Raw genomic sequence first — 72,089 nt, forward strand, 5'->3', positions numbered from 1 at the left:
AGAGAATTTAAATAAAAGACCAAAATCGACAGTCTATTTTTGTTGCAAGTATTTTTGATGTTTACAGATTTAGAACATGGTTCAGAATAAAACATGTAAAGGCATATTAAAACAAAAACATAAGTAATTGTTTTATAAACCTACAGTATTTAGGTAATTGTGTGACAAGCACACTAGTGTGTTTATAAAAGTCTACATGAGTCCACAAAAGCTGAGTGTTCATTTTCACCAAGGATCAGTTTACAGCTATATCAGTTCAGCTGAAAGAGATTTATTCTTTACATCTTGAAAAATAACTTTTACTTGGTCTGAGTTGAGGTTCAGATGACAGCAATCGAGTGCTATAATGTCAATACAATAATAAGCAACCCACTCAGAATTCCATGATGAACAATAAAACTGTTCAGCTTTTCATATTTAATTACCTTGGTTTTCCACAAATTTCAAATTTCCTCTATTTGCTCCAGTTGTTCTAATCTTAATTTGTTAATGGTAACAAGCTGATATCTGTAACTTGCTATTTGTAATAAATGGTAAGCAATATTGGATTAAATCTGATTTTATCTTCTTTAGTTGCAACATAAACACCCCAATGTTGAATGACAGTAAATGAGGTGCTTCTGTGGAGTTCCACCCCTTTATGTTACTTTGTGTATTGGTACAGCACTAGCATACGACTAGTAGAAGGGAAAAGAAAAAAATAAGAAATCCTCAATCTATTTTTGCTAGAAACTACTAGTTCACAGATCAGTTAAAAAAATACAGGGAACATCCCAAATAACTGGAATCAAAACCAGATTGTTGTGCATCTTTTTGTGCTCTTTTACGCTCATGCTGTAACTGACAACAAATTAACCATTCCAACTACAACCTCCCCCAAATAAATGTACTGTTATTGAAAGTTAGCCAAGGACTGACAAGAATACTAAGCTTAAGACAGTTTGGGGACCTCTTCAGGTGGCCAACAGCATAATCAGGTCTTTTAAATTGGGTAACAATCACGCTAAACTGCTCTCAGATATTGAAATTACCTGGATAATTATTTTACTTCTTTTCTAGTTAATAGAGATTCTGTTCAGAGTATGATTTAGAACAGAAACCTATTTTGGGTGTCTGAAAGTGATATGACTACTTTTCAACAGGTTTTCTTTCTGTTTAAAAAATGGACCTGCTTAGACTTGGTTATAAAGTAAGCCTTCTAACTTTGCATTTAACTAGTAAATACTGTATTTCTCGTATGGATTTTCTGATTTGAAATAAGTGAGTTTTAATCGCAGAACGGTTTGGGCTGGAAGGGACCTGAAAGAACTCATCATTTCAACTCCCCTGCCATGGGCAGAGGCACTTTCCATTAGACCGGGTTGTTCAAAAGGCCATCCAACCTTGCCTTTAGGAAAAGAATGAATACAAGTAATATTAGCCATAAGTAATACTTCAAAAAGGTATTCTTGTTACTTTACTGTTTTGTAAACAGACTGTAATATAGTCTAAATTACTGACTTCTATTGCTTAAAAGTTTTTGTATATACCAGATATGGTATACTATAATACCACCATTGAACTAGATGTCAGATCACATTATTCAAGGCCTTCAGCATCTAGCTGGAAAAGAAAATACATTCTTACAGGTTTACCTTTTTTTTATTTCTCTCCTAGAAATTTTCAAAAGCTGTCTGGGGAAAACCAAGGCAACCTCGCTGCTGGTGTTTCAGACTAGGAAAATCCATTTGCAGAACTGTTAAAAAAAATACAATTCTGGTAATCACTGTGGAGGCACACTTGGGAATACATTCAGAAGAATCAACTAAGTAAAGAACAGAATGAAGTCAGCAGGGTGTTTGGTTTGTTGTTTCAAACAAGGAAGGATGCTGCTCCAGGTGACAACATATTTCACCAAAGGCTATGCTAGTAAGGATCTGACTTAACCGAAATGACAAGAAGCTGGCAAAGGCAGTAGCAAAAAGCCGAGCAAAGAGCTAGAGAAGTAATACAGGGACAGAGCAAGCTTAAAAGGAATCAAATTAAGAAAGTAATTTGATAACGACAGAAATATGTACAGAATCCACCTAGATTGCAACTGGGACTCCATTTTCTGATGCTGAATGGCATACAATCACAGATTGGTTTCAACTGAAATAAGTATTTGGAGTTGCTTTTAAAGCAAGAGCAAACCAACCCATTCTGATCCAGGTGGGTTTCCATCATTCAGTGTCACAAGGTAACAGCAGAGGACAAAATACACCAGTAAAAACTCCCTGACACCTTTCATTGGCAGAAGTTTGAGGGAGGAAGGTAGTTAAAAGGATTTTAAAAGGTTTCGCCCCCTTATAGGTAGACCAGGGTGCAAACAGTTATTAATAAATGAATCTTGCATGGATGCATTACCAGGCTGAATTCAAAATAAAAAGGCAAACTTGGAATACCAATTTTAAAATTATGATACATCAATTTCAGATGATTCATAAGAAACATCCCTGTAAAGAACACACTAATAACTGCCATTAGCTAGTGTTGATTGCAGCAAAAAGGCAGGTTTGAGCACCAAAGAAAGCAAGACAGCACGCACAGTCCTTTTCTGTGCTGTACCTGTTCTTCAAGACACACAAGAAACCTTCCACCTCCCCAGCTGTTAATCTGACACCCTTCAGATGCACTGAATTATTAAGAAAGTAAAGTAAGAAAGCTTGTATCTAATTCAGTGAACTAGAACAGCTCATTCAGAGCACTGGATAAAAAGGTTCTTAAAATATTTTACCTAAAATTCAGTGAAAAAGGAAATCAATTTCCCAAATACAATTCCTTATAGCAGGATTTAGAATGTATTGTAAACAAGCATGGCAGTCAATTGTGAAATTTCAATGTGAAACTAAGACTATACAAAAATGTAAATGTGTATTTTTTCAACAAGATATGCACATACACAGGGACTTAGGGAAAAGACACCCAAACCAAAAACCCCTAAAATCAAATGAAAACAACAAAAAAACCCAAACACAACAAAGAATATTCACACACACACAAAAGAAAACAAAACAACAAACAACACATTCCCCCTTTCACACACACACACACACACACACACACACGAGAAAGCATCAAAACAGGATCCAGGTTTCAAAACCTCCTAAAATAACGGAAAAGCACAGAACAAAAATTCTACACCCAGGGGAATTCTCTCCAGGACCCTGCTTCTACTTTCCTCCATTCCTATTTTGAAATAATACAAAAATAAAAATATAAGTAAAAAAAAAAAAAGTAAAATAAAGTAATTAAGTACTATCCCCTGCATGTATTGGATAAATTAGATAGTGGGTTTATGCTTTTCTCATTAATGACCTAATGGGCAAAAGAACCTCTCTCCCACCCCCAAAACCCAGAACAAAAATAAACCCCATCACTTTAATACTTAATAAATGGATTGTCATTTGAAAACAGACCGGCAAAATGCTGCTGAATGGGAATAAAATTGTCTTTCTGGTAAGAGAGAGCCTTTACTGCCAAAGACTGGGCAGTTCCCTTTTTTAAGGGAAGAATGTTCAGACCTCACAGAACATCCTATTAGAAAGGCCCAGTGAAGTACTTCTGTGGAGTATACAAACATTTCTTGCATGTACGTTTTTAAATGGTGAATATATGCTATAGTTTGAATTCAGTGTCTGCTGGGTGTTACTTCCAATATAGAAATAAATGTAATCAGAGCAATGCAGGAATAACAAAGGTGCATTAATCTGTGTAGTCACTTTTTTTTTGAATACCTACCAAATAGTCCACTTTTCCTAATGAATTTTTCTGAACTACATTTCAGTGCAGCATACATTCCTGTGGGCTCAAATCTTCTTCTACAGTTACACAGTGCAGGGATACAGAATAAATTCCTTATTGCTGGAATATTATTCTATTTAGTGTTTGACTTAAATCAAACGGTTTAAAATTCAGAAGACATCCAAAAGCTTTTATGCAGAGTACACCTATGTGTTAATGTAAATGAAACACCGTTACATTGAGTTGGTTTTTTTTATATTCAATATTATTTTAAGGTAAGTGATAGTGATTAGAGCTCCTTTTGTGAATATGGGGGTGGGGGTTGCCATTTGGAATGGTCTTTTTTCTTTTTTTCTTTTTTTTTTTTTCTTTTTTTCTTTTTTTTTTTTTTCCACTTTGAAGGACCATTGCCTCAGCTTTTTTGGTTATTGCTTTTTTTTCTTTTTTTTCTTTTTTTTTTTGAAGACCATTCCATTTCTTTATTTTTTAACATCTTAAAGTCATAAGGACTTATATGCAAAGCAGTCATACACTTTATCATTAAAACCCATAGGTAAAATACGTACACAAATCCAACAAAAGGCTAGTACATAGTAAAGCCTAAGCATACTACTATGCAATATTATGAATACGTAACTTTAGAGACTTCAGTTTAGTACTGTTATCTATTCATTTCTGAAAACATTCACAAAGATTTTAAATGCAAATTTTCATTCCGTATCTGGAATAGAACAAAAATTATCTATGTTATAACAACTTCTGGTCATTTGTGTTTGACCAATTCGGTAAATTACAAAGAACCCAAAGAATTCTGTAACTTTCTGTAGAACTATGTAACAAAAACATTGCATATGTTCCTAGTATGATGTCTTTAGCAATCATTTACTGAAATGTAACTCAAACATCAATCTTTCAAAACATATAACTGACCAGCTGCATTTTAGTCTATATCTGAATCCAACTTCATCACAAAACCCCTTTTAATACAAAGATGCAGAAGTACATTAGGTAATACTAATGCAACACAGGTGCGGTTCTAGCATTGTCATTGATTAGTTGAATCATCTTCTCCATGAACGAGATTCACTTTCCTCCTCCTCTTCATCGTCATCTTGAAGCAGCGAGTCATCCACCAAAGACTCTTCCTGAAACTTCAAGAGAAAACAATACTGTTATTTCAGAAAATGTTAAAGATCAAAAAGCAAAATACAACTCTGTGACTCTCACAATTTAAAACGGAAAAAACTATATTTTTAACAGTAAAGCTTTAAAAAAATACGCTGTATATGTATTATATAAATGTATTAATAAATGGCAAATTAAATATTTTTTTCTTTATAATGGTCATCAAAATGACGTATGCGCCTCGTACTTAAACGACTCTTTTTTGGCATGTCATTCATGCCCAAGTTGCAATGTTCCCATAGAACTTAAGATGCTGTACTGAAAAGTAATGTTAGTTTTTGCACGTCCACAGTAACTAATGCCTCTTTTAATCCAAGATCTCAATCTACCTGTGCCACAGAAAAATAAAAGGCTGAGTCTGAGACAGTTTGATTCTGGCAGCTTACTCAAGCTTAACACCAATATAAAGATTTCAAATATGGGGGCAGGGAGACAGGTATTTACAGAATTTAGTTAAATTATATTAGTGTATTTTCAATTCCTTTCAGTTACAACATAATAAATTCATCAACTTCACAACACTCTAAACATTTCAGGTCAAGAGTTACAGGTTTGAGAGAGGTGAAGTTGACAGAAACAGTGAGTTGCTTTGTTTTTTATTTACACGGGGGTGTATAAATAAACTATCCCACCTCAGAGCTTTTTTGACAACTGCACCAACCACAGCAATTTCTGCATTAGCTAAAGAAAGGACTAAAACACAAGGATGTGTTTCATTAGAAAACCATCCCAGCTGTTTGGTAATTCATAGCTTTCCTTGTTTATTCTTCTTGTCCCACTGACTGTAGTTTTTTAGCTATGGATTTTTCAAAGTCAACAAGAGGCATGAAGGTTGATTTGTGAATCTAGGGAGCCTTCTGGAAATGTGAACCTGTAGGCTAAAGAAAGCCTAGCCTTAAGCCTTCTCTCACTCCAGCACGCTCTTTTATGAGAGGCAGAAGCCATCATTTTTATTACTTTTGCCTATGGAAAACATATTTTAAAACACAACTCTTTTGACACCAGGCCTGTGAGTGTATGCTTCAGTACTCTACACCAGACTAAACCTCAGCTTCCTGAGTACTTAGCCTCTTCCCATGGTGTCTAGATATCCAGCAGGCCAAAACATGAGAGTGCTATCAAAAAGGAAGAGTCCTGGGCAGCACACAGTGCACAAGGCTGAGTGTCAGTAAGGATGATCAAAATACTTAGAACAACTTCCATATCAGGAAACAACTATAGGGACTTGGATTTCCTGGCCTGGAGAGAAAGTAATAAAGGGAAAGTACAACAGGAGTCTCTACATAAGTATCTCAGAAACAGTGAAGAGGGAATGACTGTCTTGTTGATGCAAGAACAGAAAAACATCAAATTAAACATGCACATGATAAGTCCAATATAAAGACAGTTGTTCTGGACAGACATGGTGGAATCGAAGTGTCCCTGTTGCAGGACACTATAGATGCTATTCTGATTTCAAAGAAACCGGACAAAATAATAAAATAAACACCTATCAAAGGCTTTTAACTACAGAGACACCACACCTCTGCCTCAAAAAGTCCCTGCACTGCAAACCACTGATAACTAAAAGCTTCTCTCTACTTAAATGTTTTATACTGTTCCTAGACATTGTTTTTTGACTCAGTAGAGTCAACTCTTTTGTTAGGCAATCAGGTATAGAACATGGCGCATCTAGGAAGATTAGGTTCTTTCGTAAGTAAGTGGCTACTCAGCAGGGAATTTCTAGAGCATACAAGTCCAAAAGACCTACTTCATATTTTCGTAAACAGACCAGAAGCCCTATTATTAATAATGTCACTCCACTGAATTATCTAGTTCCCTTTTCCCCCACCAAACATCAAGGTACTTAGTTTCACTCAAGTTTTAGGCCTCCTACCCCACTTTTACACAGTATTCCTCAGCTGAACTAAAATAATGGTTTAGACATGGAAAAATAAAGGAAAACTTTTTCAACAGTTTACAATACCTACTATAAAATGAATAAGTAGCATCACGAATTGTAGGCATGCAGAAACTCAAGACATTTTATATGTATGAAGAATGTATGATGGAAATTCAGGCCACTGACTGTAAGAACCTACCCCGCCCCCCAGTCTAGTCCTGCATAAGTACCAAGTTTTAAAAAATAAAACTATGTAAAATTTCTTTCATGTAATTGGTTGAGCCTCAGTACATGACCATAAAACTTCCTAAACTTATCCATCTGGGACCTGGGGATCATAGCATTATACTTCAAATACTAACTTAAACAAATGCTGGAAGCAATACAAGGCTCACAGAAGGAAAGAATGGCATTTAAATGCAAAATTTCACAAGGATTATTGAATAGAAATCCCTCATGTAAAGAAACATGGTGAAGGTTAGGAGGACTAATTCAGTTGTAAAAAATTGATATAAAAATCCAATCTCATTACAGGAAGAAAACAGGAGAGCTACATGTACTTGGCTTGTTTTGAGAATAGGAAAGGTTCAGGGTTAAATACATCAATCACATTAAATAAAAATAAAAATCTTTGAATGTTGGGCCAAGTAAGAATCAGACAACATCACACACCACTAACAAATATATTGGTAAACCAACATTTTTCTATTGCACATTTGATATTGAAAAGATTTCAGCAAGCAAAAAAATACAAAAACAATGATCAGCTTGGTTTGTATTCCAAGATTGAATCCTATACATTTTTGACAAGCACAATTAGCCGAGGAATAACTGTAGAAAACAGTCCAGAGACAAATGAAAACAGCTATAGAACAGAATCAGATCTCACGAAAAGTGTTAGAAAAATAAAAGGTCAGGAAAAAATCCCCATAAACCAACTAAACAATAAAAATAAATATTCCAATAATTAAATTATTTCCTAAATAACAGTACTACCCCTTTTTATTTCAATTTTGAAAATGTGGAAACTTTTAGATAAGTCCATCAATTTATGAATTATAGAAAACAGTTCCATGCAAGTTGCTCCCCTGAGATTTTTTTCCATACCTGATGACTCCTGCTAAGGAGAATAACCATCACCTAAAATAGAAGTATCCTACTATCACGAACACTTCTCAGCTGGCAAGGCCTAAGGTCTTTTCAAGAGTTTGTAAATCCATATTAACTCTGCCAGAGCAGCTAGTGCATGTTTGTTACTTCACTCCCTTTCCTCTACTACCACAATACCCCAGACGTTTCCTCCTACACTCAATTTCTTCAGGTGGGGTTAAAAGATGAGTGTCTCTGCAGTTCATCTGCCAGGGAATCTGTACCTTCTTTCCTTTACACAGCTGAAGTGTTTGCATATCCCTATGTGCCCTGCCTTCATTATGCAAAATGGAGAACTCAGTGGTTAGTTAATGAGACCTCTCAATAAGGCAGACTCCTTGCAGCAACAAACATTACAGCAACAAGCTACATCATTTCATCTTAAACAAAAAAAAGCAAGCTTACTTCTTCTTCATCAGGTTCAGCTTCTTCTGTTTCAAGAGCTGACAAGCTAGCAACAGGCTTGTTCCATGCCAACTTTAGCTCTTGTCCTTTAAAACGAGATCCATGAATTGCAGCCTAAAACGAGTTTAAACATTTTAGTTTTATATTCTACACACATATATATGTAGTCTTTGTTAAGGGAAAAAAAGTAACTTCAGTAATACTTAAATGCCACAAATAAAGCAATAGGCAGCTTTTTCAGAAGAAAATTCAAGTTGGATTATGTTCAAACTGAATTACTGTTAATAGGTTAAAACTAAATTTCATTCACTGCACACGGAACTCACACATCATTTCAGAAAAAAGATCAAAATATATTTAGAAGAAAATTAGCCTGGAAAACCATAAATCATTTGGTGATGTGGGCAAAATATTGAACTAACACCTTCTAGTTTTTAGTGTTAACTTGATAAGTTCTTCACCTTTCAAAGACGGACACAAAAAAAGTTAATGCGTAACTTATTGGAAGATGTAAGACATTCCACAAACAAATGACTGAATATATTAAAAAAAAAAAACATGAAACAAAACCAAAACAACTTAAGAAGCCCCTCTGTGATTACAATTTAATCTACCGGAAAAAGTTCCACTTCCTGTAAAGCCACTGTAATTGAAATGTAAAAATTTTTAACTTATGGTATATTCATGCCTTTCTAAGTACCAGCTGCATTAAGTGGCTGCTTTGGAAATAGTATGTTCAAATTAAAGTAACATGAATGAGCATAAAGCAGCGTTAGCAACATTCCGAAATAACCGTCATGGTCACAAAAGATTTATAGTACAATCTGAAAGCACAGCATAATGTGAAATGTAGAAACAATTACATGTTCAATGACATCTGAACATGAATTGTGTGATATTAAAGTCCCCAGGTATAAATTTTAAATCTGTACATATAAATTTATGATAAATTTAAAAGATTCTACGCTTATTAAAATGCAGCTCAGGAGCTTTTTGTCCATGGTCTCATCACAATGTCACACAACTAGAATTTTTAAAAGTACTTATATTTGACACTTGGGTCCAGAAACAACTTGTAATCTTTAAGAGAAATTACTACTACATAAAAATGCAACATTTTACAATTGGGAATCCTCCTCTTCCTTTCAGGCTAGAACATATATATTCATAAACTGTAGATCTATTTTCATTTAAGAAGGTAAAATATTAACTACATTTACCTCACAACTGGCCTCAACAGACGTTTTTAATGTTTACCTTCTACAACTTCTCCGACTGACAGTCTTAAAAGTCTGCTTTAGTAGTAAACACAGAAATTCCAGTAAAAATATGTATTTTAAACTATCTTAAGGAAAACACAGATTTTACTTTATTTGATCAAACATAGTTTTCACACAATTTTAATTTAAAATTTGACAAAAGTTTTAATGCTAACTAGAATGTGGCCACCTCAAACATTGATCATTCAAGAAAAGAAGAAAAAAGAAAATCCCATCACATCAAATCACATTTACAAGTTTTTCACAGTATAGTTTGGGTTGAAAAGGACCTCATGATCATCTAGTTCCAACCCCCATGCCAGGGGCAGGGATGCCTCACGCCAGACCCTGTCACCCAAGGCTCTGTCCAACCTGGCCTTGAACACTGCCATGGATGGAGGATTTTCAGGTAAAAGTAAATCCAACTGATCAAAAAAATGAAACAAAATATATAGGCTCACTCTAGTGAAATTTCAGGCTACTAGTGAAATTTCAGGAAGACTGTGAAAGTATCAAGTCTCCAGGTGGGAAAAACTGGTAATTAAACCAAGACATCCTGCTATCAATTCTCAAGTGTTTCTCTTCATCCCTCTTACATCCTGTCCTTGAGTATGCTACAAACATCCTCATTTCCTAAGCATTTCAGTAATATGCTGTTCTGACAATTTGTTTAATCTAGAATTAAACTTCTGTGTCAAACTTCTTTTAAAATGTTTAAAAATAAGTAGCAATATTACATTTAATCAAATACAGAAGTATAATGTAACTAGAAAGTAGGTGAATGTTGCAGAGTATTTTCAACAATGACTTTACTCACAGCTTCAGCTTCTGCTCTTGTTTTAAAGGTAATCACTGCATGAAGAGAAGAGTCATCTATCTGGCAATCTTCAATGTCACCATATTGCTTTTAATAAAGAAATGTAAAAAAAAAAGCTTAGTGAAATAGTTCTCCACCTCTAAAAATGCTGTCCTAAACCAAATGCCTTAAAAAAAAAATCACATAAATTTAGAAAAGTGCTTTTCATAGCTTTAATGCCAATTAGAGTACTTGTGTTTGCAAAGAATACTGTTACTTTTACTTGCATTTGTAAAACATTAAAGTGCTGTGGTCTCTGGACTTCCATATTGTAAATATACAGGTATGAAGTAAAATTATGACAGAAAAAGAGGTTGCTCTGCTTCCATACTTCTCTCTTGGTCAGAAAAAAGGTATCTTGATTTCCATTAATCTGTTCTGAAACTCTTCCACAAAGAACATCTATTAGACACAGGGACTGTAGAAAAAGTTTCAAAACTTAAACTGATTTCAGTATCTTAAGAACCTGACCCATCTATTCCTGTAATGACCTCTCTAGTATTGCTACCTTTAACACGCCATCTCTGTAAGCTGCAACACCAAATATACCTGTAGAGGTTGAATGCACTGCTGATGTGCAGAGCTGTAGTATCATAATAGAAACAGAAAATACAGCTCCTTATTTCTATGGAATTTGGAGTAACTTTAAACCAGCAAATGCACAACCTGTGAAATGAAATAATTTATTTTTTTTCAGTGTTATACTACTATCACTGTGAATAGAATTTTGTTTTTGTTTGTTGAAAACAGTAAGTTTAATACTGCAATAAAGTATAAGAAAACACTAAGTTCTGAGCAAATTTATGACCATAAACTGACACCACTCAGTAACCTTTTAAACAGTGGCAGATTTTGTCATCATCTTTATAGTCTTTGCAGAGGAGTACATAATGAATTAAAAAATATGAAGTGACCAGCAAAATTTACTTTAGTAATAATCATAAGGCATATTAAATCACAACATAATGTTGTAGATTAAAAATAAGGGTTTTTTTTATACTCATGGAATTTGGACTCAGAAACATCCTATGGCTGATCATGTTATTGTACTGCTTCATTCTAAAGTTATATGTTCTTAGCTTTATACGAAAAAGTCATTGCTCGGCTTCATACATCTCTACAGAAAGTACTTTAGCTCCCCTTCAGTGCTCATAACCAAAATCCAATGGGAGGGCATGGCAGAGCGGCATATGAAGATTCACACAACTTATGTCACTAGATATTCTTCGTATTCCACAAAATAAACAAGTTTCCTTTTATTATAACCTTTTTTAATGGAGAGGGTTTAGAAATGTATATTGATTTCTCACTTTATTATTTTTGCAAATAAAAATTTACCAAAAATTTTCAGTGAAAATTTCATTAAACACTTGTTAGAGTACTTCAATGAAGATAAACAGGCTTCACAAATTTAAAGTTTGGCACAGAATCAGTCTTTTTTGTCACTATTACTCCTGGTATTTCATATGCCTAAAAAATTACAACGATTTTATATATATTCTGAACAAATAAATATTTTAAGTCATCACTTTGTATTCCACATTTCCTTTCAAGAAAAATAACAAGCCTCGTAAATGCTATGCAGTTGCAGTTACAGCTAGCTGAATCAATGGTGTAATTTCTCTGTTTCACCTTTTTCAGATACATCTTTTTTTCCATGAACAGGTATATCATGCTACAGATTCATACCTAAATAATATTCCCAGATTAACTGAATCAAGAGAAAACAAATCCTTCAATAGAAGAATGTCATCCAAAGAACAGAAAAAGTGAAGTTGCCACATACCGCAAAATGAGGAAGAAGATCTTCTCTATCACTTTCTGTAAATGCGGAGATTTCTAATGCCCTAGGTCGATGATCCACAACTGCATGCACAGGAACTCCTCTGCCTCTACCCCGGCCTCGTATTCCTCTACCTCTGCTACGTGATGCACCCCGACCTCTTGCATGAATCCCTCTACCACGAACTGAAGAAAGAATCCCTCGTTTGGCAGCCTAAGATGTTTATACATAACATATTGATGTATTAAAATTCATAATCTAAATATTTAGACAAAATTACAAACACATAATCTTATGTTTCCTACAAACATCTCCAAACAAGACTTAAAAAGAGCAGCTTACAGGTTTTAAAATAACAAAAGGTGAATGTGTTAATAACATTGAAAAGCCAAGACTGTTAATAATTAAATAGATCAAAAATAGAATGGAAAAAGGAAAAAAGAACCAGGTATTATAAACAGGTAACAAAAGAGCCCTTATCTGTGAGGCTAACTCCTCACAGAAAAAAGGAACTGCTGGACAATACTTGCAATTTCATTAGCAAATTTCTTCGATGTAGTGACTAACTCTTCAATTTGTCTCTTAACTTTGACCTTAATTGTCTTTGAACATCCAGCCAGGACTTTTATTCTGACCAGAGTTTAATGCAGTGTAATAGCTTTTGGCCACACAACTGTGAGGTAGGAAACAGGTTCTAACAACTGCCTCCAAGGACAAAAAAACCTTGGCTCTACATACTTACTAATTTCCACTCCCACCTGTGTATCCCTTCTAAAGAACTGGCACACGCTACCCAAGAAAAGTCAAAAGGCCGATGACAGTATCTGACAGCCATTTGAAAAATAATTTGCAAAAGTTATTGTAAGTTTCAAGAAAGCACTTTCAAGGATTTAATTTCATCATTTATAATAAGAAAAAATATTTTCAGCAAAAACAGATCTGCTACAGGAATAAAATCTTAAATGAAATCACTGTAAAAATGTTTTTAACATATCCTACTGTGTTTACAACTCAAGTACTGATAACAGTACTTTAATGCATGCCAGTATTACTCACAATAAGTTCAAATTGTTATGGCTTTATTCCTGAAATTATTCAGATAATTTTACAGTAGTATGTAGTTCTGTAATTCACTTTGTGTATGTGTAGTAAAACGCGCAGGTTCTGGCGTTTTTTAACATTTTTAAATGGTTAAATGAATAATCCAGACAGTCAAACATTATGCTAACTCAACAATCAAGCTGTATACTGTTTGGGTTTTCTCACAGCAAAAGCAGGGTCACCTGGAACAGAACAGCAGGCTACAAGGCACAGAAGCAACATGATTATTGTGGCAGTTAAAGTCACAAAGAGAATGTGTGAATAAGGCTTTTCTAAAGAATTTGTAGGAGTTCTGAATAATCAAACAAATATCAAGGGGAAAAAAACCATATTCCTCCTGTAAATAATAGAAAGGATACACCTTGTGCTGCTCCCTAACCCTGGTTTTATCTACTTTGATCAGTATTTGCTAAAGGTTTCAGAATACACCTTTTACTAGCATTTTCTGAAAGGTACAATTTATAAAGCTTTCAAGACACTTTTGAAATATTATTCACCATCAGAATATATATTATTAACATAAGCATTTTTGTCATCTCGACTGAACTGGTTCAGCTTATTTACAACCCTATTTTCAATTACCAAAGTTGCATTACAACTTCATTTTAAAGTAAGATTTTAATGCAACTTAGCCACAGGTATGTGCACTATGTTCATATGTAGCTATACATAAGACATGATCAAACTTCATTCAGACAAGAGTGATTTAACCGACACAGCAGCCTGCTTAACAATAAAAAGAGATAAGATTATCATGCAATAAAGTAGATATTACACAGATAAGCAAGACAGTGCAACGAGAGGAACACCCACAGCATTCAGAATTTCACAAAATAAGACACACATGAAGTATTTTGCACAGCCTTTGCAATTTTTTAAAAAGAATATTTCTAAATATTGAACAGTTCTTGAAACATTGTTTTTGCTTTTGGTATAGCCTCCTTCTCCTGAAACCAATGCTGCAATATTATTACTTTTGGCACTTCAATTTTTCAGTTAATCTTAAGTGGATGCTAACATTTAAGAATAAAAAATCAAGCAGTGTTTTTTCACTCCTCTATATCAAACACAACACCACCTATGGAAAACAATTCAAAAACACTCCAAGCTCGCAAGGTAGTATTACTACCACAAATCTGTGGAATATCACGTCATGTAATAGTTACAGAACTTAACTAGATTAGTCATCAAGCTTGAAGATAATACTATTTGTCTACCCTCAGTGGAATTAGAAGCTAATTTTTTTAAACATAACTGCTAATTGCCTCCATCTATATACAATATTGCACAAAACCCACTTTATGATACAATAGGTGAGGTAACAAACATATATGAAATTAAATGTCAATTGTTACAAAAGAAGAGACAAACATACTTCCAGCTGCAGCTCTGTATATTTTCGTCTTAATTCAGTAACTTCCTCCCCAGCTTGCATCTTCTTGTATAAATCGAGTTCAGTATCTAGTAACTCTTTCTGCATCTAAGAAATTGTTACGGTAAATTATTAGTTTCACAGTTCACATTCTCTACTGAGGAAATAACATTCTGTTAAGACCCAAGAATCTACTGCTATGCCCCTATGAGCAGGCTATTTCAGAAATACACAGTGATTTAAAAGTTGGCCAGTGCTGGCCTCCAAGCAAGGTCCCAGTTTGCCAAAGCACCTCTACCTGGAAAAGAGATTCCTAGACACTGTAAGAAAAGGGAATTTGAAAACTAGATGTTGTAGCTTCTGTAAGGTTTTAAATAAGTTATGACTTATCAGTTCACATCACAGCTCTACCTTTGCAGGTATACTGCTTACTGTGTTAGGTTTCTACCTTCAAAAACAAAGCAAGCACAAATTTAGGAGCCTTCTTGGCAATGTGTAGAAGTATGTTTCTGAGCCTGTGGATGTCAGACCTTTTAGACTACCACACAAATACAAAGCCAATGGATTTTTTTCTAAACTAGAGATAAACAAAATAGAAAAAATGTAAAATTACATGGTAGTGATGACGAGATAGACATTTTACAAAAAATCAAAAATCAATACAATTATGAATATGAAATCTATAATCAGACTGGAGAATAAGCATGTATCATAGTTCCGTAATGCAAAAGCACAAATGGTAGTTCTGTTCAGACCACAGTCGAAAAAAAAAAAAAAACAAAAAAACAAAAAAAAGCAAACCCAGGAAGAAGACCTCCATTAATAAAAGGCTGGTCTCTGATGCACTCAGTTACCTTCCATCACAAAGTACCTTAAAAAAAAATTATTACAAAGTTCAAAAATATACCAAAAAGCCTTAGAAACTGAAAGGTGTCTCTGAACCCAAATTTAGACATGTTCATTGCAACCACTGAGGTGTAGGTTATGGTACAGGTGCAACAAAGGGCTTTATGTAACCATGAATATTTTATTTGAAGTTCTGTTCCAAATAGAAAACTTTCTACAGCAGCAACCAAATGTTCCAGTGACATCACAAATGAAGGATAAAATTATAGATTATTGTGAAAGTTTTACATTTATACTCATTGATTCAAAATCACAGCTTGTAATGCATTCAAAGGCTGGTTTTCAAGAGATGATCACATTGTGATAGTTGGAAACCAAGTATCATCACTGAATGATAAAGAGGGGTTTTGTTTCTTTGTTGTGTGGGTTTCTTGACCCTTCCCACCACACACACCCCAAATGCTTTAAAAGAAAAAAAAGCTGGATTGTTCAACTGACAAATTATTCAACCTGACCCACTTTTAGCCCCATTCTAGGATTATCTGCAGCAACCACATAAAAAAAAAATCCATTACCTCCTATATAATAGTTTTCAAAGTTCTCACAATTGGAAACAGTGTTTCTCTCAAATCTCACTGTGCTGCAACACACCAACCATAGGGCAAAACAAGGACTTCTGAAATTTAGTAAGGACCAGCAAGCAGCTAAAACTCACAGAGGGATCAGGCCAAGTCAGCATGGGTTCATGAAGGGCAGATTCTGCCTGAACAACCTGATTTCCTTCTATGATAAGGTGACCCACCTGGGGCAGGAGGAACCTCCTGCATGTCAGCAAAGGAAAATGACATGTTCTGCACCTGAGAAGAAAAAAACCCAGCCACCAGTATAGGATGGGGGCTGCCCAGACCTGAGGTGTCTTGGTAGCAGGAAAAAAGTTCAACATTAGCCAGCAATACTTTCATGTGGCAAAGGTGGTCAACAGCCTCCTGGAGAAGAGCACCACCAGCAGGTCAAGGGAGGTGATTCTTCTCCTCTACTCTGCAGGAGTGAGGCCTGGTATGAGTGCTGTGTCCAGCTGCAGGCTCACCAGCACAAGAGAGAAGTACTGGAGGGAGACCAGCCACAAAGACGATTGAAGCATCTACTGTATGAGCAGATGCTGACAGAACTGGGATTAACTTCAAGAAGGTGGCATGGGGGATCTTATCAACATGTATAAATACACCATATGGATGAATAAAGACTCAATATGAATGAATCCAGGCTCTTATCAGTGAAAACTGGTGATGGAACAAGACAATCCCTAGAAACCCTTTCTAAGCTCAACCATTTTTAGCAATTTGGTGTTATCAGATGATTTTCTTGTCCATTTCAAAAAATTAATGGAACACTCTCTGGCTAAAATAACTGTTATGGATTAAAATGCTGCATTGAAGTTTTCTGATCTAGTTTTCAACTTCCTTCTTCATTTCTATGGATCTGGATTCATTTCCTTGCTTGTGACAAAACTAACAAACTGTTTTCTCCTGTTCAAATTTATGAAGCACTGTACACCTCCAGTAGCAGAGTATTCCTCAAAACCATGAGGCTTTAACAATGAAATGCAACTTTAAAAATACTGACAATTTCTAAGACTTTTACAGTTCAAATTCAGACAGGTGATTTCCTTCACACTTCTCAAAAAAGTTCTTTCACCAGAGAACATCTCTCTCTCAAAAACAAAATAAAAATTAATCCTTCATCTCCAAAAAAAAAAGTGTTTAATCTTATTATAGCAGGGCTCAAATTTTGGGATTATTACCACCCCACAAAACACAGTAGAATATTCCACCAAAACCGAAATTGTTTTAAGAGGTATAAACTGACTTCCAGAAAAAATAATCTATGCCCATTTTCAGGATAAAAATATGCTGCTTCAACTTTTACTAGTTAACAATGTAAGAAGTTACTGTGAGTACGTATATGTGATTTCAGTACTCTTTTTCATATTTCTTTTAAAAACTGTACAGCACTAATTTACACTGTGCTTTTAATGCCTACATTTCTATGTAAAATAAAGCAGTAGAAATGCTGCTTCAAACTGAGACTTAATCCTTTTAAATTTAATCTGGGTTGCAATGTTGCAACAGATTTTTAAAACAGAATCACAAACATTAGAAGATTGAGCATGCTGAAGATTTAAGAACTGAAAACAGCAAGAAAAGACTTTTTTTTCTGAAAAATACACTATACAAAAATCTCCTCTCTTATTAGCATGAACTTCCTCACTTGAAAAATCAAGAGAAGCTTGTGATATATTTACAGAACATTAATCGATTTCTTAAAACATTATTTCTCTAAGTCTTGCTTAGGAACAAATACTTTATAAAAAGCAAAATACTGCATTTTAAAAAGGTAACAATTGCATCTTAAAGCAGTTGGGAAACTGGTTAGAGGTATATACTAAAACCAATTATAGTACAGGGGAGAAACTCCTCTTACAGGTACAACCTGAACACGGGTAGCTAAATAAAGGAATACTGACCAGTACAACCTTCGATCTAAAAAGCTTAATATACTGAAACATTCCTGTGACATGAAAAGCCCCATGACATTATGTACCAGTACAGTAGTCAACTAGTTTCATGAAGCAGTTTGTTTTGTGTATCAAGCCTCATCAGAAGGTATCTGTGTTGCATAATGATAACCCTTTTGCATAAAACATTCTACTTTCACGATTTCTATTAAAAAATGTAAAAAGCAACAGATGAAACAAAAGATTCAGTAAGGCAAAAAGTAGTAAGATTTATGGTTTGGGTTTTGATTTTCCAGATGATGCAATGCCTGCATAACAATGGGTAAACATTTTAGACAATGGCATAGTTTTGAAATTAACTATGTTAGTTTAAAAACAAGGTAAAATAAATCTCCCTTCAAAGATGACTTCAAAATTAAACCAGTATGGTTTTAAGTACTGCTTAGGTAGCTGCTTGTTTTTAATTCTGCTGACATAAGCATGTGAACTTATCTTATTAAAAGCCTGACAAAAACTTGAGTACCTGAGTCTTAGTTTTCATGCTTTTTAAAGGAACCCCTCCTCCTGGTGATACACCTTTTAATTCATCCTTTAACTTGGTAATGCTATTAGTCAAAATTTCCAGTGTTTTCATTATTTCCGCTTTGTCTTCTGACTTCATGGTTTTATTCTTTTCCAGCTTTGAAATCAGCATCTGTTAATTCAAAAAGATAAAATGTTTTTTACGTAGCAACTACTACGACAGATCTGTTTTCCAGTACTCAGTATTGCACTACTTTTGTTGTGATCGGCAAACTCAGTATATAGGGCTTTCAACAGCATATACTAAGTTAAAAATTTTATCTGAATCCCTGATTATTTGCTAATGAACATCTGGTATCTACTTGGCCAGATCTGCCCAACAGACTTATATAAATTCAATTTTTAAATTTCTGCTCCTAAGCAAAGTGCAGTCATGCACACTTCTCTACACCTGCTCTTGTCAAGTCGAACACTCAGGCTTTCATTTCTCCCAGAACATATGCATGTTGCACCCAAATTAGGCAATTTCAACTAACAAGACAAATTACATTAAAACTTAAAATCATGTGGTAATACCATTCTAAGACAGTGCTTATTTTATAGGTCAGTATTAAAGCTCATGCTTACAAATTCTGAAATACTTTCTAGTGAACTGAGATTTTACAACTGAATTGCTCACTTTCTTTAATGCTAACATTTTACCTTCTGTGTTTCAATGTGCTTTTCTAAAATTTCTTGCTTCTTTTTTCTCACATCTTGTTGAAGTCGTAATGCATCCTAGAAGCATAAAAAATTATAGAAAGTTTCTGGATTTTGAATAATACCAGAAGAATAATACACCTGACAACTCTACAGCAGTAATTTCCAGTATGATTTGAAAGCAATGCATCACCAAATGAGCAAAAGGTCTAATATCTTTCTTGGTCTGATCTGTGCCAGGAAGACTTCATTATTACTTACGTACAAAGCAAACACACAAGTCCAATGAAAGCTGAAAGGCAATGTAATACACTAGTGCAAGAGGTACAACATACAAGAGTTTAAATGTGTAAGGTCAGTATCTTGAAAGAAACTGCAAATCAAGTGCATCAATTAAAACACATTCTCCAGTAAAGCTCCAAGCAAAGAGAAAATATATCCTGTTTTTTTAAACTAATGCATTACCCAATTAAAACCATCTCTTTTGCATCTGACTGCTGTAACTTGGAAGTGACAAGTACTAACCACCCAATCTGCTAAAAATAGAAACTTGACATTGCAATGGGCAAATCAAAATTAATTTAAACTGATAAATTTGCAATATATTTCACTCGAAAGGAGACGCAAGAGGAAATGCCACAGCTGCTGTGCTCATTAATGCTGCTTGAGAAAGCAACTGCTTCTTGCTCTCAGATATAGAATGTACAGATCTTAGCAGGATACTTGCAGAAAACAAGAGCTTTGATATCAACATATTTAATGGGACAAAAGAGGAGAGGAAGAAGATTATTTTGCATCTCTAAATTATCAACTGGGATCAGACTGGAAGTGGATTATTTTATACAAAGAGTGTAAATGCACAACAGCCATAAAAAGGAAATAGTAAAAGTTCTGTATGTCTTCCCAAATACTGACAAATTCTACTGCATGAAATGTTAAGTTTTGCAATCCCATGTGCAACGTTTTTTCTGAAGGGAAAAGGAAGATAAGACAAGGGGATGAATGCTAAGAAAAACTAGGGAAACACGAGCAAAGATGGGAGGGAGTCCCACAAAATCATGTTTTTCCACAAGTACTAGTATATTGTAACAGAAATGTCTGAAGAAAGGAAGGAGCAGATCACATGAAAAAGAGCCACTTAGCATGTCTCCAGTGTCTTCTCTCAAACCCCCCCAAAACAAAAACCAAATCACCAAAACCCTACAGCTGTTAAGAGTCAATAATTTTATTACAAGGTTTTTGCCGTTTCACAGGCATTTAGCATCTAAACTTGAAAAGTAAAGCTTCTATTTCTGAAAAACATGTTTGAGGGAACAATCATTAAATGAAATCCCAAAATTAGAAGCAATTTGTTTAAAGTCTGCACCAAAACCACAATGGACATGCAGTTATAAACTGCTCTTTCAAATTATATTAGACATTAGTACATAAGTTTACTAATAGTCTAACAGTTATACTGATTTCAGTATGTCTGTTTGAATCCAACTCACTACTGAACTCTTACTTTGTAGTTTGAAACCAGCAAGATAAATATCCTGGATTTAGTTTTTCTAAATTAAAAGAATAAATATGAAAAAGGAGACTTACTGGCCTTTTCTGAAACTTCTAAGCAAGCGAAATTACAGGTGAGCAAGCTAGTCAAGGCCAAATGCATTTTTGTTGCATTTCTCCTTTCAGAAAAAGAGAAAACCTAGTACTATGCAAAAAGTAAAAAAGGATGCAGTAGACTTATAGTTTGGAAACAGCAAAATGCAGGGTTATGCAGTTTTTAGTTCTCTCATGTGAAGATAATTTTGGTCACAAGTACAAAATACACTGAGAATAAAGGCCGGTTTGATGTTAAAGGGCAGTTCCAGAAGGGCTTAAGAGAGAAGAATTGCGACTACTCACTCAATAGACAATTCATGCCTAAACATGGAAATCCTGCTTGCAGGAAAAAAGCATTTCACATTTTGAATTTGAGAGTTTTAAACCTGCTTGCACTGTCTGAGCATACACTGAAAAAGCCTAGGAAACCATGCTGAATTTTCTTGTCCTCTGAAAAGAAACCATCATAGTGAATGTGATCTTGTAACTAGTTTCATCTATGCTCTTGAGATGAATATACATAGTGTACTATCCCTAGTGGCCATGAGTTCCCAATCTAAGTCAATTTTATAAAGAAGTATATTTAATTTACCTGTTTTTTCTTCTGTGCTTCATTAGAGTCTAGCACGGAAGTGGAAACAACAGGCAAAGATTTCTGTGCTGCCTTCAAAGCAGCAGGGTTGTACACAGTTTTTGTCAAGCCAGTAGAAGTGGATAAAACCTATAGAAGGAAATCATTTTATTCTTTTGCCAGTGAATTTCAGTTTCTTTTTAAAAAAAAACACGAGTGCTTAAAAATACATAAGCATCTTTTCTTTTGTCTGTTTTGATGATATGGAATATAAAAAATTTAGTGTAACAACTATATTTGGAGTTGCTGAAGTTAAATCATTTTTAAAGAGGCAGCATCACATCAGGTATGTAAGGATTATAAGCATCAGTTATAAATCCTTTCCATTGAGATGTCCTATGTACTTCCAAGTTTCAAATACCTAAAATTTTAAGTAATTGAGCATAATTAAGGAAACAGAAGACTGTGATGGTCCTGAGTATAACTGAAGTCTGTAATTTTTTAGTTTTGAGTTTAAAATATAATTTTTCATGGCTGCATGAATTTTTGGGGCAAAAATTCAACATAATTTTAGAGACTAAGGTTCCAAGTAGATATAATAGTTCCTTTTCATATTCAGTTCATGAAAACTGAGCTTGCACAATCAACAAGAAGTACCTCAAGTACAGGGAAATCTTCAATATCATACAGCAAAGGAAGAGAATACTATGTCTCTCTATTCTCCTTCCTACGTTTGTAATGAGGCCTGAAATTTCACCCTGACTTCGTGGGAACACAGCTGTCTACTTTACAAGCTGTCTAGAGTATACTATGTATACCTCACAATATCTGAAGATCTGGACTATTCTGTTTTCTTAGGATGTTCCTTAAGGACATTAAGGCTGTAATAGTATTGACAAATCCACGCCTAAGTGCTGGAAATAATACAGGCATTATCTTGTCCAGCTTGTTAGCAAATCACAGCAATTATGCAGGAGTTTAAAGATACTTTATAGATGTGTGGAAAATTAAAAGATGCATGCAAAGTCTATTGGTCAACATGCACTCCATAAAATAAGACACGATGGCCACCAACAGAAGAGGAAAAAAAAAAAAAGCACAAAAGAGACAGCCAAGAAACATTATAAAGACAGAAAAGATAAGAGATCACAAGAATTTCCAACAGGAATGCTTCATATATAGGGTTTTCACTTTGTTGTGCTATTTATACTGTTTCTTCCCACAGAGTACAAAGAGCAGAGAGAATAAAAATCAAAGCATGTTATAAAGTATTATAAAAGGTGATAATAAAATGCTCTAAGCAGGCCATTAGAATGGAGATGAAGCAATTTCTTTTAAACTTATGAAAGTACATTAACATATGCATATCCAAGTCATACAGTTCCTATTACAGAGAAGCTTTAGGACAGGCTACATAACAAACAAACAGAAGACCAGGTAAAAACAAAAATATCTTATCCTGAACTGTCTTCATGGCAGAGTGAACCATGCTTCCTGATCTCCTATAATTAAAGGAAGATGCCACAATAGATTACCTGCATCAACTAATCTACAAGAGTAGGAAGCAACACATTAACGTCTTCTACATCCCTTACTACTGTTCAAAAGAAGAAATAGCGTAATCTTCACAAGTTCATAAAACAGGTCAAACCAAGTTTCAGAACCCTACTAAAAATTCCAAAGCAAACTGCTGCTTCACAACCAGTCCAGTGAACAGCCTAGAATTTACTCAAAATCAGTCTGTACTATAAGACAACAGAGCAGAAAACCATTTTAGCATGGATTTACTATTTGTGGAAAACAAATGTTTAGAATAACTCAACTCTAGTAGAATAAGAAAAAAAAAATCCACTCAAACTGAAGCAGACTTCTTTATTTCTAAAGTATATAGCTCCTATGCAAAATGTAGTTGAGAAATTCAGAACTTATCAGAACTATTATTCAGAAATGTACAAGCTATCTACAGTATACTATTCAGAAATATTCAGTATTAGTCACTATTATTATTATTAAAGATGTCTAGAGTATATTATGCAAAAATTCAGAACTAATTTATCTACAACTAACTGAGGGCAACAAGAATACAACTAATCAAACCAAGAACAAAATACAGGCAAGAAGCCAAGATGAATGCATTTTGGTGGATTGCTCAGCTTGAAATGAGTCAAAGAGATACCCTCCTATATTACAACTCAACATTAAGTATTATTACTATTGTATGCTAAGTACAGTAACACATCTTTGGAGCTGATTTTAGTTGTTAGATTCCACTAAATGCATTATAAATGCCATACTGTAAGAAGGCATGAGGGACATGGGAAATGCAGCGGATGCTTCATTCATTTCAGATAAAGCCAATTCCTAATAAAACACCAAGGCAAAGGAATCTTGTTACCAAGTAAAATTTGCTGCCTTTCTACCAAAAGTCTTCACAAATAAATATAAACACTGGGGAAGTCTGACCCCCATAGTGCTAAAGAGATCTTTAAACATATATCACAAGCTTTGCTGCTAAAGTAAACACATCAACAACTCTGTTCTGAAAATTGCAACCACCAGGGAAAACACATAATCCTTATATAACCACCTTTCCCACCTTATGTCTCCTTTGTCCTGTCTATACTGATTAATTTCCACTTTTATCTTTCCATAACTACTGCAAATTTTAAGACCAAGTAAGGGTAAATGTTTACAGCATCACCTTTTAAGGGACACAAAAGCCCCAAAACATTTTTATAGAAAGTTTTTCTATAGATTCATATGTAGTGTTAAAATTTATTTATTTTTAAAATTTATTTCTGTATTCTCCTTACAACTAAAGGCCCTGGAACATATCTAGTTATTTTCATGACTGAATGAAACCTACTATAGTAAAACAAAACCCTCAGAATAGCAGCTGCTGTCCTAACATGGCTTTTTAATTCTTATAATAATTTAGCTATTTGCTAAGCTGAGGTTTGATATATAATATTTTATAAGACTAATATTTAATAAATAGCTTCATTCATAGTTATGAAACAAAATTAATATTGATACCAGGGTTTTATAATAAAATTAACTCTACTGAAATTAAATGTGAGAGAAAGTCAATATGAGACATTCTCTTACCTTTTCAGTGGTTGGAGTAACTGGCTTTGACACAAAACCCAGCCTATCCTTCACAGATAATTTAGTCACATTCTAAGAAAGCAAAAACAAAATTATAGTACATATAATTTATGAACAGTTTACAGTTTCCTATGTAATTGCAAATGTAAGGAATTCACAAAAGAGTATTCAACTAATAAAGCAATAGACTTTTGACCAAAAATACAAGAAAAATAATTAAAGCAGCTGCTGAAATGAATTTTAAATATTTGATTGAAAAGTTAATATACATCTATAAGTAAACTGGGTAAGACAAAGATAACCCCAAATTTGGAATTGAAGATTTTACTGCAATTTTTTTTTTCCCGGAAGTCCATAACACGGTGGCCAGCACAGGCCTTTTTTAATACACTTCAGATTTTGTGGTTTACAATCTGCTATTTGCAGGCATCAGTTGCATAAAGTTGTCATTTGAATTTAAACTACAAATGAAGCATGGTGGTCTTCCTTTTTGGATGTAAAATTAAAGCAGTGGTACAATGCTCATAAAGAAATAGCTCTGAGATAATAAAAATTTAAAGGCTATTTCCAGTGGGAGAAACATGCCAGACTGTCATTCATATTACTACTGTGGATACATTCTCCCTTTCATTAAGGGTGATATACAAATACTGAAAATAGTTTTAGATGCTGAGCACCAGTCTCTAATGGTTTTAGCTGTTTAACAGACATAATATTAAAAACAGGTAACTTTCACTTATTTGGATAGAAATCAACTTTAATTCGCAATATGAAAACTGCAATTTAACATAACACTACTGAAATATTTTCAGAGGTTTTAAAGTAAGTGATAAGCTATGATACTAAATATTGAGTACTATATGCTTCAGTAAGAAAGTTGAATATCATTGCATTGAAGAAAACTTTAATATCAAAACATCACTCACTATCAAATTAGATGCATTTATTAGTAATAAATATGTATTTGCACTAAATGAGTAATTGTAATGGATACATTCAGACAGTATAGAACCTATTACAGAAAGAAAAATGTGCAACTTATTTTTTTACTTTTATACATACCTGAGCGACTTCTGTATTGGCACTCTGTGCTTCTGCAGGTTCAATATTACTTGCGGGTACTGGACCTAATCGCTCCTTGACAGACTGTTTCACTACTGGTAAACTGGGTTGCTGAACTAAGGGCTGTATTACCTGTAACACCACCCCACCCCCAAAAGAGCACATCATAATATTAACAAGAAAAAGCTGATACATGTAGTTCAACAAATACACAATGAAATTGCTGTAATGATATATAGATTTATACTTCTTCCTTTCTATCATTCAATAGGTTTTTTACCTGATGGCAAAAATAAACACTTCATGAGATTTAGGATGTTATACTGACTATTTGTGTAGTGCATACAGCAATAGTATCTATTTTGCACTTACAGCTCACAGACACAACCAAACAATGCTTGTCTATTTCTATTAATCACGTTTCCTCAGACCATCTTAATTTCCACCTGTTAGAAGTGAATAAAAGGTAATAAGCAGTCTTCTGATTCCTTTCACAAATCTTTCATCATCACCCATTTAGTTATGGAAAGGCAGAATGCAAACATGTATCATAAAGATGCTGCTTTTTACAGCAATTGTAACTTTTCATCTGCTATGTGTTTAACTTGTACAGCATAGAAAAAGAAAGATATGAAGACATGCACTCATGAGACCAAGGAAAAAGAAAACAGAGCAGCTGATCTTCAAACCTACCACAGATATGCCCCAAGAGGTAACACCCTGCCTTTTTTCTTTGACAGAAACATCAAACACTTAAGACCAAAAAACAAGTACGCTCCCAGCCAAGCTTCCTGTCATATTTATGACCCTCAGGAGGTCACCTAACACATCCCTCCACTCCAGGGCAAAATCAGCTATACCTAAGCCATTACTGACAGTATCCATCAATCTAGTTCTTACAGTCTTCCAATGAATTAGGTCCTATCACCTCTCCAGGCAAAAATATTTCAGTATCCTTTAGCATTAGAAAATGTTTTTTAACATCTAACCTGAATTTCCTGCACTGCTTTTTAAGCCAAATACTTCTTGTTTTAGCTACCACAGATGGAGAGCATATTTCTGCTTCCTGGCAGAAGCCTTTTATTTGATGATTTACTATGACTGACTCCCCCCACCACCTTTACTTAGTATTTCCACTCCTCTCAGAATTTCCACAGCAAGGATTTTCTGAAGTAATCCTGCTGAGGAAACAGAAATGCTCAAGAAATTGTGGAGGACCAAATACTACTGAAGGGACAACTTAAAAGCTGACTGACTTTACACTGGAACAAAAATCAAAAGTTTTTCTTTAATGCCTGATGGAAAAAAATCTGGCTATAAGCCATTATAAATACAGGCGAAATTAATTCAGCTGTAATTAACACACCAGAAATCCTGACAAAAATTCAAATACTTACAGATTGTGAAGTACTTTAAGAGTTTCCATAGTACTTGCAGATATACAATCAAATATCACTTTCAATGTAAAGGGAAGTAAATATTAATGTTCCTGAACCACTTATGAATTAAAAATACCTGTTTACTGGCTCAACAATTTGATAACTGTTGTATTTTAGGGTAGAAGAACATGAAAGCATTGCACTTCAAATCTGAATTTCCATTTACATTGTTCTTGGCACTGTGCACCCTCTATCATCTATTTAAAACCGATGTTTTGCAAAACAGCAAATCTACAGATCAGGTATTTGTTAGAAAATACAGACTTAATACTTCAAGCTGTAACAACATAATCAGCAAGTGAGATGATTGCAGTAACTGTTCAAGCTGTCCTTCTCAAGAGAGATGTTTGTAGGAATACAAATGACATACTCCACTGCCCTCTTCTGGTTGATGAGATGAATGTCAGGCTTAGAAAATAAATACCATTTGGGTAACACCAGTTCAGATCAAGGACCAAAGATACATATAAATTTGATTCCAAATTCAAATCTGAAGGATGGTAAATGGGGAGAGAGTGAGATAGTTGTTGTTTAAACTACATTTTGGTAGATAAAAAGCAGGGCATTTGTCATAAAAGGAGGAGAGAAAGCAAACTGTTAAAACGTCCTACAGCAGGACTGTTATTGAAGACTGGGTCACTGATTCTGAATGATGATGACATACACCATCTAGAGAAAGGAATTCAAAACTTAGAACAGCAGTTGAAAGAAACCTCTAACTACTCATTTGTTTATTATATCAGTGTATATAAATAAGTGAAGGTTTCTTCTACACAGCCTCCCTCATGTTTTTCTCAGTGCAAAATCCGTTGCTCCACGCTGACAGCAAATCCAATAAAAAAAGGATATGCAGGTATCTAGAAGGACTCGCTGCACACCAGGAGCTAACTGACAAGACTTAGTAACCTACTAGACCTGGGAGAATCCAAGCTTACTTTTACATCTGAGTAGAACCACTATGCCTGCTAACAAATCTGATTTGGCTTGCCATGGGTTATGAATCTAAGTTCTACAACAGTAATTGCTGTTTCATATTCTTAAAAAGTTGCCAGTGCTGCTGTGCACATCACAACTACCAACTGTGGGAATTCTTAAAGAGCCAAGGCCACATAGTGAGCAATCCCTATACCCTGAGCCTTATTACTGTAAAGTAAGAAGATTCTTGGCAGGCATAAGCAAGGTCAGTTGTCTTGTTAGGCTTCTGTAATTTTCCACTGAAAACGTACAGAGAATGATCTCTGTCAAGGTTGTAGTTTCCCACTGTATTTTTAGAGTAAGGTATTTAATCGCAGTTATAACAAGTTATAAACATTAGCTTTGTAAATGATAGTAATCTCTAGACTAACCAATTAGAGCTCAGTATCCAAGGCTGTTACATAAGGGTGTAAGGGTATAAAAGGAGCACTGTATCTAATAGTCTGGCAATCGTTTGATCATATTGATCGTCTCCGCGTTGTCCGTGACTCCTGCATCAACAACCAACAGGTGCTCTACTGTGCAATTCATTCTAGTTCAGTTGGAAGGGACCTGTAACAATCATCTAGTCCAGCTGCCTGATCACTTCAGGGCTGACCAGAAATTTAAGCATGTTACCCAAGCATATTATCCAAAAGCCTCTTTAAACACTGAGAGGCATGGGGCATCAGCCACTCCTCTACAAGGACTGCTGCAGTGTTCGACTACCCGCTCGTGAAGAAATGTTTCCTACTGTCACCATTTGAATCTCCCCTGGTGCAGCTTTGAACCATTCCCATGCATCTTCTCAGTGGATGCCAGGGATATTAACACTTCCCTCCTCACTTAAAAATGTAAAATGTCCCTGATCCATTCCCACAAAACTAATCTAACACAACTCTTCTCTTACACTGTTGTATGTCCTCTCTGCATACACATGCATGCATATCTGCACATACATATAGGCATCTTTCTGTAAAACAAATTGTACTGCATCTTTCTACAGCAGTATACATGCCCAACATGAAAAGGGAAAAGACTGGAAAAAAACAGCACCTTTTGGAAGAAAACAGAGATTATCTTCCAAGAACAGGTATATAACTCTTTCTTATGCTCATAAGAGAAAAAGACTATACTAGTTAAATACATGTTACTTCAGCAGACAACAGGATCGAACCTTGCTTCACATGAAATGACAGTGGAATTCTCTGTAAATGACACAAGGGCTTTCTTTAAATACCTTCAGTCTTATCAACTCCTGAACCTTGTACTCGAGTTCAAAGAATCTACAATTAAAGGGTAAGCTCTGGAAAAGAAGTACGTGAAATATCTGTTATTTCTTAAGTACTTAATTTCCTTTTTTGTTTTTTAACGTTTAAAAGACTGCATTTTACATAACATTACATCACATTGTAGATAGAACAGAATTAGATCCTCTACCTTCTGTGTGGTAGTCTGGATTTGTGGTGCACTGCCTTCTCGATGCCAATAAACTTTAATAAAGCGATTATTTAATACTGCTTCTGTACTTGATATAGCTTTCTTTGCTTCCTCATGTGTGGCAAACTGAATGAGGGCACCTTCTGGATCACCTTGATATGCAACCTAAGATTCAGAACAGAAGAACAAAACTTACTGCATGTAGGATTTTCATTTGTGCCTCAGTTATCATATAATCACTAGTTTCAAGGCTCAGAAGCCTGCAAGTTAAACCCAGTATGGGTCACTAGATGAACACTTCACACAAATGATTCTGTTTCAAAAACCTGGTGTCAAGAAGCAATCTTGAGATGAAGCTAATAAACTTTCAGAATAGTTTTAACAACAAACTTAAGTAAAACACTTAAACAGCCAAACAGTATTTCTAATTGGGAGTAAGAGTTTGAAAGAGGAAGGATCACTGAAGTAAACTGCTATGAAAAACACATGGGTCTAGTATCAGATCTAGACGAAGTAGCTGATTTTGGTTTTCCTCCTTTGAGAATTAACAGAGCAAATAAGAGATTTTAATTCCCTCAGTGTTAAGGCAGGCACAGGAGATTTATTCTGTACTGTATCAGTACACAGACACATTGTATTACACATCTTCTTTCAGTCTCTCAGTGCAAACAAGAAAGCCAACATAAAAACATGTTAGCATCTGAAGCTTTGAGAATGAAAGATTGGTCTGAGCCCCTTAGAGACTTGGTCTGAAATACTGACATTACATATACAGAGACTAATATGTAGTATCAGCCTAAAGCCCTAGTTCTTTGCATCTCATTCCTATCTTTCTCTAATTGTTTGCTTATTCATATTTATAAATGTGGGTCATAGATACAACATGAAGTAACTATAAGGAACAAACTGCCTCTACTGTGGCACTAAAAAGTAATTACAACACAAGGACTTTCTGGATAAAAAATACAGGTTTTCTGTGTTTACAATTTCTCTCCCTAAAAAAAAAACAAAAAAAAAAACCCACACAAAAAAAAACCCCACCCCAAAACCCCAAAGTGTTTATGCTATCAGATCCAAACTTGAGAAAAGGGGTGAAGGAACACATATTCCCAATCAGTTTTCTATGTTTTCAACAATATATCTGAAGTCTTATCTGTGAGGAAAACATCTGTTTAAAACATAAAAGACCAGAACACTTTATTTCTGCTTTTTCAATGACAATTCCATGAAAATCAATAAGATCATGTTTAAGAAACAAGTTAGGAAAATCATAGATTAGTTAGGGTTGGAAAGGACCTAATGATCATACAGTTCCAACCCCCCTGCCACGGGCAGGGACACCTCACACTAAACCGTATCACCCAAGGCTTCATCCAGCCTGGCCTTGAACACTGCCAGGGATGGAGCATACACTACCAGGGATGGAGCATGAGAACAGTTTCAGGGAACAAGTTAAAACACAACTGGCATTCTTCTTTTAGCAACTACAACTAATTTGAAGCCTACTGCCTTTTCTTTGTTGACTCTTACCTGCAAGTTGACCAAGTTGCCAAACTTACTGAAGTGCTCATTAAGTTTGCTGATATTGTTAAGTTCTGGAGGAACTTTTCTCAGTTCAAGTTTTGTATTTTCATTTCCAAACTGCACCTTCTTCTGGAAACCTGGACTATTTGTTCTGTTAAAATTTTGCCTGCAACAAATAAAAATCAAGCCAGAAATCCATAGCAAGCTAGAAAACACAACATTAAATTGTATACACTTGCACAGGTGCATGTGTGCATGAGACAGAGGTTAAAAAAAAAAAAGGCAATTTTAGGGAAGTGTAGAAGAGTACAGCATACAAGCCCATGCACTTGCAGTTTTCTCCACTGATAGTCTCAGCATATCCCAAGGCACAAATCTGTGAGACAATTCACAACTCTGCTTGTACCAGTAAGTCCTATTTTCCACACTGCTTCCCTCCAAAAACAACTTCTCACCTATTCCATGGAATCTCCCCACTAACAGTTCGAATAACTATTACTTCAAGGCTCTCCTCAGTCCCAGTAATCTCTTCAAATCCCTTCCAACTTTTGTCACCCCAGGTATACACAGACACTAAGCACTTAACCCTACATTTTTGTCAGTAACATACCTGGCAACTCAAACCGAAACAGCAATGATACAATTCACATTTCAAAATTAAACCAGTCATCTCTAACTATCACACTGCAGCACCTCTGTTTCTTAGATAACTCCAATTTCAGGGAGTAAATCTTGGGAGTAGATCCAAAGCAACTTCAGCTACCTCTATACTGCCTTTGAGAGAAGACTGCCTTTGAGAGTGAAGACACTCTACAGCACTATTTATTTTAGTACAATCAGCTTATTCAGTTTAACCTGCTCACAATTTATATAGACTTATGTATGTTTCATACTGCAGAAAAGAGCTCCACGGAATTCCAACTATTAAGCCAAACTTGTGTTAATGATCACTCACTTGTCAAACCAAGTCTTCTTTGTAGGAACTCCAGCATCACCAGCACCAATTGTTCTTTTCCTGGATTCAGCATCTACCACTATTCTCATACTACTTTTATTAGGAGGTTTTTCTGTAAACAGATGAAAATATTTTACTTTTTTTTTTTTCATTTGCTGTGTATTTGATTGTAAAAAGGTGTTCTGCTCACATTGGATTTACATTGAAAACCACAGTTGTTTATTTTGAAATTATGACGATCCTCATCGAAACTGAGTAATATCTTGGTCACAGACTTCTCTTAACTATCAAGAGATGCTGTGACAGACCAAAACAGCTAATAACTTTCATTTTGTCATGGTAATATCACACACAGGAAAACAAAAGAGGTATGACAGAAGGCATCTGCCTTAAGATGACTGCACTCTGCACTGATTTACAATGTCCCATGAAATACTCTGAGGCTCACACCATTTCTGCCAACACCTCCATTCTGCCATTTGATGGCATGCACAAAAATTCTCATAATAGGAAATGCACAGTACTCAAGAGCACTAACACCCAGGAGAAAATTTGAGGTGGGAGAGGAATCACTCTTACTGAAGAAGAGGAATCACACTGAGGGACCCCTTGCTGAAAATACACTAACAGAAACATAGTAAGATGAAATCAAATACATACAAAGGTAAATTAAAACACATTTAAACAAAAACTGTTTTATTCTTCTTCCCTTCTCATTTTGTGTGCTGGTGCTCCTCAGGGCCACAGGAACTATGACGTTAGAATTACTCATGCATAACTGCCTGCTACCAAATAAAAATGAATCCTTCCTCTCTGTGGCAGCCTTTCTGTATAGAAGCCTTCTGTATAGAAGATGTATAAAGTGACCAGTTATTACAGCCAAGTGTAAACTGTGTCATACTCTAGAAAGAGGTTTCATTTTACCTGTAAAAATGCACACACAAAGCAACTATGATGAAAATTCCCTATTCAACTGAACTTCTCTTAACTCCAGAAGGTTTTAAAGAAATGCAGTTTTATATTCTCTAAAAACTGCCTCAATCTGTGTTAATAAGAGAAAACAAGCTAAACTGAATATAGCTTTGAAAGCATACCTCTGGGTGGTAGATCCATATCACCTGATGTGAGTCCTATCAAATTTGGTCTTTGGGCATGTACTCTATGTCTATACATAGGTCTTGAAGTATTTGTTATACTGGGAGCTTCTGGATTATAGCCATCAGTGTCATACGTTTCTGGTAACAAAAAAATTGTCTAATTAAAATAAATTGCAGTTAAACCTCCTAAGGTTTCAGATACATTATTTCATTTAATTACAAGATACAGTTACAGTGGAAGAGTTATGTAACAACTATCTTAAAAAAACCTGCCATGCAAAGTTTTCTGCTTAAACACAATGAAAATATTAGTCCATCTTCCAGATTCACACTTTACATGCAGATTTTACTTCTGTCCTAGACTAACTTTGAAAAAAACAAAGTTACTGTCACAGTCTAAATAATGCAAACTTATTGTCCCAAACTACACAACTATAATCTCTAAATAGTACATTATAATATGAATCAATGTTATTCTATTTAGCAAACCTTGTGGGCAAAGCCTCAGTACTACACCTGCTGTAAAAAGAGAGGGTGGAGCAGGAGGCGGCTGGTGATGAATACCCGTTGTAACAACGGTAGGAACTGAGCTAGTTGCTGAATTTGGGGGGGCATCCATGCCAGCAGGCTGCAATGGGGGAAGTGGAGGGGGTGGTCCTGTCAAAACCAAAGGAAAACATTGCATTCATTTATTATCCACTATGCTTACATTACAGTCAACACATGAGAAAATTGATTTGAAATGTTTGTACAGATATTCAAATAAAAGGGTGTGAGAGGTATATGGACATGATGCTGTAGCATTCATCCATATGAAACCATCTCTATCAGCCAGTGACTCAGAGCTTACATTACAGAGAAAATAATTTTATAACATTTCTCTAAACACCTTCTTGCTATAAGCAAAATGCTAACCTAGTATTTACCTTCACCAAGAGAAAAGCATTAAAGCTTTGTAAAATCCCTTCAAAGAAACAAATTCTATTTTTTAACAGCGCATAACAAAAATATTTCACAATAATAACCAGCTTGACTGAAATTATTCTTCTGAACACCCAAGAAGAAACCTACAACTCCAGTGGAAAGTCATAGGGACCTGAGAGGAGGGTTTGTTTGGTTTGATTTTTTTTTTTGTGACAATGTCAAAGCTGAGCAGTCACGTCTGACCTTCAATTTAATCATTGGCAAAATCAGTGTCTGGAAAAAGATACTGAAAAAAGTCACATATTTGGACTTTCCACGTACATCTGGAAACAGCATGAGAGGAAGAACTGATCATCCCATCAATACAGTTACTCTCTGTATTAATGTGAAATAAATACATTCAGATCTTATCCTATCAACTGGAAATGAAAACAGTTCAAGAAACTTCCAAGCAGTATCAAATATCGACTACTCTCAAAATAATTTTACCAAGTGAAACATCTAACTTGTTAAAAACAAAAAAAGAAAAAAAATATTCACAAAAACTAAAGTCACGGTTTTAAAACCACACAAGGGAACTGAATACTAAACTGCTGTTTTATAAAGGAGAGCCAGGCACATAAGTCTTCATACATTTTTTAGTGCTTGAGCCAAAGTGCTTTCCAATAAAAGAGTAAACAAGCTGAAGAATTTGTCTTTTTTAGCTATAAAAGTTTCAAAATTAACCACAAATTACATTTCCAGGTGTAAATCTGATACAGCAATGGATTCTCTTTATTATTTCCAATGAAATGCCAAATCGGTTGTTTCCAGGATTTTCACTTCTTCTCTAATAGTAGTCAGCTGTGGACTTTAGTAAAACTCAAGGAACTGAGTTTTGCCACACCATGCTTTTGCTTAAGCACAATTAAAATACTATTCCATATTGAAGGTTCATATTTAACATGTAAATTTTAAACCAATCAACTTCGCAACAATTGCCATAGAAAAAAAAAATATTTGGTGTAAGCTATGCCACAGCAGGGCACAGTACAACTTTCTAAAATACAATTAGCATTCTTAAAGCAGTTTTTTTTGCACTGCATACAACCGAAGTAACATCCACAGGATTCTCTAGTAAAATGGGAGGTTTAATCTTTTTTAATTACCTGTTACAGGTGGAAGGCTAGGTGGTAGGGGGCCTGGTGGTGGTACTGGAGGTCTAAGGTTAACAGGAGGAGGACTCAGAATTGGTGGAGGGGGTGGAAGTCCAGGAGGAGGTGGTCCTTCGACAACAGGGGGTTGTGCTGGAAAAGGCAGAATGCCAGGAAGATTTACATCTTCTACCACTACTGGATCGCTTCCATGATCAAAAGGGCACATGTCTCCTCTCATACAGAAACCCTTTTCTGAAAAATCAAAAGCAAAAGGAATTGTTAATATTGAAAAGCTGTAGCTTGATTCAGAATAGATATTAAACATTTTACGTGTAATTCAGCAATGTGTACATTAAGAGCAGAAATTTATGTTAGAAAATTAAATTGACTATTTGACTTGATTTTTAACAATCAGCACACAGGAACACTGCAGCAACAATCTAGCAGAATAAACAAAACAGATTTTTCTTAAAGAATTAATTCTGCACTAAATTGTAACAAATTGTGAAAGCCAAAAATGAAATCTAGGTATCATCACATTAATAAAACCACAGCGCTTCTAAGTAAAAAGTGCAAATACTGGGATTGAGAACCCCCTATTAAAGATAAAGCTAATATTATAGAATTCTGACATGAGAAAATTCACTCCAATTATTTTTCATAGAATCATAGAATAATTAGGATTGGAAAGGACCTGAAGATCATTTAGTTCAAACACCCCTGCCATGTGCAGGGACACCTCACACTAAACCGTATCACCAAAGGCTTCGTCCAACCTGGTCTTGACCACTGCCAGGGATGGAGCACTCACAACCTCCCTGGGCAACCCAATCCAGTACCTCACCACCCTAACAGTAAAGAATTTCTTCCTTATACCCAGTCTAAACCTCTGCTGTTTAAGTTTCAACCCGTTACCCCTTGTCCTATCACTACAGTCCCTAATGAACAGTCCCTAATGAACAGTCCCTCACCAGCATCCCTACAGGCCCCCTTAAGATACTGGAGGGCTACTATGAGGTCTCCATGCAGCCTTCTTTTCTCCACGCTGAACAGCCCCAACTTTCTCAGCCTCTCTTCATATGGGAGGTGCTCCAGTCCCCTGATCATCCTCGTGGCCCTCCTCTGGACTTGTTCCAACAGTTCCATGTCCTTTTTATGTTGAGGACACCAGAACTGCACACAATACTCCAAGTGAGGTCTCACAAGAGCAGAGTAGAGGGGCAGGATCACCTCCTTTGACCTGCTGGTCATGCTCCTTTTGATGCAGCCCAGGATACAGTTGGCTTTCTGGGCTGTGAGTGCACACTGCCGGCTCATGTTCATTTTCTCATTGACTAACACCCCCAAGTCCTTCTCCGCAGGACTACCATGAATTTCCTTTTTGCCCAACCTGTAGCTGTGCCTGGGATTGCTCCCACCCAGGTGGAGGACCTTGCACTTGGCATGGTTAAACTTCATCAGGTTGGCATCAGCCCACCTCACAAGTGTGTCAAGGTCCCTCTGGATGGCATTCCTTCCCTCTAGCGTATCAACAGAACCACACAGCTTGGTGTCATCAGCACACTTGCTGAGGGCACACTCAATTCCATTGTCCATGTCAGCAACAAAGATATTAAACAAGACCGGTCCCAACACTGATCCCTGAGGGACACCATTCGTTACTGGTCTCTTGCAATTATTTCAGGTAGAATTAGAACATTTTGCTGTAGTTTAATGAGATTATGTAGGAGCAAATATTTGTTATTTACATATATATGTATTGTATATGTGTATATACACACAGATGTGCAAATATGAAATATGCACACACAAAAATTAATATAAATTATTTTCTTTTACACTGTATTGGAGTAGGTCCAGAGGAGGACCACAAAAATGATCAGGAATGGAACACCTCTCCTATGAAGAAAGGCTGAGAGAGTTGGGGCTTTTCCACAGCCTGGAGGGAAGGCTCTAGGGAGAACTTACTGCAGCCTTTCAATACTTAAAAGGGGTTTGTAAGAGAGATGGGGAAGCACTTCTTAAAAAAGAGCCTGTAGCAATAGGACAAGGGGTTATAGTTTTAAAATAAAAGCATATATACTGAAATTATATATACGGAAGAAATTTTTATTATGAGGATGGTGAAACATTGGCACAGGTTGCCCAGAGAAGTTGTGGATGTCCCATCCCTAGAAGCGTTCAAGGTCAGGCTGGACAGAGCTCTGAGCAGATCTGATCTAGTTGAAGATGTCCCTTGCAAGGACACTGTCTGTCACTGCAGAGCAGCTGGACTAAATGATCTTTAAATGTTCCTTCCACCCCAAACCTATGATTCTATGATTATGGGTTTAGCAAAAGCCCCAACACCCCCCCCCGCCCCCCCCCCCCAAAAAAAAAACCCACAAAAAAACCAACAAAACAAACCCTAATACAATTGAATATGAAGTAAAAGTTCAAAACATCTTCTGGTTAAAACAGGAAGAAAGCCAACTGTCCACTTCCTAAAACATGATGCCTAAAATAGTCTGTATCACCTCATCTTCAGAAAGAGTTACTGAACATACAAATTAAAACATCAAGAACTAACAGAAGTTCTGTAGAGACTCAAGTAAAAAATATGAAAGTACAGACAGGACGGGCAGTACATTGGAACCAGGTAGCCACTGAAGAGAGAGATGACCTTAGAAGTTTAGAAGACACAAAGAGACATAAGAAAAGCAAACAGAAGAGACATCTACTGAGAGTTTTCAGTAACAGTCAGAAATGCAGTGGGGTGGAAACCAAAACCAATAAAACAATAAATATTTGAGGACAACTACATCAGTTTTTTAACACATTACCATTTTCTTCATACTTAGAAAATGGAAACAAATTGCTACAGAAGACAAAATTAGAGTCACAAAGTCCTAGAGTCAAGCCTGGAAATGTTATTTCAAAAGTTTATTAGTCTGCAAGTTTTGTTCCTGTCTTAAAAAAAAAAACAACAAACAACAACCAAACAAAAACCACATCTAAAGAAAAAAAACACAAAAACCCACAAAACAAACCAGAAAACCCCCCACAAAAAACAAAAAATCCCAAACCATCACAAACACAAAACTTTGTAGAGCTGGGAGACCATGACAATGCAACATTCTGCAGCTCAGTTTGCACTAGAAGAAAACTTCAAAAGAAACTACACTTTCACAACTCTACTTGTTCCACGGTACTGCTGTGACATAAACTGGCAAAGCTACTCTTCTGAAGTACAAGTCTGTCAATACTTAAGAGCTCAGCCTCTCATTTTCTTTACTTAAATAAACCCCAACTAAGCAGGTCTGAATGTAAAACTAGAGCTTAAAGTCGTCATTGTGGTATGCAACAACAAAAAAAAACCTCAGAAGAACACTTGATGGGGAAATTTAAACTCTTCTCAGCTAACAGGTTGACTGGCTGCATTTAGGTAAGACACTGCCAACTGCAGTAGCCTCTTTTGTGGATTTGGCGCAAGACATGCAAAATGATAGCTTAAGACACAGGTAAGCAGAAAACCTCACACAATTTTAAGAAACTCCTACGAATTAAAAATGGGCTAATATAAGCCTGGCAAGTTGTGGCTCCAGACCTTTCTAGTTAAAAATTACCTCTTAAGATGGAAGAGTTAGGTCAATAAAGTGCTTAGCATGGTCAAAACTACCAAATGCAGTATTTGGTGTGAACATGGCATTAAGACAGAAAACCTTGGTAAAATTGGGTATTTTTTTAATAACTTTAAATATACTATTTTTCATCTACATAAAATAATCCTAGTACCTAAAAAGACTATATAAACACTAATAAAGCTGTCTAAAAGCTAAGTTAATAAAAAATGGGATAAAATCTGTATTCAACAGTTGTGCAACAGAAAAACTACAGTATTAGAGAAGATCTGAAAAAGAAAGGAGTACTACCTCAATTATTTCAGAAAGAGGCCAATCACAGCTGCAGGAAGCAACAAAAAAATACAGACTTACCATCATAATCTCGACAGCGTTTCTTTGGCAGCGGAGGTCTTCCATAGGAGTTGTGGTCCAGTTGCTCTTCATGGAACTCTGACCAGCTTTCAGTAGTGTTATTCCCATGATGAGCAGGAGCAATAACAGTAATGGTGCTGCTCAGTGTAGGGACAGGGTAGTGGCCAGATGAAATATTTGTCACAGAAGAAACTGGAGTATAATTGTTCTCTAATGGATCTGTTCTATCCATATCATATTTTGGCTTTCCCAAATCCCTTTCTGTAATAAAACAAACAAGTTAAACTGGATGATTCCTTCCGCACATTTCCACCACTAAGTCACTAACCTGCATATCTTCATTCCACATCAGTTCACCTCAAAATATACAAATGATAATTGAAATGTTCTACAGGTTACCTAGAGTGCCTGTAGAGTCTGCACTCTCAAGTTTCTCACAATCCAACCACACAGGATCCTGAGCAACCTGCTCCAGTTTATATGCTTTGTGAAAGTTTGTTGGACTATATGACTTTCAAAGGTATTTTCCAACCTCAGCAATTCCATGATTCTACATTACAAAGTTTTAACCAGAAAAATAATAATCTTAGAAGTACACAGTCAGCCACTGGGGTATTTCAACAGCAGCTACATCCACAGTAAAGCAGAAATACTATTTAACTTCAAGCAGAGTACATCATCTATGGTGATGAGTATATTTTAAGAACTTCAGATGGAAAGTTACTCTGAATAAAAGGAAGCTATGGGTAAGAAAAAGCTAGCCATCACTGGGAAAAAATGTAAAAGTTACGTATCTTTAGTGTTTCGAGATACTACTACTACCGTATCTTCATGTTTTTATCTTCATCCTATCTGCATTCAAATGTATATATTTATCACATACAAAGCTTTGCAACAACTCTGGAAATAATAGTGCTTCACAGGTATGGAACACTCCTGGGCAGATGCAGCAGTAACATGACCTTTTATTCTGAACACATGCAAACTATTCTTTTCATTTTCTAATATTACCATCAAATAAACAGTAAGTATCCAGATTAAGACAGAAAAGTTCTGTCATGAAATAAGCTGGTAGACTTAAATAACCCCATATTAAAGGAACATTAATAAAAATGCTTAATGATGGCAGGTAAGTGTGGGTAAAAAAAGCTTTTCTTAAGGTGCTTAGAAAAAGAAACAAAGCTTTCACTGTAAGATACTGTCTGTAAGATATTACCATTGTGTTCACGATTAAAATTCAATCACACTGTAATCTTCCAGTTAAACTGCTGCATACTGCTTAATTTCCTCGTTTGCAAGTTGCTTCGAAAATACCTGCTGCGTATTTTCAGGAACTCCACACACCTACTTTTAAGGCTGAGTTATCAAGGCCCATTCCACAAAAGAAATAATACAAAGGAGACTCAAATCAGACTATTTTTATCTCCACATTGTCTTAAGACAGGACAAAGATATAAAATTACTCTCAATATTCTTTTCCAACTTCCAGAAACAACTACTGGGAGAAAAAGCATACTTCTCAGCTGAATATACAGCTTTGTTTTTAAAGAAGTTTAATTTTAAAAACTACAATACTGACGTAATACAGATGCACACAAATGCAAATATTTACTGTAATAATTTCAGCCCCTCTCTATGTTGCCAAGGAGGGGGCAAGACAAAAAGAACAGAGCCATACTGTTCTGCTTGAGAGTCCTTAGCTGGTGATTTCCACCAGCTCTCTCTCAGTAGCTGATTATTAATTTCTGTATCTTCCCAAACCAGACTCTGAGTTTCCTGAAACTGGGTTTTTCTGCCTCTCTTCCAAACATTGTTTAAAAGTGGCCAACACTTTCAAAGGTACTGAAGAATGGAGGGAAAGAGGGGAAAACAAGCACTGAAAATATAATTACATAAGTCTTATTTCCACAGAAAACCAAGCTAAATTTGAACAAAACCAAAAACAACAGAAGAAATTTTGGCACATCAGGAATGTAGTGTAGGCAACATTCACCGTGTCTTAGAGACCAACTGTTGGTACCTCTGCTTCGTGTTCTGCTCCGGCTTCTGCTCCGGTCTCGATCTCGGTCTCGCAATCTCTCTTTACTCCAACTTCTACTTCGACTCCTGCTGTAGCTCCGACTCCTCCCTCTTCTTCTGTTATATCGATCCCTATAGGAATCTCTTCTGGGAGGATTTCGGTCATAATCCCTCTTCCGAGAACGGTCATCTTTTTTCCTTTCATCACGACTCCTAAACATGTTATTTTGTAAATTAATTACAAGAATTATGAAGCTCTAATTTAAAGCCTTAGCCACCATTATAAACCCCAGTAAATGGCAATGGAAAATTAAAAAAAAAAAAACCTACAAATGGAATCTAACTATGATCCTTCCTTTCTTCTTAGAAGACTTTTAAAATCCTTTCATTGGGTTTATGCATTTTACTTTTACCATCCATAAGATTTCAAAACACAGGCAAATTCTGTTTCTGCCAATAATATACCTGCTCAAGTTGGAAACACCAGAAAGTTACACAGCTACTGAAAGGAAGGCTTCCAAATAAAAAAAAAAATCACAATTCAATCTCAGTAACCAAGCACAATAAGTGTTGCCATACAAACCATAAATCTAACATAAAAATTAACCTTAAAATTCAAATGTGATAGTTGTGCACAACTCTGAGATGGTTTACACTATCACTTATATACTAGCTGTGTAACTACATATGCATAAAAGCAATAAAAGTCTTATTTTTAGCCTTAGGTAACCATACAGAAAGTTCATCACAAAAATCCAACTTCTTACTGATGTAATACAATAGACTAAAAAAATTTATTACCTGGTATCTCTGTAGCGAGAACTTGACTGAGGAGGGCTGTGATTTAATCTTCTAGAGAACTTTTTCTCTCGCTCTTCCTCTTTAACAATCTGAATTTAAAGTATATACATTAGACGAAAACATGAGGACACTACAATGGAGACTTCTGCACAATCACATAAAACAAATTCAAAATACCAAGCAAAGTCAGCTGTAACACTGAACTGAAACAACATTTTTGCATGTAACAATTAGAGAACCTTCGTATAATATTAGTTTTCTATTTCTAGAATATTCAAAGAACAGGTTGGGCGAAAGTGAAGCTGGATGAGCACCCCTATTGTGCTACACTGAAAGTAAGACCTGCTTTTGCTACGGATAGACAGAAATCCATACTAAGGTGCAGTGACGGATCTGGAAAGACATGAATATTCAACAACTGACACAGTAAGGACTTCTCTTCATCAGCACGTTAGCAGGTTCAGATCACAGAATCATAGAATAGTCAGGGTTGGAGAGGACCTTTAGATCATTAAGTTCCAACCCCCCTGCATTCCATGCCCATCAAGTTCCATGGGCAAGGACACCACACACTAAGCGATGTCACTCAAGACTATGTCCAATGTGGCCTTCAACACTGCCAGGGATGGAGCATTCACAACTTCCTTGGGCAACTTGTTCCAGTGCCTCACCACTCTCACAGGAAAGAATTTCTTCCTTATATCTAAACTAAACCTCTGCTGTTTAAGTTTCAACCCGTTACCCCTTGTTCTATCACTACAGTCCCTAATGAATAGTCCCTCTCCAGCATACTTGTAGGCCCCCTTCAGATACTGGAAGGCTGCTATGAGGTCTCCATGCAGCCTTCTTTTCTCCACGCTGAACAGCCCCAACTTTCTCAGCCTGTCTTCATACGGGAGGTGCTCCAGTCCCCTGATCATCCTCGTGGCCCTTCTCTGGACTTGTTCTAACAGTTCCATGTCCTTTTTATGTTGAGGACACCAGAACTGTACACAATACTCCAAGTGAGGTCTCACAAGACCTTAATGCAGTCAAATATAGGCTGCTGTTGAAAAGGACAAACCTACTCTACTGGCTCAAAGAGCAGCATAAACATTTTGTCAGAATAAGGAGTTTATCTGGGTAAAGCAGCTGGAGGAATGAGGACTGCCATTTGGAATGGCAGCCTGGATTTATGATGAATTAAAAGGCAGCATATCTGCAATGGCAATTCTGAGCAAAAAACCTGATGTAGGTTGTACTGCAACTCATGCACTACCCAACAGCTTTATTTACATTTAGCTAAGCAGAACCCCTTTGGTTTACCTTTGAAACACCCACTTAGGTTTAGAAAAATTGTGCAGCAATACTCAACATACTAGACACAAATCTTCTGACGCATTTTAATGCTGTAGGACAAGTTTGGGACTATTACTAATAAACAAACATGATGAAGTTGAGCCATGTAAGCAAACTACAGGAATGAGGGAAAAAAAAGACATACATTTAATTTAAAATCCATGCCTACCTCTTCCTTTTTTGTCTCTTTTTCCTGGTGCTGAAAAAATTCTACTTTCAGGCTTCCTGACGATGGCTGTTCTGGTGGAGGTAGATAGCTTTTTGTATTCACAGCATCAAATAGTTTTTCCACAAATATTTGAGTTTCTGAAAGTAAGGAGAGTGTACAAATATTCATTATGCAAAATACAGTTAACATTTGATTAAAAATTTAAAAAATTATATACTTAAAAAAATCAGCATTCACCAAAAAGTTAAAACAATCAAGAGTTTGGTTTGGGTTTTTCTTTAGTATTCTGCTGATAATTTTATATTTTAAAAGAATATTCACATTCAAGAAACATGTCAATAATAACAATGTTTCACAAAGTTTTTCAGCATCTGGAAGCTTATTTCTAGAATATATACAGAGCTCCAATACTTCTAATTCTGGCAATAACGCTTAACATTCATGATTTTCTTCCAGGAATACAGACAAAACACAAACATAACATACACATATTGTGCTATACACCTGTTTAAAAAAAAAAAAACCAACAAACAACCTTCATGAAAATTGAATTACATACTTCAAAGTAACAAACCTGATAAAGACAAAAATGCATTATTCTATAGGAAAATACTGAATGAACTAAGACAGACTTTTCACTCGAGGTTTATTGCTATGATAAAAGACCATACCTTTTTGAAGGAATACATCCAACTGATCAACACACAATGCCTTCAGTTCCTTTTCACTTTTATCCTTCTTTACCAAAGCCAGAACATATTTAGCTAGGGCAGATGGATCTGCATCACATCTACAAACAGATTAAAATAGTAATTTAATTACAGAAATTAACATCTGAAACTGTTATAACCAATACATATAAAGGACTAAAACATTTCCTACCATAGTAAAAGAAAAGCACTCAGATTAATTTTTTAAGACAGAGTCCAGATACGTAAGATTGCCAAGTATCACCTTTCTTTTCTAGAGAAGTAATAGCCTAGAATATTTCCAAACAATATTGCACAGAGGACTTCACAGGAAACTAGAATGAACTATTCAGAATGAAACAGCCTCAAGTGCCTAAGTCTTCAAGGCAAATAAACAAATACTTCTATAACTCTTCAATGATGAAATTAGTAATTCTGAGTGTAACACTAGATGACTGTTAATGGGGTAAAGTCAGCCCTACCTTACCACTAATAAATACACGTACACAGCAGAAGCGATCTATGCTATTTAAAAAAAAAAATCACTGAGACTCTTAGATATGCTTCAAAAGAATCTTATTACTACCTACATATGAATACCATACAAAGCACACTAACTGAAAAATCGTAACTTTGAAAAAGGGTTCATATAATACTATCATGTAATCTCTGTAAGTGATACAATGAAGGGAAATTTAAGGGCTCATTAAAAAGGACATGAAACTGTTAGAACAAGTCCAGAGGAGGGCCACAAGGATGATCAGGCTGGAGCACCTCCCATATGAAGACAGGCTGAGAAAGTTGGGGCTGTTCAGCCTGGAGAAGAAAAGGCTGCATGGAGACCTCATAGCAGCCTTCCAGTATCTGAAGGGGGCCTACAGGGTTACTGGTGAGGGACTCTTCATTAGGGACTGTAGTGATAGAACAAGGGGTAACGGGTTGAAACTTCAACAACAGAGGTTTAGATTGGATATAAGGAAGAAATTCTTTACTGTTAGGGTGGTGAGGTACTGGAATGGGTTGCCCAGGGAGGTTGTGAATGCTCCATCCCTGGCAGTGTTCAAGACCAGGTTGGATGAAGCCTTGGGTAATATGGTTTAGTGTGAGGTGTCCCTGCCCATGGCAGGGGGCTTGGAACTAGATGATTTTAAGGTCCTTTCCAACCCTAACTATTCTATGATTATCTATTTTAGGTATCTAAATTCAATGTATGGAACACTTTACTATAGAAGCTGATGGTCTCATGCACACCAACAAGGAACTTAAAATGGCATAAGATGTATACGCATGTAAAGTAGAATATTATTCAATATGCCTGATAAAATTTGATTATAATGTCTCACAAGCAGTAATCTACAATGAACTCTGCAGTGGTGTTACAGAGTAAAACCTGACAAAGCAAGCGAGAATACTGCAGAAAACAATTTCATGTTTCATAATTCAAAGCCAGTAACTAATGAATTGGTGAGACTGTGGTTTACCAGGCAGAACAGCAGCATTTTCTTAAACCATTTAATCCCATTACGTAGCATAAACCAAAGGAAGACCTCAGACGCCAAAAAAAAACAGGCAGGATTTAACAAACACACGCTGGTTGTGTGATATAGGCAGTGAGCTTGTCTAGGTGACGATCAAAGTTAATACTAGTGTTTTAAAGAACTACATCAAAAGTTGAAAAAATGTCACTGGTGCATCTAACTGTACATTAGCAGAAATAAGTAAAATTAAACTGGGGTTAGAAAGTTGCACTGAATATGAATATCATACAAACACAGTTCTAGCACAGAAGTCCACTGGTCACAATGAAGACTAAAATGACAGTTCCCAATCTCTTCCACATTAAAGCAAATGAATTTCTAATGCTGAAGCTTAATTATAAAACTGAACATTGTTCATTTAAATGACATATATTTTAGACACTGGGCAGAAGAAACCAAATCCACCACCATTTGATGCTGCCTAATTCCTCACCCCAAAGACACCATCACCTGCCCACCAAGCAACATCCTTCATGCCAACATTCACTAAGCAGAGGAAGCAGATCTGTCAGAATCCATCCTCAGATCTTCTGGATAGCCTGGGTCCAGCAGTGCTCTGAAGATAAATATCAGAGCTTCAGACTTAACTCGGCATCCTCTAGAGATCAGGCAGTATCACAATTTCAGGCTGTCAAAGCAACTTGAGCTGCTAGGGGTGATACTACAGCATTCTGCAGTATTCACAGCCTACATTCCAGAAGAACCTGCACACACTTAACTGACAAAACACAAATATATACTATTAATCAAAAAACAGATTGCAAACCAATTGAAACTTGTTCAGAAATGTTTTCCTTCTCCCATTACATCTAATTTGCTCTCATTCAGATTTAACAATTCTTTATCCAGAAGAAAATGCTGTTCAAGCAGTAAGTCATCCTGGAACCAGGCACATAACCTGCTACAGTAACAGCATGGTCTGTTTCACACTGCTAGCACCTGAGCACATCATCTCAGAAGCTTACCTGAAAGTCTGATACTTAATGCAACCCCCCCAAGGCCCTAAGGCCTCCTTTCATAACTTCTCAATGCTTGAATTTACCTTTTATTCCACCCCCTCCCCCCCTTCTTTAATGCCAGTTCAACGTCACTACAGGAAAGCTTCAGTCCTTTCCCAGTTTCAAGCTGAATCATGACTCAGAAAATTACTGTGCTATTTTCATATTAGCTATCTACACTCATAACAGGAAAACAATCTTTGCACAAGAAGCCAATTTTCACATGGTAACACCAAATTCTTTTCTTCACCTTCGTATTCTCCACAAAAATCAGATAAAACATTGGAAGCTGAGCTTAGTTTTTTATTTCAATTTCCACAAATATTGTTATCATCTGATAATAGTCACTTGTCACTGTTCAAAATCAGTTACAACTGACTTTAATGACAACACACACACGCAAAATGGAGGGAAGAAGAAAAAGCAAGAGTAATTCTACAAGGTAAAAACTCACTGCGGCTAGCTACTGCAATATACTTCAATATGCATTTTAATTCTGCAGCTTCTACAGTAGCAACTATACAACAACTTCATGTGCAGTTTAAAGTAATTCCTCGCTCACAGGCAGAGTAGAAAAAAGGAAAGACTTGTCTGAAAATCCACACTCCAAAATGTGTAACACCAAAAAAAAAATAAAAACCACCAACCTCAAACCCAAACAAACTCAAACAAAAATGGATTAAAAACTAGCAAGCAATTTCTGCTTTCACCCCTCCCCACTATGATTTTGGAAGTATTAGGAATACCGTCCACCCCAAAATGACGTTAAAATTTTAATCCATCCACTCAACTCCAAGATACTCTCCAAAAAAATATCCTCAATGAAAATAAGTGTACTTTGATTTTGTAAAACATAATCATTTTCTCCTCTGGTACTGTCCTAACATTTATCACTCTGAACCACATATGAACAATGCAAAACAATCATACCGAACTCTAAGTCTTAATTACTCAACATGTAAGTGTAGAAATCCCCCTGTACACAAAAGGAAGAACTTAGATGCTTTCAAGTTAAAACTCTGTATTTATTTTGGCTATTCAACAAATGATGTGTTTGAGAAGTACTAACAGATGATATTAAATAATCAGTAATGAATACAATTCATTTTGTGCCAGAGTGAGACAGAGAAAATGTTTTTATAAATAGACAGTATGGTTTGTTTTCTTTTCACTTTTTAAAATTAAACTACAAAACTCCACACAAGCCAAAGGCTGACTTCCTTTATGTACTGACTTGAAACAGAAGTCTCCTCTTCTGTGTCTGTTGCTCAAAGCCTGAAAAAAACCCCATAAACAACTGATCTGTTTTCTCCACACTGTTCTGAAGATCACACTTGTTTCTGTAACTAGTAATTTAGATAGAATTAACAAGTTTATAGTCTGATCTCTTACTGCTTTTCAGACTTGGCTTTTCAGGATGATGCTAAAATTAAATTTCTGGCAATGTGAAGTGGTAGAAGAGTAATGGGTCTCATGAAGTAAACTATACAAGACTGTCAATACAGTAGGTCTGCCTGAAAATTTCTGTTCTTTAAAGCTATTACATATTCTGGATTAGCACCATTAATGGTTTTGTTTGGGGGAGAGCTGCTTTTTTCAAAAGCAATTCTTTCTTGTTTTCAGTCAAACTGAATTCCAAAATATTGCCTATAAATTCACCATCCTTTGACTTAAGACAAGATCTGCTGGTTTGGACTGTAAGGGCCTTGGGTTTTTCTGATAAATGAGTTTCTATGTTCTCTAGATTAACTGTAGTTTCTTACAGAATAGCAATCTGTGTGTGAATAATATGTAATATGCTTGTTGTGCATACATGGATTTTTCACTCATTTTGAGTATGCTTTACCAGTTTTTCTAAACTTCTGTCTTGTACTTTATGGTCTTTGCGGTCGACACTGTTTTAAGTGATGTCACTTTAAATAGGAAAGGCACCCATGGTGATGACAGCAAAATACACTGTGCAGCAGGATTTCTCATGCAGTATGTATCACTTTATTCTTGCAGATTATAAGATTAATACAGAAAGGTCCTTAACTGAAAATTCAGAAAAATTAGAAAAATCAGAATAGTACATATATATCTCACATCTGCATTCAAAATTAAAAGTAAAATTCTATTTCAAATCTAATATTCCCTGAACTATACACATTTTTAATTGTTTGATAAAGGTTTGAATCCTTAGCCTAACTTGAATATGGTGGGGTACATGACAAACCTTAGCATAAACGGTAGTGTGTGTTATGACAGAAGATTAGACATTACTTTATCCTTATGCTGAAGTTTGGCTGCTAGAAAAACATTCACATACACTGAAAGATGTAAAACAACATTTTGCAACTTGGAGCCCCATAACTATATCCTCCCAACTTTTTGTAGGCATTTGCTGCAACTAATAATCAGCATAAATAATCACAAATTTGTCCTCTTGCTTTCACTTTCACATTTTCTTTAACAACGTAAACCAGTTGGCAAAAGTTACCTGAACTCATTTCCACTGCAGCAAGTTAACTCCCACTGCCATCTACAATTAAACACCCACAGCATGTATTCTTACACCCACTTTCTGAATATATGACCCTAATTAGTAATGCTAAATAGTTTTACCTCTAGTACTGCTTTTTTGCAGCCTGTATACGCTTTCAGTCAGAGAACATGCAGTGCCTACTGTTCTTTCCTAAACAGATTGCTCTTGTAGCCCCACTTTAATAAACAGCATTTAATACAGAGGCATAGATAGAAAAATTTTCTTACTAGAGCTCTGTACATTCTTCAGAGAACAATCCAAACACCTCCAACTGCTACTCACCATACAGAAGTTTCAAAAAGGAAAGTAACAGCCAAACAAATATTTTGTTCAATTGTAGGAGCAAGAATTTACAGTTGCAACAAGCCTCACAGAAAAGTTCAAAATCCTTTCTTTCTGATCTCATCCAGTTTTGAAGTTATTAAATGCAGTTACTGCTTCAAAGAAAGAAATTAAAGCAGAAGAGGAAATCTGAAGTTGTTAAGAGTAAGCCTTAAATATATACTTTTTTTTTAATAGTGAATGTTTGAGAATGGAAAAGTAATTTAGCTGAAGAAGACTCATTTCCCTGTACAGTCTTTTTATTTTAATACTTTGCAATTCATTAAACAATATTCAATATATCCATTTCCAACACTCAGATTTACATATTTTTAAATATAAAACACTAAATATCTTCCAAGAACTCACTTTGACTTTTATAATCACCATGCAATTACAGACATCAGCCTAATTTACAAATGCAGTGGATGTGGAACACATACTGAAGTTCTTTTAAAATAAAAAAAGAATGTTACTGGTATAGCTGTACATACAAAATCCTTTATTAACAACAGAGCTTATACAGACTTAGACTTTCCCAAAACAGCTAAAAGTAATTTAAAAATGCAGATAAACTGAACAAACATAATACATTTGTACATAAATATTACAGAACCCTTTCAAAAGATATTGAATAGAAGCATTCAGTAAATATCTTTCAAGCCATAAGAGAATCTAAGCACAAACTTTGAATATCATATGCTGAGGCAATATTGTGTGAAGTGCCCAAGAATGTCTTTAAGCATCAGTAACAAAAATACATCTTCAAATGAAAAAACATGCCATTTGAGTATTTTGAATGTAAAAAATATCATAAGGGAGCTCTGAAAATCTGTCAGACTAAATACTTTGAGAATTTTGGCAATGTCTCCCCAACAGGGCCCTGAACTCTCCATCAAGAAAACACTGTAAGGCCACTAGGACTCCTGTTCAAATACACTGACAGCAAACACACCCCCACAAACCAACCAGATGAATTCTTAAACCATAAGGAAGAAGGAGGAATTAAAAAATGGCAAGCAGACTCACAAATGATAGTTGTGATGTTGATAATATACCTGAAAAATTCACACACATATAAATAGCTTATTAAGCTTGCCTATCCTACTCCAGTCTGACTTCTTGACAAAGCACAAAAATGAGTAAAAGATAATTATTCGATCTTTCCTACATATAAACAAGCTAAAGCAAATTAGCTTGAGGAAAGGTCTGAAATACCTTTTTTCCTCTCAGAAAATTCAACATATTGCTATGAAGGTCCTCATGCAGCAATTCTTCATTTCAGTCAGTTCTCAGTAAGTGAAGTAGCCACTTAAAACTGGAGCCTTAAGAAAGTTATTATTTCTAGTTATTCTTTTAAAAGTAGTGTCTACAGCATTTGCTGCAGGCCTGGTACTATGCTGCTGTATTGAATACTACAGAAATCAGTTTAACAAGAGGATAATCCTTTAATTTACAAAAATCTCACCGGCATGACGAGACAAACTGTTGCTTAAATTTTACAGTTATTAGGTGACTACTCAACCATTACAGAAAAAAAAATAATAAATTTTGTAGTACAACCTAATTCACACATTTCTATGTCTTTTCTATGAAAGTGGAAAAAAAAAAAAAAAACAAAATCTACTATTCCAAAAGTCTACCAAGTCATAAAAATGTTTGGAAAACATATATAAATTCCCAAGAGGAGATATACATAAGTACAAATTAACTACAGGGTACATAAGCTTTTACCATGCAGGGGGAAGAAAGAGCAAAAAAAAATCCCATGCTGAAGTTGCCAAACTGTAACCTGTCAGTTTTCAAAAAATTAACATAGTTACTCACTTAAGGGAAAAAGTGTGGTTGGGGAAGAGAGAGGAGTGAGGACAGAAAAGAAACTTCCATACAGTTTCCTTGTAAAAAAAAAATTACTTGTCCATTTCAGATACATCTTATTGCTTTTATTTCAAGCCAATGACAAAACCCTCAATCTACACTTCATTTTGGACACAACTATTGTGCACACACAACTCTTAAGATGGTAAAAGAAGCCATGTGAAGCTTTTCCCCTTCAGTTTTTAAAATGAATGTACAGACCAAAAATGTCCTGCAAGTCCTGAAACTAGCTGCTCTAATTTAAACTACCAGAGTACATTGAAACCACAAAAGCATGTTTGAAGTCCTCCAGGCAGCGAACAATCTCTCTGTAAAGGAAATAACGTTTAGGTGCATGTTATTTGCCATACTCCGATCCTAGGAGTTTACAACCTAAATTTCAGTCTAGTTTTGTTGCCTAAATATTAGTATTTATACTTCTCTAGAATGCTTCTCAGTTCTTGACAATTATCAAGGTGGACATGGTTATGTTTGAAGGCTGAGAGAAATGCTTCATATTTGCAGGGCTGAGTGGGTGCAGAAAAATGCTTGCCGCTTATTGGGCAGAACAGCTTAGTCTAATTTAGGCAGCTCTACCATTCCACTGTGTTGCTACTAAAAAAAAATAAACATATAAAAAGCTACAGCATTCAATAAGTAAAATGAATTACATACTCATTTAGCAAGATCCAACTCCTGAGACACTACTCTAGATGAGGACCACTGTTACAATGCTTATTTTCATTAACTTTAATAATACAGAAATACACTGAGCAACGCAACAGCCTCCAATGCTGTTACATAAGTTACTGATGTCATTACAATAGTTCTAAATTATCATGGTACCCACATCTGACATATTCATACAGCTGCAACCAGCAGCTTAAAATGCCACCTCTAAATTCAAGAGAGCTCTCACAAGGCAGAACAGCTGTCAGCTTGCTAACTGGCTAACACATTCAGCGCAGAAAGCAAAAAATCATCACAGCGTATCTGTGACGATATGCAATGCAGCCAAGGGGCTCCATTTTGCTGCTGATATTCAGTGTAAGAAGAGAGGTTTCCTGTAACAGGGATAATTTTCCTCTCCATGTTAGGTTTTCAATTATACCTTATAACACAAAAATTTTTAATTCTATCATAGTATTTTTACAGAGAAGCTTAGCAGTACCAGCACACTAAGTTAAGGACCTCAATCTCCCAAACACAGCAGCTTCCCCCTAGTGCTGTTAACAAACCATCAAATTTCATAACAGATGTGTAAGAGTATCTTCACCAGTGTTAGGACAGTGACATACCAATGACATGTATTTCTGCTTTATTTATCTTAGCTATAAATAACTTAAAGTGTTGACAGAGTAAACATAAAGAAACATCTATTCCTTTTGAACTTCTTGGGAAGCGAGAGTGAAAGCTCCTGGTAGGCTGATGAGTGCTATAGGCAGGGCAGTGTGCCACTACGTATGTGCAAAGGAATGCCAAAGTTTTTCATCTTAACTTATCTATATTCTTTCAGTATCCTGGCTTATTAGCATATTCCTTATGCCATTATTAGATCTTTCTTAAGTAACTGGGTGAAGATAATTAACCAGTAACCTATTAACAATTGAGCAAAGATCCAAAAGGCAAAAAAAAAACTATTATAAGGTTTAACAAAGGTCGAAAAGCATGACAAACAAAAACAAAACAGTGAAGGCATAACTGACACCAGAGCATACTGACTGTTTGCCATAAAATAGTCCAGTAACAGCTGTATTCTAAACAGTCTTTAAACAATTTGGACTCTGCTTCCTCTGACACAAGTAGTTTGAGCATCATGATCACTTGTAGGATTAACCAATGCAAAAAAAACCTCTCAATTTAAGCAGGTATGCCTACATAACTTACAAAAATTGGTTGAGGTATTTTTTCCGTCTCCTTTCAAGTCTGATTTAGTACATGAACAAACCTTCATAAGAAAGTAATTATAGCAAAGTGGAAAAAATTAGATATTGGAGCCTTAATCAAATTGTAAGCAAAATTCACTGGGCCAGCAGAAGATTTTAATTAAAGTTAATTTATACAAAGTAATTAAAAACAAGAAAAATTTCCATTACAAAGAATTAGGGCAAGTGGGAGAACATCACAATACCTTATAAAATGGTGAATTCAGCTCTAGTAGAGAAAAGCTAATCTTTTCACAGGTAGAGATTCAAACAAAATCAAGGAAAAAAAAAGAAATTAAAAAGACATCCCTACTTAGAGCTTTACCAAGCTAGATCCTGATACTCCAGCAAGGATTATACACACAGTTTATGTAGGATCTGGAGTGGATGTGCAGAATCGAAATCCATCACAACAGACACTGCTCAGTGATAAACTTGTTGGTACAGAAATCAGAAGTGACAGATAGAAATTATATTCCAAATTTAACATTATTTCCAGAACTTTTCATGGGAGCCATGCCATGGACAAGAAAAGTGTGTAACACTAGAAACTAAGCATATTGCTATGTGCAAGCAATGCAGAAGACTGTTGAGAAATGCTTTCTTCACAGAGCCTGGAGTTGAACACACAAAATAGCTCTAGTCAAATACAGAGCAGCCACAGCACAAGAAATAATAACCTTGCCACTTTGTTGACACTGGTACTACATTCTCTTTATCTATAGTGGTTCTGTGTGTATATTCACTACACCAAACAGAGCAGCTCAGGAGTGATTTCCAAAATCACTAAAGAAGCCTATTTTTGCAGAACTGTAGAAACTTCCTAGAGATCTACCACCCTTCAAGCAGAGCTGGACTGTGTAAATGCTTCAGCATAGGGGCATTTGCAGTTTCTGCCTCACTGCAACAAGTCTGAACTGAGATAAGGACTGTTTGTATGAAGGCTCACCAAGGCTTTGCCAAAGGCATTAGAGACATCCAAAACAAAACAACCAAAAAACCCAACTAACCACAAACAGAAAAAAAAAAAAATCAAAAACTCTCCCCCAAACATTCTTGTCTATGAACAGTGCTTCCCAGGGCACCACAGGAAAGCAATCCAACAGTCAAAGGATTTTAAGTTCATACAATTACGTAACAACTGAAAAGTTAGCATTCCTGATACTGCTTTGAAATAGTTTAATGATAAAACTTCATGATAAAATAACAATACCCATAAAGGTTTTTTCATCTTCTAGTTCTAGAAGTGTTCCAGAAATGCATGCTTTATGGCTTTCGAAGCAAGCTATACATCCCGATTAAAAACTGCCAGCTAGCTGGAAACAGACAACTTAGAAAATGGAGTATATTCTAACTACTCGGCTCTAGATAACTAGCACATGTAGGTCTAACTAAATGTGTATAAAATTTGCATATTTTCTTAAATGCACTTCTCCCTTTAAAATTGAGACAACACCTACATAACGATCTAATACAGTGGTGTCTTCCTTACTATGGTTAGGAAATTCAGCTGCCTGTCTTGCAGCTAAAGCTTTCTGAAAGAGCAATGAGACAGAAAACAGTTGGCACACTTTGTGTTTCATTAAAAGGAAAAGCCAAGTTAGAAACTATTTGAAGGCTACGGTAACACCTCCAGACAACCAGAACTTTGGGCTTCATTGTACTAGCACTGCACCAACAGCTCTTACTTCTTTAGAAGTAACTACACACTAAAATTTTCAAACAGCCAAAAGCTGTGGCTGTAGGCACACATTTCAGATAGCTGGGATCAGAAGCAGTTCCAAGAATATTTGACTGCTGGGAAATGACAATACCTCTTCACCAACTATGACACTTATTGGAATAATGCAATTACATAGGACACTGCACAAAAATTAATTTAACAGTTGCTTCTGGCTTTTTCCTCCCAAAGCTAAAAATTCAGAGAACTCATCCTCCAGGCCTGCAATTCCCTATGCCATGACATAGCTTTCCAGCACAAGAACAGTATCTGAACTGCTCACACACAACATCTAACTTAACAGAAACATGCTGGTCCTTTTAGTGCTAAAAGCACAGAATCACACTTATCACAAAAGGTGAAAAATCACAATTTCACCCTTTAAGTGCTGACTACCACTAGCAGATATGACAGTTCAGCGTGCAAGCAAATGGAAAAACAAGGAACAACCACAGTTTGTTACCAGAACAAGAAGTTACTACTGCACATCACTAATGAACAGAACTTGAGGGAAAAGACTGAGGAACCACACTGACCTCTAGGTAAATAGTATTTGGCAAACATTTGATACTTATATTGCTAATAGGAAACTTATTCACTGGTGAAAGTTAAATTTCAGCTCCTGATGCATGAATACAAAAAAGCAGAACTGTATACATTAATTTTAGATACAGATCTGCAAAATCCAAAAAGCCTATTGTATTTACTCAATAAAGGGATCTGGAAGTCAGCGGAAGCCCTCCTGTAAATGCCACAAATGGGCTTCCTGTTCCAGACTTCACAGAATTTAAGCATCCTCCTTGCAAACTGTTTTAAGTTACCAGATCAGTCTCCAGCTGCTGAGCAACTGAGAGGCAAGTGTGTACAACTCATCATTTCAACCTACTAACATGTGTTTTGGTAATTACAAAGTTCTTCAAAGTTCAATATTGTCTGTTGCAAGCCTCCTGACCAGCATACTCTAGAACACCAGTATCCTACTGCTCATTACCTTTTACAGAATATTCATGCAAAAAAGTATCCAGAGACTAACAGGGAGCATCCAGAGGACTACCTGGATCTATTACTACAGAACACAGTATGTTCTGTTATTCTAATACTACCTTACCAATGGGTTCCTTTATTCTGCTATTACCTTACATTGACTCGAGAGTGACACTAATTCACCTTCCCCAAACTAGACCTTTACAAGACGCTCCTTTTTTTCCAAACAACAATAACATGATCCTACCACAGTCTTAAGGGTCAAACCTTTTACATAAAGGCACCAGACATAATTTGCTGCATGCCTAATTCAAAGTCCACTGAAATTAAGTTCAAGACTCATCTATTTCACTGTGGTTCGGATCAGGTCCTACGGAAAAAAAAACCAAACCCAAAAAACAACCAAAGCACCATACCCACTTCCCACCACCCCCCCCCCAAACCCGAAAACCCACAAATAAAGCTCTCTGAAAAGTGTCCCAGCATTTTTTTCACTTTTCCAAGCTATTTCAGCATAAGCCAAACTATAAATGTACATACATATACTTAATTAATAGCGATTGATGCCATAAAGCAGACTTCACACACCACCCATGTGACACCATCAAAAACTGGCACTGGCCAAACATAATCAGAAGTTAATACCAGAAGTAAAAGTTCTACTTCTGTTGACTCAAATCAAGCTCCAGCAATTTAACCCACACGTTAAAACAGGGTTTCAGAATTACAAGTGCGTACTTTGATCTGAAACGTTTGTAGGCACCATATTTCCAGAAGGCAAAACCTTTAAAACCAAGTTCACATCTTAGTTTCACTAAACTATCATTCAGCGCAGGAAGATAAAGACTATTTGCAAAACAGCCCCAATTACTCACTTAAATGTTATGCTTAGAGGCCAAGCAAGTACTTACAAATACGCAAATTATTCTCTGAAGCTCCTACTCCCAAGTGTTCTACTGATGCAATTTTTGTTCGGGGGAAGGGAAACAAAAGAGCGTCCAATATTCAAAACAACCGAGAACTATGTGCTACGAGTCTACAGAATATGCTACTGGGAAGATCCCAGGCCCCTGCAAAACGTCCCATAGCACCTGAGCACAGAAGGTCACTGAACAGGGCGGCAGGCGGTCGTTATTAAGCTGGCCTCTACAAGGGCTGAGAGGAGGGAACAGCGAGTTGCACACGCAGACACATTATCTCCTGCTTACCCTGGGCTACAAAGGGAAAGAAGAGTGCGGTCGCTAGGGGGGGAAGCTGCAGCCTCTGGAGAAACACGGTCCTACCTCCCAGCCGAGGACGGCACCAGGAGAGCGGGGCCACGACGTGGCCCCTCATCGAAGGCGGCCGCGGGAGAGAGGGGCGCTGGGCGGGCATCTCCCGGGATACCGCACAGGCCCCTCCGGCGCTATGCTTTCCTGCCTTGAAGATCCCCGTCCTTTCCACGGGAAGGTTTATTCTGGAGCGGGCGGGAAAGAGAGGAATGGTCGCGCTACTCACATGGGCTCCAAGGTCTTGCTGAGCCAGGATTTCAGCGCCTCGAAGTTTTCTATGATCATTTTAACCACCATCCAGAGCGGCCAGGGCCCCCTGCCTCCCCGGCAGCAGCAGCAACGGCGGCGGGGTCCGTGCCGCCCCGCCGGCCAGGACTCCGGCTCCCGCCTCGCCTGTCCTCACCCGCCGAGACCGCGTCCGTCTCCCGGTTCGCCAGAGGCCGCCAGGCAAGGGCCGGAGGCCCAGTACCACGAAGGGGGCGGAACCAGCTGAGCAGCGGCTGCTCCCTACGGCCCCGCTCTCGCCTCTCAGCAGGAGAATGCTCCCCGCAGCTCTCCCTCGCCTTGGCGGAGGGCAGAGAGCAGCGCGGCCAACGAGCTGCGAGCCCTGAGCGCGGCTCCGGAAAACACCAAGTCCCCCCTCTCCCCTCAGCTGCAGAGACAGACGGAGCGAGCGGGCAAGCAGGTAAGATGGCGGCACCCCGCTGTCGCGAGAGCAGGAAGTCTCGCGAGGGCTGGCTGCGCGCGGGGCCTGCCGGGGCGGGAGCAGCGCGGAAGCGCGGCGTGTGTCGGCACATGTTGTGGGCGCTACTGCGCAGCCTCCGTGATGCTGTTAGGAGGAAACGGGGAGGGAGAAAGGGAGGTACAGCGAGTGCGGTGTGCACTGGAACATGGACTCCTCTTATAAATAAAGGGCCACAGTAACGATCAGCGGCCTGGAGAATCTCTTTTGAGCGAATGTAGAAGTTAAATCTGTTTATTCCAGAGAAGACTAAGAGGGGATCTCATTAATGAATGGAAATATCTCAGAGGTGCCAGGAGCATGGTACCAGACTCTTTTCAGGGGTGCTCAGTAACAGGATGAGGAGCAATGGCTATAAATTAAAACACAAGAAGTTTCACCTCTTCAGAGGGCAGCAGAGCCCTGGAACAGACTGCCCAAGGCAGTTGTGAAGTCCCCCTCTCTGGAGACATTCAAAACCTGCCTGAACATGTTCTTGCGTAACCTGCGCTAGGTGGCCTTGCCTTGTCAGGGGGTTGGACTAAATGATCTCCAGAGGTTCCTTCCAACCCTAATGCTTCTGTGAAATGTTTGCAAATGATAGAAAAGAATAATTAAAAACTGGTCTTTTTTAAAAAAAAAAAGTTAAATAATTCTCTGAAAACATGGAAGTTGGCAGTAAAGGGCTGTGCCTACCTGGCATTGGCCCTGCATGGGGTGGGACAGGACACTGCTATGGGCCAGTGGGTGTTGATGCCATCAGGCCCGTGAGGAGGACCTGATAGAGGAGCTGAGCCCATGCATCTGCTCAGTCACCCCCAGAGGCAGGGGCAGTGGAGGCTCATGGACTGGCCCCCCAAAACACAGCGCCAACCAGTGCGGGGCCCTTCCATGAGAAGTTAATGTACACCGTTGCTTTTGCTGATAACCTGGACTAAGCAGGTGCTGAAAGCAAATGTCGGTGGTGAATGTACCTCAGAAGGTGGGCTTCTGAAAGACTGGCTTCTCACCTGAGCTCCGAGTGAGGAGCATATCCATTCTGCACAGTCAGTGAACAAAGGTGAGTATTTCAAGGGAATTGTTTATTCTGCTTTTCTCTGGGCAGAGTGAATGACTGTCTAGCTGCCTGACTGGTTTTCTCAGAGAGTAACTTCAAGTAACTGACATAGATTACATGGCAACCATGGCCTTGGCTGACCTGTCAATTCATAAGCATCCTACCTTTGTCATGCAGAATCCAAGTCACACCAGTGGGAGCCCTAGAGAGCAGCAGTGAAGGCAAGGAGATGTGTTTGGATGGAAGGTAGGATGCCTGCCTGTTCCCCTGGCATGGGCGCTCCTTCAAGGTCTGTCCCCAGCTTCATCCTTCCTATGGAAACCCACCATGGATCACTAGTACTTAGCTCCGTTTGAAAAAGCTCAACATTTCTTTGCTACATCTTTAATGGAGCAAGGGTCATTGGCAATTATGACCCTTGTTTAAAATCTTCCATGATACCGAGAAACAGTTGACCTCAGCAGAGAGACTGCCAAGAGATCCAGTATCTGAGACAGCTAAATGAAAGCTGGAGGAGGCAAAGGCTGCCTGCTTGTGGCATGATTATCATCTTTGAAAGTTTATTGAAAACTGGAGAGCATAGCAAGCCAACCAAACTGCCAGCTTAGTATGTACTTCACTGAGGAGTTCCCAATTACAAGATAGACTTTGATTTCCTTGTGGTGAGTGAACAGCACGTCCCGTCAGTAGACAGAAAATCAGCAGAGCCTGAAATTCTCTGCAGACTGTGCTGTAGACATCTAAAGATGAGCCATCTTTAGCTCACAGTCACCAGCTTGCAAGTTAACTCCCACGAACATGTAAAAAGGGTCATTAAGCCTGGGATTCTGATGGGTCTTTGAAGGGGCAGGCACATAGAAATTAAGCATTGTGATAAGAATCTAAATTTTGTTTTGGATCTGGCCCTTAATCCTTTGCAAAAGCAAATGTGTAGTGGAAATAATTCAGGCAAGCAGTGTGTCAGTCCACTTCACTCTCATCTTTGTAACTACCTTTGATCCTTGAATATACAGTGGCTAGCAAAAAAAACAGCCTCTAAAGCTTCCCCACATAAAATGTATGGATATAATCATGGAAGCAACTTTTCTGTCTTTGACATTTCATTTTCTAAACTGCTATCCTGCCGTTCAGAAGCACAGTCCTGTAAGTAAATGAAATTTGTGATCAGCAAAAGGATTTCATGAATACATTTTATGCACTGGATAAGACTTGTCTGCATGGGGTAATTTTTGAACATTACTGTTGTGGTAGAAGTATGCTTTTATCACACTTCTGTGGTGATATTCGGAGTAACTATAATAAAGAAATAAAAGGTGCTGACATTCCCAGTTCTAGTTTACAGTCTTGAAATTCTTAAGGCCTTATAAATATTTAGATGCCACATCTCCAGAAGTGACTGCAATGTTCTGTAAGATCTTTCAGGCAATTTTCATGTCACAGCAGGAATTAGAGGAGTACAAAGCAAAACTATTTATTAGATCTGAGGAAACCATTTGCATTGAAATTATATAGTGGCTTCTATACATAAGGTGGTTTCTATTTAAGACACAACATTTTTAGGTTCTTAATAACAATTTAAAAAAACACAAAATAAGGAATGGTTTTTACTTAAACTTCAGTCACATGTGAAATCAGTACTTAGAAAAATCTTGGAAGATCATGTTTCATGTAATGCAATATAATACGGAGTCTGTGCAAAGGATCAAAGTAATTATTAACTTCTTCAATGTCATATTCATGTGAGATGAGTTTCTATTTCTCCTGTAGCTGTTCAATGTAAAGTTAATGAACGGTCCAAGGGAAAAAAACCCACATACGCTAAGTTTCATCCCTACCTGTACAATTAAAGCCCTGAGGAAGATAACAAGGGAAAAAAGGAATCTTTGAAAAGAATGAAAAGCAACAAAAGAAGAATTGAACATGCTGTCTTTAGGTTTCAACAATTTAACACCTTTATTTAAAAAGTCAGTTCCTGTTGCTAAATGATGTACTGTATCATGTATATGACCTATGGATACCAACCATTTAATAGGAACTAAATAATAAAATAACAAAAATGTGAAAATAGACATATATATTATGTGGTTTAATATAAAAGGTGCATTTTAACATCAGTAATCTTAAAATATAAATGACTTGTTAACAAAGTAATACAAATCTAATTACCTTATTTATTAATGCATCAGAATTGCATATTCCTAAGAGCCCTTTGGCTTATAAAAACTTTGTTAAGTTCTTCAGAGTAGTATAGATATTTTCACATATAATAACTCTTGAGGTTCATAGGTTTTGTGTGTGCTTAGTTTGCAGTAGTCTTATCTAAGTCATTTTAGCGACCTTTGATATGTAAAAATAATAGGTTGTATTTCTTCACATTTTTATTGTTTCACCTACTCATGTGAGAGCTGAATGTTGCCAGCCAGGACAGAGACATCAATCCTTCCTGAGATACCTGAGATTTTATTTCTGCTGACTTTTCTCCAAAGCTATTCGACTTGTGTTTATAAACAATCTTCGTCAATGTGTAAAGCTGCAATTTTTAAGTGTTAAAGATGCTTCTTTGAAAGCTGACATTTTCTTAAATGTCGGTAGATCATTTTTTAGCTCAGATTCACCCCTTCATTTTTTTAATGCAAAAAGCAGTTGTAGGAAACAACTTCTGGGCACATCCATCTTTCTGCTAAACCTATCCTATCTTTATCCGTTGGTGTTTATATCATACAAAAGAGGTTAATTATTCACTTGTGTGTATGTGTTTGGTGGGTTGGTCCTGACTTATGGGATTTTTTTTTTTTTGGCTTTTTTTCTTTGGTTGGGATTTGTTTGTTTGTTTTACTTTGGGTTTTTTTTGGGTGGTTGCTTTGTTTTGGTTTGGTTTAAGTGAGTTTAATTTTTTTTTTAAGCTGCCAGACTGGTCTGTGTCATCATGAAATTATTCAAGCTAACCTTCTAACAATTCATCTTTTTATTTAGGAAAATGCACTTGCATTTGCAATTGGATTTAAGCATTCATCTCTCACTATAGGTTCTCTACTAGCATTAAATTTGATTCTGGTTTTGCGCAGAAGATGTAGTCCACCAGCTCCACACTTGGGGCACCTAATGTCTCCCAGAAAAACCCTGATGACTGGAAAAAGGGAAATATAACCCCCATTTTCAAGAAGGGGAAAATGGATGACCCGGGGAATTACAGGCCAGTCAGTCTCACCTCTGTGCCTGGCAAAATCTGGGAGCAGATTCTCTTGGAAGGCATGCTAGGGCACATGAAAAAGAGAAATGTGCTTGGTGACAGCCAGCATGGCTTTACTAGGGGAAAATCCTGCCTGACCAATTTGGTGGCCTTCTATGACGGGGCTACAAAAGTGACGGACATGGGTGGAGCAGTTGACGTCATCTACCTGGACTTGTGCAAAGCGTTCGACACTGTCCCACATGACATCCTTGTCTCTAAATTGGAGTGTCATCAATTTGATAGGTGGACCACTCGGTGGATAAAGAACTGGCTGGATGGGCGCAATCAAAGAGTTGTGGTCAATGGTTCAATGTCCGGTTGGAGATCAGTAACGAGTGGTGTCCCTCAGGGATCAGTGTTGGGACCGGTCTTGTTTAATATCTTTGTCGATGACATGGACAATGGAATTGAGTGTGCCCTCAGCAAGTTTGCCGATGACACCAAGCTGTGTGGTTCTGTTGATACGCTGGAGGGAAGGAATGCCATTCAGAGGGACCTTGACACACTTGTGAGGTGGGTTGATGCCAACCACATGAAGTTTAACCACGACAAGTGCAAGGTCCTACACCTGGGTGGGAGCAATCCCAGGCACAGCTATAGGTTGGGCAAAAAGGAAATTCATGGTAGTCCTGCGGAGAAGGACTTGGGGGTGTTAGTCAATGAGAAAATGAACATGAGCCGGCAGTGTGCACTCACAGCCCAGAAAGCCAACTGTATCCTGGGCTGCATCAAAAGGAGCGTGACCAGCAGGTCAAAGGAGGTGATCCTGCCCCTCTACTCTGCTCTTGTGAGACCTCACTTGGAGTATTGTGTGCAGTTCTGGTGTCCTCAACATAAAAAGGACATGGAACTGTTGGAACAAGTCCAGAGGAGGGCCACGAGGATGATCAGGGGACTGGAGCACCTCCCATATGAAGACAGGCTGAGAAAGTTGGGGCTGTTCAGCCTGGAGAAGAGAAGGCTGCATGGAGACCTCATAGTAGCCCTCCAGTATCTGAAGGGGGCCTATAGGGATGCTGGAGAGGGACTATTCATTAGGGACTGTAGTGATAGGACAAGGGGTAATGGGTTGAAACTTAAACAGCAGAGGTTTAGACTTGATATAAGGAAGAAATTCTTTACTGTTAGGGTGGTGAGGTACTGGAATGAGTTGCCCAGGGAGGTTGTGAATGCTCTATCCCTGGAAGTGTTCAAGACCAGGTTGGATGAAGCCTTGGGTGATATGGTTTAGTGTGAGGTGTCCCTGCCCATGGCAGGGGGGGGTGGAACTAGATGATCTTCAGGTCCTTTCCAATCCTAACTATTCTATGATTCTAGAAAAAGCATTTAGGCATTAGAAGTCACAGATATATCTGAGTGGATGATCTGCAGATGAAGGGTTCAATGTCCTTGCAGTGTACTGCAGCACCTAGCATCAACACACAGGCTAAAACAGCAGGGCTGATGAAATTGGGTGTCATCAGGATGGCTTGATAAAACAAAACCATTTTTGTATGTTGCACAGATTTTTAGTTTGTACTTTTGTTGAGTTTTTGAATTTGCTGTTTGTTGCTATTTAGATATGTATAAATGTACATCTGTATATCTGTGAATATATTGTCTTTGCTCTGTGTGGAAGGGTTGAATGATATTCCTCCTGATACTCCTTTTCTACTTCATAGTGAGTTTCATCTCAGGAGGCATCAATATAAGTTTTGAGGATAATGTCACAGAATGGATCCAAGCCTGAAGAATCCCCTTTCCATCCTTCTTAAATTGCAAATATTCATCAACTCCTGAGCATCTAAAAGATGAGGCACTTCTGACTTTCCCCATAAATACACTGACTAGTGCTTTAACAGAAGGTTAGCAGCAGCAGCAGGTCAGCTTCATGTTACTCTTACTTGACTGTGCCTCAGAAAGATCAATGAAAGCTTAGTATTTTGCTTTCTGACTTCTGCTTAGTACATTGAATAAGACTGAGACATTGCAACTTAAAAACTGGGGCCTGTAAAAGCTCCCAGAGCAGATGATCTTTAAGATCTGAATGTCTTCCTCTAATCTTGAAACCACAAAAATTTAATAATGAAATAATCTGTGGACATAAGATGACTTCCTGTGACCACGGCCTTTCTATACAATGGACCTAAGCTATAGGACTGTGTATCTCTTCTGCTTTCTGTTGCCACAGGAAGAAGAAAAGTGACATAGTTGGAGAAAAAGGCTCTGTGTGGCCCTTCTTGAGCAAAGGGGTTGGACCAGATGACGTCCAGAGGTCCATTTCAGCCTCAAACACCCCATAATTTCATAAAAGACTTTTGGCACAGTGTCCCAAAGCCACAGGTGTTTGAAGTATTTGCAGCTGGTGCACGTAGCATTTAGCTTGAGACTGTGAGTTGTAGAATTGAGCATTGCTTTTTTGAACTGACGTAACACTTGTTTAACAGGTTTTCTTGAAAGCCAAGGTCAGAAGTTGTTGCAGTCAAATCTACAAACTCTGCAGATTTTATTATTGTTTAAATATAGAAATTGTCAGTAGTGGATATTTAACAACATACATCACACTACTTAAGTCAGTTTATACTAACTCTGTATTGTGTTCTCTAAATGGCCTATGTAATACAAGATGCTTGTGTGATGGAACATCATTAGCTTGGCCTAATGCAGGGTAAGATTATTGTGTTCTTGCTCATTAGCTTGTGCTAACAGAGGGACAGCAAAATTGTTTTTGGCAGCAAAATTAAGCTTAGCCCCTTCTTCTGCCTCTGGGAAGGATGACTGGGAAAGGGCCAAGGGTGTAATTAATACCTCCTCTTCTTCCCAAAATGCAGTGGAGCAGGAAAGGAAAGACATAGCTCATAACTCTGCCCCTATGACACCAACTGGTTGGCAGAGCTTCACCTTCCAGAAATCTCAGTGCAGTCAGCAAGTACCAACTGTGTCATTCTGGTCTGTGCAAGCAAACAATTATGGGGCAGAGCCACACCTGCACAGGGGTAAGCAGCTGCCCACGTTCCCCAGTTTCCCTGGGCAAACCAGTGTGACAGAGGAAGCCACAAGGTCCCTGTCCTTTGCAGGAACATGGTGACTCTGTGACCCTGGGCAAGGCTGGGAGCAGCTGTGATGCTGATGACGGTGCTGCAGTTTCAGCACTCGTGTCATGAAGCACATGTTCTGTGTGTGGGATTTACTGCTAGGGAAGAAAGGCTGGCTTTCTAGTAATTAAGTAGGTCCATCCCAAATACGATTTCCAAACTCCTGTCTACTGTGAGTCTTATACACCAGCTAGTGTTCTGCTCCATTTTTGGTCATGAGCCTACAGTTTTGAGACACATTGCACAGAATTTGGACTGTTGACTCCTGGAGCAGCAAATTTTGAGTTAGATAGTGTATTTTGCTGTGAAAATCCTGTGCAGAAATAGAAGACACAGTGCCCTTTCCATCTCAGATGTTAGTCATGTACAAACCATAGAGGGAAGTAAGCAGGATCTTGATTTTGCCCCTCCTGCTGCCCTTTTTGACAAGCCCACCTTCCTGTTAAATTGAATAAGCACAAAGAAAATGTACTGTATTTCCAAGACAGCATTCGTGCCAAGTACACCATACTGGAGGTAAGGCATTCCTGAGCCACAGCATGAATTTCCTTTGCATATGAGATGGCTCAGCTATCTAAGATCGTAATCAAACATGTAGTAAATGAAAAAAGATAATCACAAGTGGCAGAATGAACTTTATCAGTTTACCTTGAAACCACTAATTTAGTTTCAATTGTAAATAGTCTTTTCAGTTAAAACTGAGGGCCAGCCATTGCTAAAGATTGCTCTGACAAGCCACGTGAATAGCCCAGCAAAGATGGCCTTGCCCTACAGATCTAAGAGCTCCACAGTGAACATACTAGAAACACTGCCAAAGAATTTTAAATACCTTCTGTCATGTTTGAGGTGAAAGTTGGATGATTTATACTATCTGTGCTTCACAATGGACTACTGTATACAGAATCACAAATGATGAAGCCTCAAAGTCTTGGTTATATGAGTTCTTCATACAACTAAGTATCTCTTGAGGCAATGAGGCTATCTAATTTTTATTTCCATTACTGTTTGTTTTGGGGGAGTTTTTGGGTTTACAATTAGACAATTAAAAAGAATCTAATTTTAGCATTAAAAGGGTTATTTAAATTTTCTTGTGAAGAATTTATGCGATAAACTATTATTTTAAAGTTTCAGATTGCCCACCACAGAGATCAGGGTTTCTATAACTGATTGGATTATGAAAAATTAACTGCAGTATTACGAATATTGAAAAAGCTCTGTCCACTGTGCAAGGCATTTTTGTATTTTTCAACTGTCAGATCTTGGGGGAAAAGACTTTAAGGAAGTTTGGAAGCAAAATCTTTTTAAACGATTTTAATTCCCATTTGAAACAACTGTAAGGGAGCAGAAACAGTACAGTGGTGTTCGGTTTTGTTCTTTCTGTTGTGCACAGGCCTCACGTCCTGATGTCAGCATCGTTAGGATTTGCACTAGGTCAATGCTGCTTCAGAGCCACAAGAGGGAGCACAGAGATTGTTTCTTCCTGGTCATGCTGTAGTGACAACAGGGATTATTTTGCCAGAGAAAATAACTAAACCTATTTTCAAATGAGGTATTATAGAATACGTTTTTCCTTCTTAAAAAAAATAATTAACAGAAAATAAAGAACTTAAAGCTTTCATAAATTCTTATCAAGCTGGACGCACCCGTGGCCGTGCCCATGGCAGGCGGGCGCTAGAGGGGAGCCAGCGGGCTCAGCCACCTCTAGGCCACTCCCTGCCGCTCCTCTCTGCAGACGTGGGTAGCACCCCATGCCCTCTTTGCCTTCCCCTGGGCCTGCTCCAGGTGCTGAGCGGCGGGAAGCGGTCATCCGGGAATGCTGCCGAGGAGGAGGAGGAGGAAGGGAAGAGCAGCAGCTCCCTCATCTTCATCTGGCCCTGCAGCTCCTGCATTCTCACCTCCTGGTGAGTCTCGGTGCTACATCCCACCAGAGGGGTGGGCAGCTCCTCTGTCCTGTCCCATCGGGCATCATCCTGACCCCATGGCTGTCCTCATGCAGCAGGGCTGTGCCAGCACCTGCCTCTGCTCCCTGGCTGGGGGCACAGCGTGCACTCAGGCTGTTTCTCCTCCGTTCTGACAGCTCCTGGGCCGTAAAGGAGAGGTCAGCGCACTCTTTGGGTAAGCCCTGCCTGGCAGTGCAGCCTGGGCAACCTGTGCAGCCATCTAGGGGGACGCTTCATGTGTGGCATCTGAGTGATGCAAAAACACCTCTGCTGAGCTGAACAGAGGTGCCCCAGAGATGTAGTCAGAAATGTCCAACAGCTGCAGGCAGAGGGGTCTCCACTGCTGAGCAGGCACAGCTGGCAGAGCTGCATTGTCCAGGTGTGTCCAGCCAACACCTGCCCAGCCCCATCCTTGCCACTGCCGCTGTTCCTGCTCCACTGTCTGGGCTGTTCCGGCTGTTCTGGGCAGCATGGAAGTGCTCCCCAGGCTGGCAGCAGAGGGAAGAGCTGGCTTGGGTCTCACACAGCTCTTTCTCTGCCCTTTCCCCATACACAGACCACCGGAAGGAGTGCAGGGAGCCCAGGTCACCCAGCTGCCCTTCGTCAAGCTGGTGCTCAAGAAGCTGAGTGGCCGCAGCGCTGTGAATGTCCCTCCTACCCCTGCTCTGCCCCCAGAGGCTGCCCCAGCCCAGCATCAGCTGCATCACTCCTCACCTTCTGCTCCCTTCCCCTTGCCCAGGCACCAACACTACATACTAGCAGCCTGGAGAAGCTGCTCCAGCACTAGGCTCAGGTCAGGGTCTCTTGCAGTGCAATCTCACCCATCCCCATTTCTCACACATGGCCAGGGGCTGACGGAGCTCGCTGGGGGCCTGGTCTACTGAGGGCCTCCTTGGTGAGCACAGCCCATTTCTTGCAGGCTGGTGCCAAACAGCTGACACCTCCCATCCTCTCCGGCAGTTGAGGTGGATATTGCCACATGGATGGTGAGTGTGGAGAAGACGGGCAGGATGGCCCTTCTCTCCTGCTCTTGCAGGCTGGCACACATGCTGCAGTGGGGCTGCTGCTGCCCTTCCCACAGGGCACATCCACCCCTGTTGCTCTGCAGGAGGAGAGAGCTGAGCCCTGGGGCCCCTTGGTCCCAAACAACACTGCCTCTCCCATGCCCTGGGAGTCAGGGGGACAGCAATGAGGGAGTCTGGGAGGGCCCTCCTGCTGCTTCTCCTTTGTAGGTGCCCATTTACTGCTTGGATTCCCCAGATGAGCTCTGCTGCCTGGGCTTCCAGTTCCACCCTGTGGCCCCAACACCACCTCTAGTGGTGGCAAGGGCAGCATCACCGTGTCCTTCTGCTCTGGCCGGAAGGTTCCACCAGCTCACCCCAGAGCCAGAGCAGTGCCCTCAGACCCATCCCAGCAGGAGCCCTTGTTGGCTCACTCATCAGTTCTGCCAGCAAATGCCCACCCGCTGGCACCTGCCCATGTGGGGAGATGGCCTCTGAGCTCCATCTACTCATGGCCATGAAGATCATCTGAGTGGGACAGAGAACACAGCACTTGGGGCACTTACTTATTACTGTTTTTATTACTATGCTCGTTACTGTGTTTATTACTGTGTTCATTGCTATGTTTATTACTATGTTTCTTACTATGATATATTACTGCTGTTGAAAACTGCATATTCCTCTGGTTTTTACTCTATCATTATGCCTTTTCAAAGCAAATTTTAGGATATAGCTTAGGATATATTTAGGATATAGTTGAGGAAACACATTAAGGATACTATTTATTTCACATTGTTTGAGTACACACATCATAGGATCATAGAATCATAGGATAGTTAGTGTTGGAAAGGACTTGTAGTATTTTCCTGTTATGTCACGAGACTACTCTTAGAGTGACTTTTCAGCGATATTAGTAAAAAAGCAGAAAGAATTACAAAAGTCCTATCTCTCTACCTTGTCGTCTGCATCCTGCAGAATGCAAAAGAAAGTATACTGAGAGAATCTATGGATTAGGAAACAAATTACAGAGATTTATGAATGCAGAAGAAGAATGATAGCTTATCACATATCTGATTTGACACTTCTGAGTTGGTGTCAAGAAGGTGGATGCCAGCCACGCTACACTGCCTTTTGGTACAGGAACATATCACTACACCTTGAAAAAGATTCAAAAGATTGATTTTGGGCAGAGAGATGCTAAACTATCTTTATAAACAAAAGGCTATTTAAATGCCACTGGGAGATGATAGCAGGCATCCCAGTCATCTGCAAACAAAGCTGTCTCAAATCTGAGGACCAACAGAGTTATTTGTTTGTATAAGGCAGAGTGACTGATAAATGCATATTCCCCTTGCATTTGCTGGAGTACATTGTACAGACCGCCTGCAGTTCTCAGCATTTCTTCACATGTAGTATTGCCTTCCTGAATTTTCTTACCTTTTCCATGCAGAAATAAAGTACTATATATATATATCTGGGCAGTCTCTGTATGAGTCCCTTCCCTTTATATTCCTCTCTCCATCTCTGTGTTTCACTTCTCTTTCTCTCTGATTCTCACCTAACCAAGAAGACAAAAAGGTCATGCAATATTTGCACTTATAGAAACCTTTTCTTTCTCCCAGGAACTTTGTTGTTTTTCCTAAGAAACCTGAGGAGACACTTGTAGGCAAGTAAAGGTCTTGACAAGGAAAGAACTTGGGTACGTTACTTCTACTTCTGAGAAACAAAAGCAGTACTTTTGCCCAGTCTCTGTCTCTTTTTCACCTGGAAAAGATAGAACTGATAAGTTACATGGGAACATCCACTTTAAATCTACCACATCTGAAAAGTAGGTGATGAATTAAAAACTGTTCTCCATTAGCTGGCAATGATAGGAAAGACTCCTCATCTTCCTCAGGGAAAACAAAAACCCCCAAAACATACAGGATGTTGAGAACAAAGGGTTGAATGAAAACTAAAGTTCCCATGCCCTTACTCCAGGAAGGGACAGCAAGACAGGGGGTAGCAAGGTTGTTGAAACCTGTTCCCTCATCCCTGTGGATGTTTTCTCCTTATTAGAGTAAACTGCAATGCATGATCTGGAGCACCCAAGTTGACCATGATGCCCGCTACGTGGTCATTCTCAGTTACAATGTGCTGGGATGACTGAAATATGCAAAGAACTGTGTGCCTTGTGTATGCACTCATACTTCCAAAATGTTCAATTCTGATTTTCTTCCTAAAAAATAAGCACATACGTGGTAAAAGTGACTCGCTGCCCTTTTCTTCTGTCTTGAAATCTGTGTTTGCTCCCCATTTACTGGGAGAGGAGGTATATCTGGGAAATGGATGCTCACGGTATCAAAGCCAACATCAACAAAGACCCTAGGTACTGCTTATGCAAGTCCATTCAACCTTCTTATCCCTTCCTTGTCCATTCCAGTAACTCAGGAGACTTTCTTGCCATTGTAATACGCTGTGCCTCCTAACAGAGATCTCGTGCAGAAAGCAGCACGTGAGAGAATTTCAGAAAAAAGAAACTCAAATAAAATGGTGAGAAGGAGAATTTTAATAAAAGAGGAATGAAGTAGATGCACCTGTGTATGCATTTGAATTTGCCTGGTCCCATAAAGCCAGTGTTGGATGCAGGTTCTAGCTCAGTTTCCTTGTTGTCCCTCTGATTTCCAAACCAAAGTCCAATTGCTTAACTCAAGTGCATGGATTTAGGGCCTAATTATAGACCTATTTTTAAAAATATGTTGGTCTGAATAACTGTGTAAGTACAGGGCAAAGAGTTCTTCCTTAATGGAGGAGGAAACTTGATGGCTAGGAGACATGCCAGCTGCAAGCTGGACCCCTCTCTCTGAGCACTGTATTGGCTTTCCCCTCCGCTGGCTGCTCAGTAATTGCCCAGAAGTGCTTCTTCCATTGCCCATTTGTACATAATTTATGCACATGGAAAGACTTAGATTATCACCAGAAAACAGTTCTGACAAAAATAGCAACATGAATGACTTGACTTGGTTTGCTCCTTTTCCTTTACCCTCTTTATTCCAACACTGCATTTGCAAGCAGGTTTTGTCTAAAAACTAGCTGACAAACTAACAGCTTTCAGGCTGCCAATATGTAAAATAAATCCCCATGTTAGATGCTCAAAGAGGAAACAAAAACCACTGTGCAGCTTTCACTCCTTGAAGTGCACTGCTACTTTCAGCTTTAATGAGCCATGAAAATATCAGGGGGTAACTGGCACCTAAGTATTCTGATGCTCACAATTCCTCAGATTGCTTTAGTAAGAAAAACAGTTGTATCAGTGTTGTACAGCCTAGCATCACACACTTGTAGTTCATGTTTTTCTTTGGTATGGCCATTTAAAGTTTTTAGTCCTGTTAAACAAGATAGAATCTTCAGCAGTCATTGCAGAGTGATGATCCTTCTTAAACCTGCAGTGGAAAAAATGTGCAGGGCAAGTGAAAGACTCAGCCTATTCCTACAAAAATAAGCATGTCCTTTTTTTTAACCTATAGATCATTTCAAGGTATTCTGGAGGAAGGGATGGAAAAATCAAATTACAATTCCATTCCTCTAATTTTAATGAATAAAAAAGTATTCACTAAGACAAACATAAATTGGTACTTTATAATATACTGAATTGTCCTTCTTTCTCACATGTTCCATGCACAGAAAACAAAACTTTTAAGAATTTTTTGTATGAGACATCGTCTGCAATTAATTTTTTGAGCTAAAATTAGCTGATGAATAATTTTAAGCATTCTGTCTGTGCACCCAGGCCTTAATTCTCTGTCCCCAGATCATTCTCAATT

General features: G+C 37.7%; 1 protein-coding gene across 6 annotated transcripts; it reads right to left on the reverse strand.

The window, feature by feature from the left end:
* Nucleotides 1–4,074: 4,074 nt before the first annotated feature.
* Nucleotides 4,075–57,962, reverse strand: RBM26 (RNA binding motif protein 26). Of its 6 annotated transcripts, none has more exons than XM_005148119.2 (22): nt 57,488–57,962; nt 44,106–44,224; nt 43,435–43,571; nt 41,928–42,016; nt 41,128–41,339; nt 39,108–39,368; nt 35,146–35,385; nt 33,590–33,730; nt 33,071–33,211; nt 31,977–32,088; nt 31,028–31,187; nt 29,498–29,662; nt 25,665–25,796; nt 24,603–24,674; nt 21,516–21,644; nt 19,340–19,414; nt 18,639–18,809; nt 14,758–14,862; nt 12,285–12,494; nt 10,460–10,546; nt 8,384–8,497; nt 4,075–4,913 (listed from the first exon to the last, which is right to left on the reverse strand). In XM_005148119.2, the coding sequence occupies exons 1-22, from the start codon at nt 57,556–57,558 to the stop codon at nt 4,824–4,826; spliced, it is 3,033 nt and encodes a 1,010-aa protein (XP_005148176.1). In that variant the 5' UTR covers nt 57,559–57,962; the 3' UTR covers nt 4,075–4,823. The 6 variants fall into 6 exon arrangements, with proteins under 6 accessions (XP_005148176.1, XP_030903968.1, XP_030903969.1 ...); XM_031048108.2 differs by having other exon boundaries at nt 33,563–33,730; XM_031048109.2 differs by having other exon boundaries at nt 41,101–41,339.
* Nucleotides 57,963–72,089: the final 14,127 nt, after the last annotated feature.

This window comes from Melopsittacus undulatus, chromosome 2 (genome assembly GCF_012275295.1).
Source record: "Melopsittacus undulatus isolate bMelUnd1 chromosome 2, bMelUnd1.mat.Z, whole genome shotgun sequence".
Taxonomy (NCBI): domain Eukaryota; kingdom Metazoa; phylum Chordata; class Aves; order Psittaciformes; family Psittaculidae; genus Melopsittacus; species Melopsittacus undulatus.

Coding starts and splice junctions, on each gene's coding strand:
- RBM26 (XM_031048107.2), bottom strand. CDS start 57,558: ATGGTGGTTAAAATGATCATAGAAAACTTCGAGGCGCTGAAATCCTGG. Junction 31,188..31,976: donor AAGAAGACTTGGTTTGACAA/GTGAGTGATCAT, acceptor TATTTGTTGCAG/GCAAAATTTTAACAGAACAA. Junction 29,663..31,027: donor GCAACTTGGTCAACTTGCAG/GTAAGAGTCAAC, acceptor TCTGAATCTTAG/GTTGCATATCAAGGTGATCC.